The following is a 72,089-nucleotide window of genomic DNA, read 5'->3' as shown; positions in this document are numbered from 1 at the left end:
TCTGCCTTTGCCTGCTCCTTATCTGATTAAAACCTGTTAAACCTGGTACCTGCATCTGTCCTGCTTTTGGGTCCTATCTTGTTTGGTGCCTGACAGATCTGCAGGCCAGACATGGACTCAGCAGGCAGTCCCGACTCTAACCCGTCCGCCCTGGACTTACAAGGCCAACTGCTGGGTAAACACGACCACGACCTCAAGGAAATGCAAGCTGCCATCTGTAATCTAAATGCTGCTGTAAATCAGTTACTTGCTGCTCACCAAGCCCAGCCTGCCCAGCCACCAGCCTCAGCAAACCCACCTGCCTTGGCAACGCCGCTCGTGCCTTCTAACTCCGAGCCGCGGCCCAGCAGTGAACCAAATATTCCCACTCCTGCTAAGTACTCCGGTGATCCTTGTGGTTTTCGTCAGTTCATGGTCCAGTGTGAGTTCACTTTTGCTGCTCAGCCCGTTACTCCTCTGATCAAAACAAATTGGCGTTCATTATGAACCTCCTTGTTGACAGCCCACTGAACTGGGCTGTCGCGCACCTGAGTCTTCTTCCTTTGTCCGAACGGACCTATGATGGGTTTATGGCAGAGTTCAAGCGTGTATTTGACCATCCAGGTTCTGGTCAGACGGCTGCTCGGAGGCTTTATGCTGTTCGTCAAGGAAGACGGGATGTGACAGCTTACAATATTGAGTTCCTCACCTTGGCAGCCGGCACGAAATGGAATGGAGATGCTCTGCTCACCGCTTACCACCATGGTCTCTCGCCCGAATTGCGGGACGAACTCGCCACTCGGGATGACGTCGACGACCTACATTCTCTCATGAAGCTGGCGGTGAAGATTGACGAGCGCCTTCGTGAACGTCGCAGAGAGCGCTCCTTCCGTGTTCCCAGCAACATCGCAGGGGCGGGTCCGTCATTCGCCGGTGCCGTCCGCATCACCGCCACGCCCCCACCCCCAGGCCTGTTTCTATTTTGGCCGTCCTGGCCACATTGTGTCATCCTGTCCGGCAAAAGACAACGCTCACCAGTAGCCAGGGAATTATTGGTGAGCAATTTTCATTTCCCTAACTCCCCTACAAAGTTCCAGCCTGTTATTATTTGTTGCAGTGACTCTCAATTGGAAACCCAGGCTTTAATTGATTCTGGTGCAGATGCTAATTTGATTGATGCCACTTTAGCTCAACAGTTAAACATTCCTGTCACTTCTGTTGATAAACCCTGTCAAGCCAGAGCCCTAGATGGCAAGTCTATTGGTTTGGTTACTCAGTCAACAGTTCCTATTAAGCTCCGTGTATCAGGCAACCACTGTGAGACTATTTCACTGCACCTTATTAATTCGCCTCATGTCCCAGTCATTCTAGGACGTCCCTGGTTAGCTTTGCATAACCCCTCCATAGACTGGTCATGTGGCAAGATTACCTCCTGGGGGCAGTATTGTCTCGCTAACTGCCTGAGGTCAGCTCAACCCCCACTCCCCCCTGATTCTGCTCTGTCTAATTACTCCCCAGATCTGTCAGGGGTTCCGCCTGATTATTGGGACATAAAGGAGGTTTTCAACAAGACTCGGGCCATGTCTTTACCCCCACATCGCCCTTATGACTGTCCCATCAACCTGATGCCTGATACTTCTCCCCCTCGTGGTCGCCTGTACTCGCTTTCTGCCCCTGAGACCGATGCCATGGAGAAGTACATATCAGAGTCACTAGCCTCGGGAATCATCCGCCCCTCTTCCTCACCCGCTGGAGCGGGGTTCTTCTTTGTGGAGAAGAAGGACGGAGGTTTACGGCCCTGTATTGATTATCGGGGCTTGAATGACATCACCGTCAAGAACCGCTACCCACTGCCTCTCATCTCTTCTGCTTTTGAGCGTGTCCAGAAAGCCTCTATCTTCACCAAGCTTGACCTTCGCAATGCTTACCACTTGGTCAGGATCCGAGAAGGTGACGAGTGGAAGACAGCTTTCAACACCCCTAGTGGCCACTATGAGTACCTCGTCATGCCTTTTGGCCTTACTAATGCTCCGGCTGTCTTTCAAGCTCTTGTCAACGATGTTCTCCGTGACATGTTAAATCGGTTTGTCTTTGTTTATTTGGACGACATCTTGATCTTCTCCTGTACCCAGCAAGACCACAATCGTCATGTGAGACAGGTGCTCCAGCGCCTTCTTGAGAATCGCCTCTATGTGAAAGCAGAGAAGTGTGCTTTCCACCAGACTACTGTCCCTTTCCTGGGCTACATTCTGTCTGCTGACAGCATCCGTATGGACCCAGAGAAGATTAGAGCGGTGGTCGAGTGGCCACAGCCCACAACCCGAAAGGCTCTTCAGGGGTTCCTTGGTTTCGCTAACTTCTATAGGGGTTTTGTGCGGAACTACAGCACCTTGGCGGCCCCCCTCACCACCCTCACCTCCTCCAAAGTGCCATTTGTCTGGTCACTGGACGCAGAGAAAGCGTTCCAGTACCTCAAGACCCGGTTCACGTCAGCCCCTGTCCTGATCCACCCTGAGCCGAACCGCCAATTCATTGTTGAAGTGGACGCTTCTGATGTGGGAGTAGGAGCTGTGCTATCTCAGCGCTCCTCTGAAGACCACAGAATCCATCCCTGTGCCTTTTTCTCTTGTAAACTTGACCCTGCGGAGAGGAACTATGACATTGGAAATAGGGAACTGTTGGCCGTGAAGTTGGCCCTTGAAGAGTGGCGACATTGGCTGGAGGGTGCCGAACAACCGTTCATTGTCTGGACGGATCACAAGAACCTGGAGTATATTAAAACAGCTAAACGGCTCAACTCCCGCCAGGCCCGGTGGGCTTTGTTCTTCTCCAGGTTCAACTTCACTCTGTCTTATCGTCCTGGATCCAAGAACACAAAACCTGATGCTTTGTCTCGCATTTTCAGCCCCAGTCCGGGGAACCCTTCATTTTCTGAAACAACGTTTCTGGTGGCCCACCATGAGGAAAGACGTTGAGTCATTCGTTGCAGCCTGCCCGGTATGTGCCCAGAATAAGACTTCTCGCCAGCCCCCGTCTGGCCTTCTGCTACCACTTCCTGTCCCACACCGGCCTTGGTCCCACATCTCATTGGACTTTGTCACTGGTCTTCCACCGTCAGACGGCAACACTGCCGTTCTCACTATAGTGGACCGGTTCTCTAAGTCTGCCCACTTTGTTGCCCTTCCCAAACTCCCCACCGCCAAGGAAACTGCTGAGCTTTTGGTTCAGCATGTGGTTCGTCCTCATGGGTTTCCACTCGACGTGGTTTCGGACCGGGGACCCCAGTTCACCTCCGGGTTCTGGAGAGCCTTCTGCTCCTTGGTTGGTGCCTCGGTCAGCCTCTCTTCTGGTTTCCACTCAGAGTCTAATGGTCAAACGGAAAGGATGAACCAAGAGATGGAAACCACTCTGCGCTGTCTGACCTCTGACAACCCGTCCACCTGGAGCCGAAAATTGTTATGGGTGGAATATGCCCATAACTCGTTGCCCACATCTGCTACTGGCCTGTCACCTTTCCAATGTGCTCTGGGGTATCAGCCACCTTTGTTCCCTGACCAAGAGAAGGAGGTCTCAGTTCCCTCTGCCCAAGAGTTTGTGCGTCGCTGTAGGCGGACTTGGAAGAGAGCCCGTTCCCAGCTGCTCCGCACTGTCTCCCGATACCAGCATCACGCTGACCGTCACCGTGTGCCGGCGCCTGACTACCGTCCTGGGCAGAAAGTGTGGTTGTCTGCAAAGGACCTTCCTCTTCGAGTTGAGTCCCGTAAATTGGCACCCCGTTTCATTGGGCCTTTCCCCATTGGGAAGGTTATTAATCGCTCTGCTCTTCGTCTCAAGCTGCCCCGGACCATGCGCATCCACCCTACCTTCCACGTTTCCCGTGTCAAGCCAGTGGTCACGAGCCCCCTGTCCCCCCCCACCCCGCTGCCTCCTCCGCCCCGCTCTATTGACGGCTCAGTACCTGGTGGATTGGGAGGGCTATGGTCCGGAAGAGCGGTGCTGGGTTCCTACCCGTGACATCTTGGATGCCTCCCTCATCCGTGATTTCCATCAGCAGCATCCAGACCAACCTCGGAGGACGCCAGGAGGCGTCCGTGGGAGGGGGGGCTCCTGTCACGCCCACACCCGTCAGAGCTCAAGCACACCTGTGTCCACACCTGCACCTGGTTCCACTGAGGAGGAGCAACAGTATTTAATGGCTCACTCGTGCCATTGTTCCCTGCCTGCAGATCAGACCAGTTTAGCTCTCGACCGCCTGTGTTTTGGACCTGGATCGAACCCACGGATAACGCCTAAGCCTAACCCCTCTGAACCTGACGCCACGCTGACTGACCCCCCCGGAACTCTGACCCCTGCTTCCCCTTTAACTCTGCCTTTGCCTGCTCCTTATCTGATTAAAACCTGTTAAACCTGGTACCTGCATCTGTCCTGCTTTTGGGTCCTATCTTGTTTGGTGCCTGACAGTTTTAGGAGTTATAGGAAGATATAAGGCAGATAAACATGACTTAAGAAAAAAAAAAGTTTTTGAATTTTTGCCAACGTGTGAGCAGAGTGTTTTTCAGTGTTTGAGAATGTCTCTTACTTCACCCAGCCTTCAATATTAAACTCACTGACACGCTATTTAATGGGCACATTTCCTAATAATGGCATCTCAGGCCACACTTCCCCATCTTGAGATTCCAATTCCCTTTTCTGTGGAAGTTCCAGTAACTGTTGTTGTCAACTACACTGACCTGTCATCTTAGGTCACCAGGGCATTGAGTGAAGTGTTTCTCAACAGACATGATCACGGGGGGGATTATTATGTACACATAACATAATAATCATGAAAATAAATAAATAAAACACACATGCGCACGCGCGCGCGCACACACACACATGCACGCACACACGCACACACGCACACACACACACACACACACACACACACACACACACACACACACACACACACACACACACACACACACACACACACACACACACACACACACACTCGTCTCGGGTGCCTCCTCTTTCACATCATGTTAGTATTATGTGAGGTTTCAGAGGAACAGATCAGAGGAACTTCCATGTCAAGTCAACTCTCAAAAGCTCCCTTCAATCATTCCCCTCTGAGTGACAACGCTGGAAGGATGACTGTCACTGAGTTGTAGTTGTTCAGGTAGGATTCAATGACTTTGTTTGGTATACTATGCACGCATTTATGCACACTTATACTACGGGTATCAACAAATCAGCTGTGCCGGGTCCTGTCCCAGCACTATGCTAAGGCAGTGGTTCTCAACCTGTGGGTCAGGACCCCCAGAGATGTCCCTAAATTATTTTGGGGGGGTCCCCAGATGATTAACTTAATGTGCAACATTGTTTTCTCACTCAAACAGTAAACAAACCAACATAAAGTTTAAGTGTATTAACTGTGTATGGGGTATATGCACATTCCTAAAGTGACAATTTAAGGACTTTTTAATACCTCTAAAATGACAAAATAAACATTGGGCAAATTGTCAAATAAGGCAGAAATTGTTAAAATAGCCGATCTACACGTTTTCAACGCCTCGTGTTGTGAGCATGTAGATCTGCTGTTTTCACAATAGAACCATGTTATACAAAATGTAATGCCTCAACTCTTAGTGCTCGTCAGGGATTATTTTGGGGGTCGCGGCCTGAAAAGGTTGAGAACCACTGTGCTAAGGGACTACACTAGCAGTTTTCATGGGAAGTTCAGGGACATAGTAGCTAATCCTAGAAATCGAGTTGACATGCTCTCTTTAAAGGTGACTCTTATCGCAATATCACACTCAGGGGTCGTGCTTGTTAAAGGCACTTCATTGCTGCTTACGGAACTTCAGCCACGTTGTCGTGCCATTAACCATGCACGATGAAGCAAACTCTCGTGTTTAATATTGCTTAAATAACACCGATGGATACTGCTCTCAAGGTGGAGTAGACAGGGTGCCACACACACACACACACACACACACACACACACATTTGAAATGTTTATTTATGTCCACATAAGCAGAAGTACAAGAATTCCTCGTACAAAGGACATAAACAATATCAGTGCAGTCAGATAATCAAGGAAAACTGCCAGTTACAAAGTGCAGGTAGGGCAGAACATTGTTACACACAATACTGTTGGCATAGATGTCAAGCACAGCAGACAACAATCATGGGTAAAGATAACAACGCCTCCTCCAAATGGAGCGACTTCCTATAATAGCTGATACAGAGCAGTACCTTGCTAATTGTTTGGCTCTCCTTTTGGGGAGGCCGGCCATTTGAAGGCCCCTTACAACCAGCTTGTGCACATGCCCTAGGCTCCCAAAGATAAAAACCAAGAGTTTACATCTGTAGCCTAGCTGAGCGATGGTACACACACACACACACACACACACACACACACACACAAACACACACACACACACACACACACACACACACACACACACACACACACACACACACACACACATACTAACTCTGCTATCAGGTATGATTATACTAGGAGGAAGAGTTAGGGGCCACAAACAAAGCATAGCCCCTATTAAGATTAGCTTTATTCTTAGGGTTGTTTCATACTGTAATAAAGAGCCTAACTAATTTCGGTTCGGGAGGGTTCCCCGACCCGAAATTATTTAGGTTCGGGGGGGGGTTCATCCATACTTTCTTAACGGCTAGTGCCGAAGTCGCATGTAAATATTGGAGGTCTGTGGCATGAAAACGTTTGTGGCCGAGAAATGAGCGTCGCAGGGCGGATACATATCTGACTGGCCCTCGCGGCTGCACGCTGGAGGTCCAGTGAGCAGCAGCGCTGCGTCGGTGTCTCTCTGTCTCTCTCCTCACTCACACGCGCGACTCGGCTGTGTGTGTGTGTGTGTGTGTGTCGCGCCACGCCGAGTCGCGCGCACCTCCACTCTCCAGCCATATGAGAACCAGCTGAATGTATCTGCTATGCGACGCCCAGATCACGGCTACACAAGCATTTGGAAGTCGGCGTGTCTCCCTCCCAAATTACCGCTATTTCCTTGGCTTCATAGCCGAGAAAATGAACTTGAAGCCGGGCTGAATGAATGAGAAGACACCGCTGAGTACCTAAATTAAGTCGGGAGGTCACAACATATGTGACTGGACACGGCTGACAGCTAGTCATTGTTTTTTTGTTTTTTTTTCATTTTCATTTTTTAATTTCATTTGAAAGCTGGGGATCATAGCTACTAAATGTTATATTGGTTGTGGAGATTGACCCAACAGTTTTGAAGACATGGCTTATAGAATGATGCCATGCTGAAATAGTACTTTTGAGATATTCAAGTTTTAAATACATTTCTAACCTGCAATGACCTGACTACGCCCCATGGGGAGCAATCTTCAATTCAATCTTCAATTCAAAGAAGCTTTATTGGCATGAGAACAAAACGTTTACACAGTGGTGGAAAAGTACCTACATTTTATAATTAAGTATCAATAAGTATCAATAAGTAAGTATCAATATACTGCAATGTAGAATCACTCTGTTACAAGTAAAAGTCCAGCATTTAAAATGTACTTGAGTAAAAGTACAAAAGTATTGGTAACCAAATGTACTTAAAGTACCAAAAGTAAAAGTACGAAATGTTTGAAAATAGCAGATCTACAAGCTCACAACGCGTCGCACCTCAATGCGTTGTGAGCTTGTAGATCGGCTATTTTCAAATAGCTTTGGTATAACATAGGGCTAAAGTGGTTTATGTATGTTTTATAAGATTATAATGTATATCTGCAAAGTAACTAGTAACTGAAGTTTTCAAATAAATGTAGTGGAGTAAAAGTACAATATTTGGTTCCGAGATGTAGTGGAGTAGAAGAAAAAGTATTGGAAATTGGAAATACTCAAGTAAAGTACAAATAACTCAAAAGTGTACTTAACTACAGTATTTAAGTAAATGTACTTAGTTACTTTATAACCCTGCGTTTACATACATTCTAATTTGGAGAACTTGGCTATTTGTACTTTACTTTAGTAAATCCAATTTCCAATATTTTAACTTCTACTCCACTAGGCCAACATTTATTTCAAAACTTATTTACAAATTATAATATAAAATAGGCCTATACATAAACCACTTTAATTCACACAGTAACTGTGTGAATTGTTTCGAAACTAACAAATTGGCCTATTTCAAAACAATACTTGAGTTCTATTGTTTTATCTCCGTCACAATAACTGTGAATTGCCTCGAAACTAACACATTAATTGGCTATTCAAATTACACAGCTATGCTTTAAATAATAATTATGTGCCACTGTGGTGTGGATGCTTATAGATATACAGCTATGATACCGAGTTAGCATGTATTTTGTTGTGAATGTATTATTTATTTATTTATTGGGGGAAAGCTTCCGTTACATGTACTGTACTGTAGCCTACTGTACCTGTTTCCTATTTCCAATACTTTTACTTCTACTCCACAATACATCTCGGATCCAAATATTGTACATTTACACCACTACATTTATTTGAAAACTTTAGTTAGTGCTGATACTTTTACTTGAGTATAGTATGTGAGTACTTTTTCCACCACTGGTATATCAATAAACGAGAACTACTATTCTATCTCTTTCTCATAATGCCCAAATGAAATCCTTTGTTCTGCTGTCATAAGCCCACATTTGCCGATAGTCTTCAGGCGTTAATGGTCAGTTTCGAAATGATTCACACAGTAACTGTGTGAATTACTGCTCGAAACTGGACATTAACACCTAAAATAGCTAACTGTAGCTATGCTAAGTGCTTTGTGTAACTTGGGTCTCAGTGTTTGTGTAACTTTGTGAAGGATCATATGACTCTGATAATAAACCACAATCTACAGGTTTAACCGCCTCGCATTGTGAGTGTGTAGATTTTCATAGATTGGCAAAAATAGAGTTGGATCACGTTTTATTCCAGTAACCCAGTTGTTTATATGATGGCTACATTAGCCTGCAGCTAGCGCTAGCTAGCGTTAGCCGTTAGCCAATAAACAGTCATCCAGAATAGTCTAATAAGTCAACTTTCCGACGGCAAGGGAACGATTACATTCCATGTGTCCTTCTGATAGATCTTTCCACCTGGCTGTCATTCCTGTCAATGTTTTATTGTCCAAAAAAACGCTCTGAACGTTAAAACTAGATATTTTACGAGTACACTACTCTATTCAATGCTAAGCTAACTCAACGACAAAGGAAAGGACCGCAGCATTGCGGAAGTCACAGACGCCTCCAGGCAGGAAGCGGATCATTTTTTCCTCCAAAGCCAGAGAAGAAGAAAACGGGATAATAAATAAATAATAGATTAAATCATTATAACAACATTACGTGGTTAATAATTGTTCATTTGGAACATACGTGGCATTACATTAACGGAATAAATACCGGAATAAATATCGCTAAGTAATGGAGTCTCGATATTACCGCATTTGTCTACAAAGGGCTAACAAATGTCCCGATCTCTCACATTAATTAAAAAAAGTCTTATTTACATGCAGAGTTAAGCTCTGACGTTTAAGTGAAATGTAGCCTGATATTTATGAAATGCTTTAGTGGCTTTATCACATTTTAGTGAAAAAAAAAGGTATTTTCAGCCCCTGTCTAAAGCTGTACTTTCCGAGATGACTGCCCCTCAGTGAGACTGGGACACATATAGTCAGCACAGTGGAGCCGAATTTCGTTGGTTGACCCCCCCCCCTCCTGCCAAACCGAATAGGCTCCTTATTACAGTGTGAATTGACCCTTATTCTTCCACCGTTTTACGAATAAAGTGTTTTTTTTTTTACGAAACTAGCCAATATGGTAGAGGGCTAGGTCAAGGGTCAGTGACACAAAGCCCATGACCATTGGCCAAAGGGTGGCACTCTAGCGATCAATTAATCAATTGAATGCACATGCCCGGTTTGACCTACAGCCATGAAACCGACAAAATGTACTTTCGGTCAGACCACAATAAAGTCACATACATAAGTATCGCAATTACAATATTTTATTTAATTACCATCATCAATATTTAATATTAATTAAATACTTACTTTTGTAAGTTGTGTGCTCTGAACAAAACACAAATTACTCGCATTACCAAAAGTAACCAGACATGCAAGGTAAAGAAATTAAGAATACAACAAAATAGATTTTCCTTGACCCCAGCATGAGACAACAGGGAATAATGAATTCTGATTAATAGACGGGTTTCTGGTCCACATTACACTGATAAGAATTAGATGCGCACGCAGCGTCCGTACCAAAATTAGCCAATGAAATGTTTGGGGATTGGTGGGAATTGATTACATGATACATTCAGCTGTGCATTTAGTCTCAATGTTTGTAAACAAGAAACCGGTCTATAAACACAAACAAAACAGAAAAAGTACCAAAGTATTACACAAACTATGAACTATGACTCTTTCCCTCGTAGGACGTAGCGCGTGGAAGGGACATGTTATTCCAACCAGATCCTTTCCCCATCATCAAGCACCCTGGATGACCAGGGGGAGGCAGTATAGAGTCCAGGATTGGTGCATGTTTTTTTTGTGAGGGTACCTACCCCAGGGGACACAGGGAGAACATGGCATGGCATGCCCCCCCCCCCCCCCATGCATGGGGGGGCAGACAGGCAGGCAGGGTAATACTGTAGGTACACAGGAAGGTAGATATACAGTATGATGGACTGATACTGTCATCCATGGTTCATAAAGTAAGGACATTTTATTATTGCCAGGAGCATTTTCATGTTGACTGGCACAGTTAATATCTGTGTAAATTAACTAAGCTATCTTCTTTAACCTGTTCGAACACACTGCCAGACTTTTTGAGACGATCATAGTGCTGTCGCCGACCATTTTTTGGTGCTTGCCGACAAAAACGGTGATCTGCCGCAAGATCGGGCTTTGCTCCCCGAGGTTTTGCTCGTTGTGGGTGAAAAGCACTGCGAACAGATCTGGCCGCGACTATAGTGCTTGGCGATTTCTTCTAACATTTGATATTTGGCTCTGTCGCAAACTGGAAATAATACAGTATGAAAGAGGTTGCTCACCCTGAGAAGATCCATGTTAAATGAGAGCACAAGTGTTTCGAACGAAACACCAGTTAATTTAGGTCTTGAAGGAGGTACTCCATCCTATGGGTGACCGCCAGTTCACACCAAATACAGAAACCCATCTCGTCAGCTCCCGGAGGTCAATCTCCTATTGGTCAAAGGGGATGTCAATCAAGCTCGGGGTGTTAGGCCCACCCCCTATAAGACCCGCGACCTCCGTTCAGTCTCTTGAAAGCTTCTGCTCCGACATTCGAACAGAGGACAGCGACTCGGATGGAGTACCTCCTTCCAGACCTAAATAAACAGGTGTTTCATTCGAAATTGTTTATTTATGGTCTTCCAATCGGTACTCCATCCTATGGGTACGTCAACTCTCGTGGGACGTAGGCCAACGTCTAATCACCATATATACATGTATCCAGGACCACGCCCACTCAAACATGGCCCTGCCTATACAAACCCCCGAATCCAAGGGACGCACGGGTTGGGGGTGAATAGGAACACCAGTAGAGAAGATGAAGGTCCCTCCTCCACGAAGACCACAACAAGCTGGTCAGGGAGGTGAGAGGTAAAGATAGGAGACCCCCCAGAAAGCACAAGGGCTTATTGAAGGCCTCCCATGAAGAGAACAACAAGGGTTCTCTTCACACAGAAGAAGAAGAGGTAGCAGCTGCTTGGAGGACTGAATGCGCCAACGAGCGCGGGGCCACATCCAACTGATAATGAGCTTGTCTGTCTTCGAACCAAAGGGAGGAGGATGAAAGGCCAGAAGTTCCACCAGAACATGCTGCACCACCTTATTCTTCAGAATGAAGCGAAGGTGAGGTTTAAGCAGCACCCTCCGTCCGTCCGGAGAAAACCTCAAGCAATCCTCTGACACAGAGAGAGCATGGAGGTCAACTCTCTTGGCTGTGGCCAAGGCCAACAGGAGAGCGTTCTTTAAGCTGAGAAGCTTCAAGGACACACTCTCTAAAGGCTCAAAAGGTGCTTGACTCAAGCCCCGTAAAACCACTTCTAAGTCCCAGGGTGGGACAAGAGGCCTCGCCGACAGGCTGTCCCTCCTAGTCCCTGCCATATACTGCACCACCCAAGGGTGTTTAGACAGTTTATCGCCATCCAGACCCTGGTGACAGGCCCTAAGGGCTGCGATGCAACCTCTAATCGTCGCAACATTCCTACTCACATGATCCTGCAGGAATTCCAGGACTATGTGAATGGGAGAGTAGAGTAGGTCCACCAAGGGATGTTTAGTCCGACACCACTCCACATAGGCTTCCATCTTGTCCTCATACACCTTGTAAGGGGCCATGGCCTTCTGCATCGTATTGACGACTGCAGAAGACAACCTGGCTGCCATCAGCCTGTCCCTTTCACGGGCCAGAACCACAGGTCCAGCCTCTGAGGGTCGGGATGGAAGATCTCTCGGTTTCGCTTGGCTCAGCAGATCTCGTATCTGCGGTAACTGCCAAGGAGCCTTGTACAGTAGTGGAGCTACCAGTAAGACTCCCTAATCGGGAGATAAGCGACCGTCAGGTCGCAGCGTGATTTTAGGCCAAAATGTGTAGGAAAAGTGTCCAAAAATGTGTTTGAAAAAATCGGCCTGATGGTGGCGCTATATGGGACTGATCCATGTTGATGACATGAGTGTAGAGCAAGTGTGTACCGATTTGCGTGATTTTAGGGCAAAATCTGTAGGAGCAGTGTCCAAAAATGTGTTGTAAAAATCGGCCAGAAGGTGGCGCTAAATGGGACAGATCCATGTTGATGAGATGAGTGTAGACATACTGTGTACCGATTTGTGTGATTTTAGGGCAAAAATTGTAGGAGCAGTGTCCAAAAATGTGTTCTGCAAGAATCAGCCTCATGGTGGCTCTAGAAGAGGGCCATGTGAGAATTGGGTGGAGGTTGTGGTTTGGCAGGCAAGGAGTGTGTGTGGAGGAATTTTGTCATGGATCAGGGCAACGGTTGCGGAGATATGAGCAGGGCAAAAGTGTGACGTGTGACGTGTGACAGATTGACAGACTGACAGACAGACAGCTGGTCGAGGTTTTGACAGTAACTGCGACTTGACGGTCGCAATCAGGGAGCTCCAGACTCCTGACTTCGGTGCCCTGAAGCCACCTTGTGTGCTAGCGCGTCTATTGCCAGGGGCGAATGTAGCAAGTTGCACAATGGATAACGCTATTACACTGTTATAAATGAGATATGACTGCATAAAACCAGAAGTAACCAGGTTCGGCTGCTGAGAGCTCAGTTTGTAGAGTGAATACCAAAGAAATTGGAGACGGAGTCAAGAGTTGCAAGTTAAACTGAAATATATATTGAAAACATTTCAGTCAGACAGAATCAACAGTTGCAACAACATGAAAAATAATAAATGGGGGCCCTTTAAAGAGTTCAAGTTCAGTTCAGTTCATTGGGGTTGGGCTCAGTGTCTCAGTGTGAGAGAACACAAGGGGAACACAAGTTCCTACCAAACACCATGGGAGGAGGGTTCAAGGTCCAGCAGGTTCAATGGGAGGCTCGCCAGAGCTCAGCTCGTCACTCAAAAAAACCTGACCTGAAAAGGCCAGGTGAAATAAAGCAATCAGTCTATTGTACAATATAATTCAATTAATTCAACATGAATATTCACTTTTCAGTTCATGATTCTCATTCAATATATCAAGCTCATAATAGCATGCATGCAGAAATAAAATAATATTTTTCTTTCTCAAATAAATCATTACTTTATAAAGAAATCAAAAGTCATTACTTCAAAACTCAAAATATTTCAAACTCAAAATCAGATACTTCAAAACTCATTATCTCAAATCAAAATACATTCACTTTAGTGGTTTAACAAAACCAATCGACCAACCAAGCCATTGACAATAAACCAGTTCATATTAACTCACCGCTGAGTAGGTATGGGAAAGCACAGAAGGTACACAGCATGAGGGCAGCTGCAGCAGCATAGCATGTCCATGTTGATGACATGAGTGTAGAGCAAGTGTGTACCGATTTGCGTGATTTTAGGGCAAAATCTGTAGGAGCAGTGTCCAAAAATGTGTTGTAAAAATCGGCCTGAAGGTGGCGCTAAATGGGACAGATCCATGTTGATGAGATGAGTGTAGACATACTGTGTACCGATTTGTGTGATTTTAGGGCAAAAATTGTAGGAGCAGTGTCCAAAAATGTGTTCTGCAAGAATCGGCCTCATGGTGGCTCTAGAAGAGGGCCATGTGAGAATTGGGTGGAGGTTGTGGTTTGGCAGGCAAGGAGTGTGTGTGGAGGAATTTTGTCATGGATCAGGGCAACGGTTGCGGAGATATGAGCAGGGCAAAAGTGTGACGTGTGACGTGTGACAGATTGACAGACTGACAGACAGACAGCTGGTCGAGGTTTTGACAGTAACTGCGACCTGACGGTCGCAATCAGGGAGCTCCAGACTCCTGACTTCGGTGCCCTGAAGCCACCTTGTGTGCTAGCGCGTCTATTGCCAGGGGCGAATGTAGCAAGTTGCACAATGGATAACGCTATTACACTGTTATAAATGAGATATGACTGCATAAAACCAGAAGTAACCAGGTTCGGCTGCTGATAGCTCAGTTTGTAGAGTGAATACCAAAGAAATTGGAGACGGAGTCAAGAGTTGCAAGTTAAACTGAAATATATATTGAAAACTTTTCAGTCAGACAGAATCAACAGTTGCAACAACATGAAAAATAATAAATGGGGGCCCTTTAAAGAGTTCAAGTTCAGTTCAGTTCATTGGGGTTGGGCTCAGTGTCTCAGTGTGAGAGAACACAAGGGGAACACAAGTTCCTACCAAACACCATGGGAGGAGGGTTCAAGGTCCAGCAGGTTCAATGGGAGGCTCGCCAGAGCTCAGCTCGTCACTCAAAAAAACCTGACCTGAAAAGGCCAGGTGAAATAAAGCAATCAGTCTATTGTACAATATAATTCAATTAATTCAACATGAATATTCACTTTTCAGTTCATGATTCCCATTCAATATATCAAGCTCATAATAGCATGCATGCAGAAATAAAATAATATTTTTCTTTCTCAAATAAATCATTACTTTATAAAGAAATCAAAAGTCATTACTTCAAAACTCAAAATATTTCAAACTCAAAATCAGATACTTCAAAACTCATTATCTCAAATCAAAATACATTCACTTTAGTGAAATCAAAATTCAAGCAGTTTGAGCTTGTGCATTTGTTTGGTCTGCTATCAGTTTAGCACAGTCAATGTTAACCCCATGTTACAATTAGCATTGTGCCAAACCACCAGCAACCATTTAAACACTTTAACAAAACCAATCGACCAACCAAGCCATTGACAATAAACCAGTTCATATTAACTCACCGCTGAGTAGGTATGGGAAAGCACAGAAGGTACACAGCATGAGGGCAGCTGCAGCAGCATAGCATGGACCATGCTGCTTCCAAACACTCTGGGTTGAGAGGAAGTGGCAATCTAGGAAGTGACATCACCTCAACCTTTATTTACATACGCGTGATTCCTAAACCCACCAGGATTGAGTTAAGACCCGCCTCCTCTCGACAATCTTATTATGAAAGTGCCCATGAACGTTAGTGCTGCTCGCTCAAGTGCAAAGTACCTACTACCTACTGATCCATTACAATAATACACGCAGCATAATAGGCCCAAAGCCACATCCAAACCATAATAACAATTTAATTGAGAATCAGTAAGAGTTTTTATTTTGAGCACAGTAGTGACAAATTAATAGCTTTCTCAGTACGTTTTTCTCTTTAGCAAGTTACAAAGTTTTCCCTTTATTAAGCACAGTCAGTTTTTTTTAGCAGTGTTTATTTTGAGCACTGTAGTGAGAAATTAATAGTTGTGCATTGTGCAAATGCAGGCTTTTCTCAAGTACAAGTCTTCATGCCTCTGGCTCTGACTTTATCCACCCTCCATGTGTCAGGCAGGGATTTCAGCCACTCCTGGAAGTCCTCGCGTTTCCGCGAGGCGGGTCTTAACTCAATCCTGGTGGGTTTAGGAATCACGCTATTTATACTCTTGCTTGACAAGGTTGCCATGTCTGGTTGGGTTGCCACGTTTGGTTGCAATAAGTAACCAGGGTTACACTTTCCCCCCCTATTCTCATGTACGTCTCGTGACATGTACATGGTTTGGTGTCAATTGGCTTTGATCGATTGGTTGTTACACAGAGTACACTGCGGAACACCTGGGTCTACCAGGGCATACATACGATAATGCAGTAGTTAAACCATGAAATAATGATTGCGCTGCATCTGATTGCCCCGGTTTTGAATAATTTAATCTGTCAGGTGGTTTCCTTGTTCTAGTTGGATACCTTGGTGTAGGAGGGTCGTCACTAGTTGCAGAGTCCGAGGAATCCGAGGTAGGTGGTACATTGGGGGATGTCCTCCAAGTCCTCCAGGTTATGTCCTCGGGGTCAGTGTCAGAACTTGGTTCTGCGTTTCCAGGTGAGTTTCCGTTTAAAGGTGAGTTTCTAGGTAGGTTTCCAGGTAAGTTTCCAGGTAAGTTTCCATGTAAGTTTCCAGGGCTATCGGGGTTATCAGGTAAGTATGAACTTTCAGGTGTGTCAACAGTATCAGGTGAGTATGAACTTTCAGGTGTGTCAACAGTATCAGGTGAGTATGAATCAGGTAAGTTGGGTAGGTTCAGAGACGTCTCTCTGGTTGGTTGTTGGATCCATGAGGGATGGTTTTGGAATGTCGATTACTGTTGTGAATCTAGAAAGTTCAGGGTTATCGTACCAGGGAGATGGAATTATACTAGAAAAATATTGTTCCTTCGAAACAATTGTGGGCTCGCTTCTAGCCAGAAAACAATGGCTATAAAAGTACAAAATGTCAAGATCGCAGGCAGTGCTCTCTTTGACGTTACTGACGTCAAAGATTGGTCCATTTTTTCCAAAAATGTTATGCAAAAGTTGACCCGCTGGTGGCGCTATAACAGGCCAATGATAGAAGGGTGGTATCTGTTCCTTGACCTATTGGGAATGTGCTTGCAAGATTTCACGCACATCCCAGGCTGTGTTCATGATTTGAGGTGTTTTTGGCTTTGGCCACTTTATCGCTGCTTGCAGCTATATTTATTATTATTATTTTATTATTTTATTGTATGCACTTCATAGGCATGTTAGATAAAGGTCCTTAGATTGCGTGTAGAATGTTTCATGCAAATTGCTAAAAAGAAATCCTAGAATAAAAACGGTTTTAAGCGTTTCACAAACTGCTCAAAATGATATAGCGCCCCCCTTTGGCCAATTGGGGTATGATTGGTTTTAGTGATATTTGAAATAACACTCTACATCTTTGCCAAATGCCATGAACATGCTACGTTGTATGTATGATTTAGAGGCAGAAGAATAATTTGCATAAAAATGCAATATTCATTTAATTATTTAAAAAAGCATGTTTCAATTTTAAAGAAATCCGATCTGACAGATCTTTAGATATCGGTCCAAAGTTCACGTAAAAAAAGTTTTGTGCACGTGACGCAAAGATTTCAGAATAAAAGCGGGTTTACGCGTTTTACAAACTGCTCAAATTGGCGGAAAATCTAAGGGCGGAGCTTACTTAACAACGACACAGATGTCTTCCGCTTGAGTCAAAGCACGCGTGTAACAAGTTGCATGTCTTCAAACGAAACGAGTCAAGACTTATGCCCGTTTGAAGTTTGAATTTTCAAACGCTTCGTATAGCGCCCCCCTTTGGCCAATTGGAATAAGATTGGTTTCAGTGATATTTGGACTAACCCTCTACATGTTTGCCAAATGCCATGAAAGTAACACTTTGCATGTTTGATTTAGAGGCAGAATAATAATTTGCATAAAACCGCAATATGAATTGAATTATTAAAAATTAATGGTTTAACGTACAAACTTCTCACCACATAGACTGTATAGGTATAGGTTCAAAGTTCATGTGAAAAAAGTTTTGTGCACTTGACGCGAAAATCCCAGGAGGAGATAGATTTTTACTGTTTTTCATATAATTCCGAATTGTGGGAGACCTAAAGGTCAGAGGTCAAAAGTTAGAGGGTAAAAGTTGTTCGGCATGAGGAGACGCATACGTGTATACAGGTTTCATGGCTGTAACTAAAACACAGCATGAGCTATACCTGTTCAAAGTTCGCACTTTCGAAGGCTTCCTACAGCGCCACCATTTGGCTGATTGCTATAAAAAATAATAGCACACTTCGCCACTGTAAACTGAACACATTGATGTTTTTATTTTCATTTTCTCACTAAGTATGTAGGAGTAGAAAGGAACCGAAGTTTTGAGGAGAAGTTGATATAGTATAGTATAGTATAGAAATAATGACAATATCTAAAGTGTGCTCGCCTTATAGGCGAGCCCACAATTATCTTCACCTGAGAGGTCATTTGTATCATCCATATCGATATGATCGTTTGATTTGGGGAGTGGTTTTGGTCTGAGAGGCTGTTTCTTAGATGGAGATTCTACAGGTGCAGGTAAGTAACCGCAAGGAAGTAGAAGATCTCTGTGTAGTGTTCGAGAAGGCTTGTCCTTGTTCTCAGGTCTGACTGTGTAAACAGGAAGAGTGCCAGCTCTTTTAACGACAATGTACACATCAGATTCCCATTTGTCTGCCAATTTGTGTTTGCCTCTCAAGCGTACATTTCTTACCAAAACACGATCTCCCACAGATAAATCAGAAGCAGTGACATGTTTGTCAAATCTGGTTTTGTTCCTTCGCATGACTTTCTCTGCATTTCCTGTTGCTATTTTATAGCTTTCCTCCAGGTGAGATTTGAGGTCCTGAACATATTGGGAATGAGAGGTATTTTGGTTATCTGTGACAGGTAGTCCAAAGGCTAAATCAATGGGTAGCCTTGGTTAGTGAATGAATCCAGTGACATCATTCTTAGTGCAGTTGTATGCATGTACTAGTGGTTTGACAAAATCCTTCCAATGAGTTTTGTCCTGTTCCTTTAGAGTTCCGAGCATGTTCAAGAGAGTACGATTGAATCGTTCCACTGGGTTTCCTCTGGGGTGATATGGTGTTGTCCGGATTTTGTGAATTCCTGCTACTTTGCAAAGTTCCTTTATTGTCCTGGATTCAAAATCTGGTCCTTGATCACTGTGGAGTTTTTCAGGAATTCCATAGTGGATTAGGAAGTTGTCCCATAGACATTTGGCAACAGTTGTGGCTTTTTGATTGGTTGTGGGAATGGCAACGGCATATTTTGTGAAATGGTCTGTCATTACAAGAATGTCCTTGATCCTTCCATCTGGTTCCAATGATAAGAAGTCCATGCACACAAGTTCCAACGGTCTTGTTGTTTTGATATTTACAAGAGGTGCTGCTTTCTCAGGTAAGGATTTCCTTTTTACACACCTTTCACAGGTTTTGATCTTTGTGTATATGTCGGCTGACATTCTTGGCCAATAAAATCTGGATCTAACCAGATCAAGTGTCCTTTCTGTTCCCATGTGGCCCATATGATTATGCAGACTGGTGAGAACTTGGTTTCGCAGTTCTTGAGGTAAGACAAGCTGAAAAGAACATAGAGAACCAATTTGCCTCTTTCTTACAAGAACGTTGTTCCGGAGCTCCAAACGATTTAGTTCTCTAAGAAGAAGTGGCAGATCTGGGAGTTCGTCCCTCAAGGTAGGTGGGGATGTGACACCACTTTCCAGTTGAGTTATGACATGCTGAATGACTGGGTCTGTTCTTTGTTTTGCAGCGATCTCAGCTTCTTTAAGATGAGGAATGACTGAAGATCCAAACTGCTGGTCATTTACAAAACTGTCTGGCAGGGCTTTAGTGGACATGGAAAGTGATTGGACAAGGGTCAAGTTATGAGTATGGGGATTGGAACTGTAGACAAGCTGTCTGTCACAAATGGCTTGAATGGTAGGTTGATCAAGAGGAATGTAATCAGAATCAGGTAAGTGGTATTCCCAGAATTTCAATATTCTCTCCCTTTCCTTTTGAGACTTGAAGTCGTCCAACAGATCACCATGTGGTCTGCGAGAAAGTCCATCTGCATCAGCAGCTTGCTTGCCTGCTCGATACAGGATCTTAAAGGAAAAGGTGGAAAGTGAGGCAAGCCACCTGTAGCTGGCTGCATCCAGTTTGGCTGTTGTTAAGAGGTAAGTAAGAGGATTACTGTCAGTTACAACTGTGAAGTCATTTCCATATAGATAGTCACTGAACTTTTCCGTTACTGCCCATTTGAGAGCAAGGAATTCCAGTTTGTGTGCTGGATAACGGGATTAACTGCGAGAGAGTCCTCTGCTGGCATAAGCAATGACTCTGTTCTGTCCTTCTTGTTCCTGATATAGCACGGCTCCCAGACCAATGGAGCTGGCATCAGTATGCAGGAGATATGGTTTCTGGGGGTCAGCAAAAGCTAGAACTGGAGCAGTGGTGAGTTTTTGAATGACAGTATCATAAGCTTCTTGAAAAGCAGATGTCCAACGGGCACCAAAGGGCTCTTTGGGATTCAAGTATTGTTCAGGTTTTATTGTTGATTTCAACTTTTTCTGGGATGGAGGATAACCAGATGTGAGGTCATGGAGAGGTTTAACAATAGCAGAATAGCCTTTTATGTACCTCCTGTAGTACCCAACAAAACCAAGATAGGCTCTGAGTTCTTTCAGGGTTTTGGGTACTGGCCAGGTAGTGAGTGCTTTGATCTTGTCTGGATCAGTCTCAACGCCATTGCGTGACACCACATGTCCCAAGTATTTCACAGATGTTTGAAAGAACATGCATTTTTCAACAGATAGTTTCTATCCAAATTCTTTCAGCCGGTTGAGCACTTTCATAAGCCTTGCTTCATGTTCCTCCAAGGTAGGTGCAAAGATAATCAAGTCATCAATGAAAACAAGGACTTCCTTCAAGTTCATTTCTCCCATGCATTTCTCCATTAGTCTTTGAAAAGTGCTTGGAGCATTTGTCACTCCTTGGGGCATGCGATTCCATTCCCAGAATCCTAGGGGACATACAAAAGCTGTTTTGGCTTTATCCGCTTCCTCCATTTCAATTTGGTAATAACCTGATTTCAGGTCGAGCACTGAGAACCACTCAGATCCAGAGAGAGAGCTGTGAAAGCATCCTCAAGCTTTGGCAAGGCATAAGCATCCTTGATGGTCTGCAAGTTCAGTTTTTGGTAGCACTTTATAATGAAGTACCTCAATAAAGGCTAATTAACAGCTAATAAGGCACTTATTGACAATTAATTAACAGCTAATAAGGCACATTAACAATTAATTAACTCGTATTCAAACTCGTATGTCTCCTTTCCGACATGTCAGAGTGGCGGGTGTACCCGATGTGTTCCCACTTTAGAATAGGTGGCTTTAAATTGCCTAATAAAGTGTTAATAAAGGCTTAATTAATTGTTTATACTGTTATAATAAAGATTTTATTAAGGATTTGTTAGTGTTAATTGATCTCATAATAAGTGCATAGTAAAGGGTTTATAAATGCACTATTAGGACTTAATGTGCCTTATTAGCTTCATTGTTAATAAGTGCCTTATTAGCTGTTAATTAGCCTTTATTGAGGTACTTCATTATAAAGTGCTACCCAGTTTTCTATAATCGATACAGAGTCGTACACTGCCATTCTTTTTCCTTACCACCACGATGGGTGATGCAAAGGGAGATTCAGATTCACGGATGACTCCGCTTTCAAAGAGTTCCTGCAAGTGTGTATGGACAGCATCAACATCTTGAGGATGGATGGGTCTTGGTCTCTGTTTGAATGGAGTTTCATCTGAAAGTTTGATCCGGTGAGTAACTTTATCAGTTCTGCCAATGTCAAGATCATGTTTTGCAAAAACTTCTGGCATGCTGTTAAGCTTGGCTGTAATGTGATCTTTCCACTCAGGTGAGAGAGGTGAGTCACCAAAGTTGAAGTTCAATGGCTGTACTGAAGAATGAACTGAATCAGATGCGCTTTGTTCTTTTGAAATTATGGTGTTGATTGTACTCATTTGTGCAATAGCAGATCTGGCTGGGATGACGACATCATGATCAGATTCATTGCTGACAATGACAGGCAACCGACAAGGTTGAAGTTTGGAACAGTCAACCAGACATGATTGAATAATAAAGTTGCCAGGCAAAGAGAATGAAGATGGATATTCAACAATTACAGCATTTTGCAAAAAGCAGTTGGTAGATGTTCCTTCCAGAACTACCGTTTTTCCTGGTGGAATGGTTTGTGGATCCTTTCCATGCATTCTGATTACACCATGATTGGATTGGTTGTATCTCAGTTCGAGAATCTTCAGCACTGCTCTGTACCCATATGGAGGTAAGTTATTCATTGGCAGACTGTCTTCCAGACATCTCTCATAGAGAACGTCAAGTGCATTTGTGCCAATGAGAACAAGCGAGTGCATTGATTTAACATCAGGCACAACCAAAGCAAGAGTATGAATGTCTATGGATGTGTCAAGGAATTCAGCTGGAAAGGTAACATCAAGTTCGATGTAGCCCATGTAAGGCACACTCTGACCATTAGCCCCCTCAACTTCCAGTATATCAATCAGTGGTTTGATTTCTTGGCCAGATAGAAAGCGAGAATAAAAGGAATGGGGGATTGTTGTCACCTGAGAGCCTGTATCCAATAGACAGTTGAATTGTGTTCCTTTGATGAACACTTGTGCTGTACTTTTGGTTCCAATGAGTCCTTTTGGCATCTTGCAGGTATGGGAAGTGGGTTGTGATTGTTTGCAATTGATGGGACATTGGTTCACTGCAGCCTCTGGATGTCCCTCCACAGAGACTGCTTTCAGTTTGACTTCATGTTGTTCTTCAAATCCCAAGTCTGTTGTTTATGTTGTAGTTGCTTCTTCTTTGCCATCACCAGAGTAGGATTGGCTGCATTACTGCAAGAGGAAGAGATGTGTCCGTCCTCACCACACTTGAAACAGTACCAAGGCTTTGGTCTGGTGGAGGACTGTGGCACAGCAGTAGCAGCTGGTTTACCCTTTGATGGTGAGGGGCTTGACTTCTGCGAAAGCAATGTTGTTAATTGATTCTGCAGTTTGTTCATTTGTTTCTGGAGATCCTGAAGTACACTGTTGTCATGTTCTGATGTCACTCCACAGGCACAAGTACTGTGTGAACTCAACACGCTGCTTGGATGTACTTTTCATGCGAGCTTCTTTTGCTAGCTGTCTGTCTTCCTCTGTGCGCAGCAAGAGCAATAGCTCTGAAAAGGAGGGAGGATTTCTTCTGGTCAAGCAGATTTGTGATAACTGGGTTCTCCAGGCATCCACGACTGAATTGTCGGATGAGATGTTTCTCTGCTTCACCGGATTGAACACCGCCCCTTTTCACAACTGAATTCAAGGTGAGTTGTAGTCGCTGCAGATAAGCTGAGAATTTTTCATCACGATCTTGGTAAGTTGTTAAGAATTGAGCAAAAAGCTCTTCTCCATCTTGAACAGTGGCAAAGGCTGCATCAAGGACTTGTAAGTAAGTTGTCGGTCGAGCATCAGGCCCAAGCCCTTTAACCACTTCTGCTGCAGGAGACCTGTAACATGTAAAGCAGACAGGCTAGGATCAGCAAGCAACAGATCAATGTGAGAGCACCATGTTTCATAGTCTGCTTCAGTACTGGGTTTGGGACATTTCCCAGAGAAAGCACAGAGTCTTAGTGGGGACATAGAATGAGAACTGAAGTCATCTTTTTTCAATATGTGTTCCACCACAACTTTTTGTATTTCAGGGGGGTTTAAAACATGTCCTTTAACAAGCTCTCAAAGCTTTTGCCACTAGAGGTGGCTACTTCAGAGATTTGTTTGAGATATGTTTCAGTGTGTGTGCCACAAACAGTAGCTGCATACTCATTTGCAAGTGATTTGATGTTATAGACAACCCCTTCGTCATCCATGGTGTGCACCATTGGCAACAGTGGCTCTAAAGTTGCTAGAGCAGAGTCATCTTTAAACTCAACAATCAGGTTTTTGTGAACTTTAATAGGATCATCAACTGGAATTGTTCTCTCAATAGGCCCAAAACTTCTTGTTAAACTGTCAAAGAGTTTGCGGTCTGTCTCTGACGTATTTGTGTCACTTTTGACAATCACCGCTCTTGATAACTTAACGCCTAAGGTAAGCAGATACTCCATATTGTCAAGAAAAGTATGCAAAACAAAAAATTCAATGGTATTCACACTTTGAGCTCCTGGCTGGCTCGCCAAGCTGTAGCAAGTTGCACAATGGATAACGCTATTACACTGTTATAAATGAGATATGACTGCATAAAACCAGAAGTAACCAGGTTCGGCTGCTGAGAGCTCAGTTTGTAGTGTGAATACCAAAGAAAGAGTCAAGAGTTGCAAGTTAAACTGAAATATATATTGAAAACTTTTCAGTCAGACAGAATCAACAGTTGCAACAACATGAAAAATAATAAAGAGTTTAAGTTCAGTTCAGTTCATTGGGGTTGGGCTCAGTGTCTCAGTGTGAGAGAACACAAGGGGAACACAAGTTCCTACCAAACACCATGGGAGGAGGGTTCAAGGTCCAGCAGGTTCAATGGGAGGCTCGCCAGAGCTCAGCTCGTCACTCAAAAAAAACCTGACCTGAAAAGGCCAGGTGAAATAAAGCAATCAGTCTATTGTACAATATAATTCAATTAATTCAACATGAATATTCACTTTTCAGTTCATGATTCTCATTCAATATATCAAGCTCATAATAGCATGCATGCAGAAATAAAATAATATTTTTCTTTCTCAAATAAATCATTACTTTATAAAGAAATCAAAAGTCATTACTTCAAAACTCAAAATATTTCAAACTCAAAATCAGATACTTCAAAACTCATTAACTCAAATCAAAATACATTCACTTTAGTGAAATCAAAATTCAAGCAGTTTGAGCTTGTGCATTTGTTTGGTCTGCTATCAGTTTAGCACAGTCAATGTTAACCCCATGTTACAATTAGCATTGTGCCAAACCACCAGCAACCATTTAAACACTTTAACAAAACCAATCGACCAACCAAGCCATTGACAATAAACCAGTTCATATTAACTCACCGCTGAGTAGGTATGGGAAAGCACAGAAGGTACACAGCATGAGGGCAGCTGCAGCAGCATAGCATGGACCATGCTGCTTCCAAACACTCTGGGTTGAGAGGAAGTGGCAATCTAGGAAGTGACATCACCTCAACCTTTATTTATACTCCTTGCTTGACAAGGTTGCCATGCCTGGTTGGGTTGCCACGTTTGGTTGCAATAAGTAACCAGGGTTACACAAAGGCCCCCTTAGGGCAAAGAACAGTGAACACTTTGTGTCCTTTTGAGACGCAAACAAGTTACCACTGGCCAGATCTGGATTGGTTCAAGGACCAGTCCTCGTCGCGAACTCCCCTCCTGGACAGTAGGTAGTAGGTAGTAGTAGACGGGAGGCCCTGATTGACTGCAGGTGTTCCGAGCACCAGACAGAGAGTTACCTTGCAAGCTAGGCTGTCCAGCACTCGCCCCCCTTTGTTGACATAACACATCGTCATGATGTTGTCCGTCCTGATGAGGACGTGACCACCCCGGATGAGAGGTTCAAACTCTTGGAGTGCCAAGAACACCGCCATCAATTCCAGGTAATTGATGTGCTTGTTGCTCAGGTGGGGGTCCCTCTAGGGTTGCTCCCCAACCCGAGAGACTGGCGTCTGTGGTGACCACTTTTCTGTGGATCACAGCCCCTATTCTGCAACCGCTTCGAAGGAAGCCCGGTACCAGCCAGGGGCCCTGGGTTGCTCGGGCTCCTTCGGACACCCGGATTAAAGTGCTGCCCTGAGTGGAGGCGATGCCCAGGGAGAGCATCCACCTCTGGAAAGGTCTCATGTGAAACTGTCCAAGTCTCAACAGGTCTAAGGCCGAAGCCATTAGTCCTGTGAGGCGTTGCGTCAGCTTGAATGGGACCTCCTCTACGGAGAGGAAGGTGCTGGCGTGAGACAGGAACTTGTCCGCCCTCTCCTGGGAGAGGCGCGCGATCATGTTTTCCGGGAATCCAACTCGGTTCCCAGGAAGGTGATCTGTTGAGACGGGGTCAGCACACACTTTTCAGCGTTGATGCTGAATCCCAGGGAAGAGAGGTGCGCTATCACTAAATGAATGTGGCACTCCACTTCCTGCCTGGAGGATGTGCATGTGAGCCAATCATCCAGGTAGTGGCGAAGGGTCTCGAAGCAGCCATCGTCAGCGTCAGTCTTAGCCAAGAGGCACAGGGGCTCTGAGGCGAGAGGCAAGCAAGCAACGTAGCGGTTGGTACACACGAGCACACACGAGCAAGCTAGCTAGCAGCGAACACAGTGGAAGCGAAGCTAGTAGCAGGTTAGCAAAACAAAGGCTGCAGACGCTAGCAGGGCTAGTGGTCTACGGCTAGAGCTAGGCTAGGCTAGAGCAGGCTAGGCTAGCACAATAACAAAGCACCAAACAGTGAAAATAATTCGCTGGAAAAAGAAGACTAGAGAAGTAAAGTCCTGAAGCCGTTGGACTGGTCTTAGGCTGTCGCTTTCGGCTGTCTTCGGAATGATTATAAGCAGAAGAGAATAAAATACTTACGTTGGAGAGGAGCTGTGAGAATCGCATCTGCGTTGGAGGAGCAGAAAGGCACAGTGCGCTGTGTGTGTGTGTGTGTGTGTGTGTGTGTGTGTGTGTGTGTGTGTGTGTGTGTGTGTGTGTGTGTGTGTGTGTGTGTGTGTGTGTTTGAAGTCTGGAGCATGTCCACAGACTTGTGCTCCGTGGACTGCAACTCGGAGGACTGCAGAAGATTGCTGCAAAAAGACTGGCCAAGTACTGAAGTGCTCCGTCTCTGCAACGATCGGCAGTCTCTCTATCTGGAAGAGGCAATGCTTTGTCTATCCTTGAGTGGACATTTTCTTAGATGGAGTATAATCATTGCATTCCATATTATTCTGTATGTTAAACATACAGCATACTGTGTCTGGTTTTGCCATCATTTGAAACCCTCTTCTAAAATGTTTGGATCTGGCATGTTAATTGTTGTTGTAGATCCAAATAAAAGTATTCATGTGTGTGTGTGTGTGTGTGTGTGTGTGTGTGTGTGTGTGTGTGTGTGTGTGTGTGTGTGTGTGTGTGTGTGTGTGTGTGCGCGCGCGTGCGCGCGCGCGCGTGTGTGTGTGTGTGTGTGTGTGTGTGTGTGTGTGTGTGTGTGTGTGTGTGTTTGTGTGAGAGAGAGATGGAAAATCATTAGCGCCCACTCTCGTGCACAATCAGAATAAAAACGAATGTAATATTGGCTATGTATCAGGGATGCATCCTGGTGAAATAATTTCAAGAAAGTCACTCATGTAGTGTGAAATACTCTAATGATCTGATGAGTGTGTTTGAGCCCTTAGTGAAGTGAAACAGGAAGTTAATATAGTTCTATTTTCTAAATGTGTGTTCTATTATCTGTTATTTGATATTTCAGTCAGTTAAATATAAAATAAAAGGTTACATAAGCACTGTAACTATTTTAATTATTTTCTATTCTCTTTAGGTCACCAGTGCTGAACAGTGTTGTCACCATTCAGTGTCCTCAACAGAATTACTGCACAAAAAGTACCTGACAGTTGACCCTGAAGACTGCCATGATGCCACAGACAGGACGTTGGCTTTGTTTTCTCTTTTTATTTATTTCTTTCATGCTTCATCTTAGTCCCACACTGGCTTACACCCTGAGTGACTGCACTATTGTTCACTCTGAGAATGTCACTGCTGGTGTTTCAGTAGATTGTTCGTTTCGTGGACTTGTTAGCGTACCAGAGGACATTCCCAGAGAGGTTATATCATTAACACTCCAACGTAATCAAATTCAAAAGATAAACAGGACCGATTTTTACCATCTGTCAAATCTCAGAGAATTGTACCTGAGTTGGAATGTAATAAACCATGTAGATGACGGTGCTTTTCTCCATTTGTTGGAACTTGAATGTCTCTATATTGACAGAAACCAACTAACAACACTGCCAGACAATATCTTTCAGGGACTGACTAAACTCTTAGTACTGAGATTTAAATTTAACCCTATCACTTCCATCAACCCTGCTGCCTTCCAGTTTGTCCCCAGATTACAGGAACTAAGTCTGATAACCGATCAAATTGCAGATATCATCTTCATCTTAAAACTACCACACTTACAGGTTCTGCACATCCTTAGCTCGTTAGAGTCTTTTCAGTCGAAGGATCTGCCGTTAAACATGTCCTCTGAGCTCAGGGAGTTGAGAGTTGATTTACCGTTTATGAAAAAGTTTAGCATCACAACAGCTGTATTTCCACATCTTGAAATGATCGGCCTGTACGAGTGTGATGGAGGATGGGAGTGGGATATACCAGACAAGTATTTTCTCAGGAATATAACTAAGGTGCATTTTGGTGATTCTAAGATGTCAGATAACAATACCAGAAAGGTTCTACAGAGCCTTGATTCACTAGAGCACCTACAGTTTACTTACATATCGATAAACAGAGATCTCTTGAGTATTGCCTGCAATATATCCACCCTGAGGACACTCAACCTAAACGATAACCAAATTAACAACCTAAGTGGAATACTGACACATTGTACTCAGCTAACTGACCTGGATCTATCACATAATTACCTGACTGAACTGTCTGAGAATTCAATAAAACAAATTAAGCAGCTGAGTCATCTGAACCTTGAACAAAACCAACTTTCCAAAGTGCCAGAGGATATTAAGCATCTCTCCTGGCTTCAAATCCTGAACCTGCATCAAAATAATATTGATGATTTAAACTGCCAAGACTTCTTAAATTTAACCAGGCTCACACACCTTCATCTAGATCGCAACCACATCTCTAAACTTAAACATTGTGTTTTTCAACATCTGTCTGGGTTAAAGGTTTTGACTATGAATGACAATCCCATTTGGACGTTTGGCGAATCTTTCAAGACTGGTCTACAGAAACTAGAATTATTGGAGTTAAATAACATAGACATCACAGAGGACGACGACAACAATTGTATAAATCTGAAATCGCTCAAGCACTTAGAGTTGGATAGGGAGGGTTATTTTGAAGGACTAGATGAACTTGAAACACTTAGATTGATTACCTATAGTTTACCCGACGAAATGACCTCTTCACCTCCCCTTGATTCATCACTAATGAAAAGCATGAGGAAATTTACAATACAATTCAATCCGAAAAAAATTGAGAGTGAGTTTTATAAATCTAATGAATTTATAAAAAATATGCTCAAACAAATGAAAAATTTGGAACACTTTACAATTGACTGCACTGTCTATCATAACTATAGTTCACTAACAAGCAAATACACGTTTAACAATGTAACACAGCTGAAGACTCTTGCCATAAGGAGCACTTATCTACAATACCTGTATCCAGAGATGTTTTACCCGATCCCCAAACTAGAGGTTCTTGATCTCTCCAACAATAATCTGAAGTCTCTGGACTTCCTGGCACAAGCTAACCTGACTCGACTCTTTTGGCTCGACCTGAGACAGAACCAGTTGGCGGTGATCAATGTCTCTGTGTTCAGTTTTCTACCTGCTCTCAGGTATGTTCACATGGCTGACAACCCTTTCACTTGTGATTGCTCTAATTCTGACTTCCTGCAGTGGAGGTTGACAAACAAACAAACACAGGTCGTTTTTGCTCACAGCTACACTTGTAGCTATCCTCTGGCTAAAGAAGGAACCAGGCTTCTGGACTTTGACTATCATTCCTGTGAGCAGATGGACCCTAGCTTCATCTGCTACATTTACTCCACTTGTGTGATTGTGCTGACTCTGCTCACATCCTTCACCTACCACTTCCTGAAGTTGCATCTTCTCTATGCCTACTACCTCTTCCTGGCCTTCCTTTATGATGCCAAGGAAAGAAAGAGAGGGTCTCCTCAGCGCTACGATGCCTTCATCTCCTACAACGTTCACGATGAGCTCTGGGTTGTCAGAGAAATGCTTCCAGTGCTGGAGGGAGAGCAGGGCTGGAGACTCTGTCTGCACCACCGAGACTTTCTACCAGGTACAAACCTCTGTCTGTAACTCACTTACACACTATTGAATGTCTGTTTATTTCTGTAAAGACAACTTGTATTTAGAATTATTGTCTGTCTGTCTGTCTGTCTGTCCGTCCGTCCGTCCGTCCGTCCGTCCGTCCGTCCGCCCGCCCGTCCGTCCGTCCGTCCGTCCGTCCGTCCGTCCGTCTGTCTGTCTGTCTATCTATCTATCGATCTGAATACGATATGCAATCTGTTTGATATGTTGCCAGGTAAAGCCATCATAGAGAACATCACAGATGCCATCTATGGCAGCAGAAAGACCATCTGTGTGATCAGCCGTCATTACCTGGAGAGTGAATGGTGCTCTAGAGAGTTCCAGATGGCCAGGTGGGGGCGCCATTTATCTGACATTTTACAGTAAACTCCTGAAATTTCAATGAAAGCAAAAAAGTTTGTGAAGGAAACACATAATTTACCCTGAACTGCATCCTCTCCTCTCCTCTCCTCTCCTCTCCTCTCCTCTCCTGTGTGCAGCTACCGTCTGTTTGATGAACAGAAGGACGTGTTGATCCTGGTGTTTCTGGAGGACATTCCAGCCCAGCAGTTGTCTCCCCACTATCAGATGAGGAGGCTGATGAAGAGTCACACCTACCTGAGCTGGACCCAGGCTGGACAGCACCCTGGACTGTTCTGGCAGAACCTACGCAGAGCTCTGGACGCGCCTGACACTCATCCGGACTTGAACCAATAACTCTGGTTCCAGACATTTGTATTTTCTCTGTATTTGCTTTTCTGCCTTTATTCATCGTAGTAGGCCTACAGTAGGTAGATAGGAAACAGGGAGAGAGAGAGATAGGGAGAGATGCAGCAAAGGTCGTCAGGATCGGGATTCGAACCCTCGAAACGCTGTCAGGCATCAGAGTATACATGGTATGCGGCTGGACCCGCTAGGCCAGCAGGCACCCTGTTTATTTTCAAGGAGTTATGTTATTTACTGTCCTTATTTACAGTCTGTGATCAGGCTGTGATTGTTGATCATTATGATTAATATGTACGTTAATCTGTTTTCATTTCTATTTAGATTTAGTTATAATGTTATTCATTGAAATCGTATTTCCATATTCTTTATTTACTTTGCTCATTTCTTATTGTGTGTCCCTTATTTCTTTTACTAAATATATTTTTTTCATAATTGTATAATTGTCTTTCATAGACGAATGGACACATTGTGAGCCTGTAGATCTGTGATTTTCAAATACCCTATGTATTTAGGGTTAAAGTGGTAAAACTGATTTTGATACAGTACTTACTTACTTAGTAATTTGGTTAAAGTGTAGGTCGAGTGCGCTCAGTGTGGATATGTTGCAGGCAATATTGAAGAAATCTCTGTTTATCCACTGTGAAACAGTACTTTAACCAATTTACTGTGGACCCCCTGGAACCCCCTCAAGGACCCCAGGGGGTCCACCGACCCCACTTTGAGAACATCTGATATAGAACTTTTAAACAATCATCATCATCATCATCATCATCATCATCATCATCATCACTCATTAATCCTGCATTTGCTATTTTCAATTTTCAATTGATCAATGAAAAAAAATAAGCTCAAGTTGTGGAGTGTTTATTACTGATTATACCGACATGAACAAGAAATCTTACATCTTGACGTGAACTATAATTTTCAACATGAGGGCGCCATCATAACATGAAACTAGACAATACATTGACTCATCTAACTGCTCCTCATTCTGATGTTCCAGGTTCAATGTTGGTAGGTTGCCATGGAGATAGAAGACTCACTATGAGTCTTCACTGTGGGGTTTCTTTTTCTTCATTAATGTTTCTCCACGTCATTGATGTGATTGGCTCATGGAGTTTTACCTCGTTTACCCTATTGGCCAGATTGACCTGTTTCCACCTCTCACCACGGGGACGTTATAGGATTGGATTTTTTAGTGACTTGTGACATACTGCCCTCTAATACTTGAGGGGGCTGTATATTTTAACCATGACACATTCAATGAAAACACCCGTCCATTTTTCTGTTGACTCCTGACACCCTCTGAATACTGGAGCAGCTCTGAATGCGGGAGCAGGCTGTGTTTTTCCGAAAACTTTTTATCGATTTTCCTTCATTTTAAATAATTATGTTTTTGAGAAAATGAAAAATAAAATAAATTAGAAGAGTGTTAAGATGCTCAGCCAATCTATTCAGGATTTGGTGTGTATCCTTGTAGAGGGTGACTCCGTCAGCCAATCTGGTTATATCTTTCCCCTGTGGGCCCCATATGGACTTGATGGCATCACAGAATGTATTGGAGTTGTTGGTGTCATTAAGTTGGATCTCGCTGGCTTTCTTGATCCACCAGTCATTTCCCATGGTTCTGAGTGTACGCTGGGCTTGATGGAGGAGAGTCCAATCTATAAAGTGATGGAATGTGGATAGGCCAGGTAGTAGCCTATGGGTGTAACGATATAGTAACTGAATCGAAAAAAAATTGCAATGATCTACTATATTGTTTGCAAAAGCAAAATATTGTTAATTTTTGGCTTTTTATTGTCTCGTATTGTTTTAAAATGTGGTAATCGGTATCGAATAATTTTGCAATGCACATGATTGTATAGAAACTTACAGTATTTGTGCCTTGTATTTGGCAATTTTAAGAGGGAAAATGAAAAAAGAGGGGTCTAATTACCTTTCCATTACATGTATCTGCTCTTGGTCAGTGTGTAATCAGTGTTCATGTCAAGTTGGGTTTGTCCATATGAATTGAAATATAATGTCCATGTATTTGCTAGATAATCACAGTGTTTACTTCCATAATAATATGTTTTACACAGATTTCATTTCTTTGCTAAATAATAAATCGATTTTAAATCATTGAATCGAATTGTATCGTATAGCCTTGAATGAAGCAATATCGTCCATGTATCGTATCGTCAACCATGTATCGTGGTGCGTATGATATCGTATTGCTGTTAAAATCGTTACTAGGGTTGGGTATCATTTGGATTTTTACGATTCCGGTTCCGGTTTCGGTTCTGCTTATCGGTTCCGGTTCCAAACGGTTCCTATTTCGGTTCCAAAATGGTTTGGTTTTTACACAAAAACATTTTTTTTTTAATTTAATTGTAATGTTTAATTTACAGTTTTAATGAATCATTTAAAACACATTTTTTTTAATTGAATTTGAATGTTTAATTACAGTTTTAATGAATTATGACAAATGAAATCATATTTCAATGTCTTCAGCGATACTCTTATTCTGAAGAGATTAAGAAGTCGACCACCGTCTGGAAGGATTATTGCATTACGAAAATGACCACCACCTGGAAGTCTTATTGCGGCTAGCGCAACATATCTTATTCTGAAAAGATCGGCTACCGGAAGTGTTAGATTTGCCAGCTTAGATTTGACAAAATAACACAGCTCAGCGAGCGAGCGATAGAGAGGGGCAGTGAGAGGAGATGGCGTCGGAAGGAGGAAGTGAGATGGCAGCAGCAAGCGCTGGCGAGAGCGAAATTCAAATGGATGAAGATGCGAGGGGATTAGAAAATAAAAGGAAAAGGATTAGGCAAGGAGACAGTGTGGCAAGTGAAGAAAGTCAGGAAAGAAAGTTTGTGGTTGGAATGCGAGCAGTGTCAAAAGTCGATGGGATATTCAAAGATCGTCACAGCGTGGCAAAGGCTGTTGGAGGAAAAGCAGGAGAGGTAAAAGCCATCAGGATAACAAGAAGTAGTATCGTAGTCGTTGAATGTTTGTCAGAGAAGCAGATGTATCGTGTGTTAAGCATCAAGAAATTTGATGGCCACAAGGTGGTCTGTTTTGAATTGGATTCTAAGTTCAACAATGTCGGAGTGATTAGTGGGGTGCCACTTGAAATAGGATCAGATACATTTGAGGAGATTGACGGCGTCAAGAAGGCCAGAAGGTTAAAGCGATTTAACGAAGGAAAAATGGAGTCCAGCCTTTCGATGTGTTTAACGTTCTATGGAGAACTGCCGGAAAGAATATAAGCAGAATACGTCACATACAGGGTTAGGCCATACGAGAGAGGTCCTTTACGGTGTTTTTGTTGCCAGGAATACGGGCATGCGGCTGCGGTCTGTAGAGGAACAAGGAAATGTGGGAGATGTGGGGAGAATAACTGTGATGAAGAGTCTTGTAGTGCACTAGAGAAAGAGCTAGAGTGCATTCACTGTAAAGGAAACCACTATGCAGGGGCTTCAAAGTGTCCTAGAAGGATAAAAGAACAAAATGTGAAGAGGATCAGAGAAACAAATGGGTTGACATATGCAGAGGCGGTAAAGAGAGTTGAAGGACATGACAGACAAAAAGTGGAGGAAAGGAGAAATGAAGATGGTAAAAATATCAGTGTGGACAAAAGAAAGTTCCTGGCGTTTATCGCCATGGTGCTTAACTGTGCAGCAGAGATGGAAGGAAAGTCTGAAAGAATTAAGGAGGTTTTTGGACATTGGGGATATAAGTGGAGAGGACATTGACAACACTTTGAGGGAAGGGTTTGCACTAGGCCAGGCCACTGGGTCTGGTAGAATGGTGCTTTATTATATGAAGGGGATCACACTGGGTGTTTAATGTAAATAGTATTGATAGTAGAGTCACAGACTCCAGAACAGTAGGTGGCGGTATACACCTAGATACGCTGGTGTCACCCGCCATTCAAACTAACGAAGAAGAAGAAGAAGAAGAAGCGAGCGATAGAGAGCTGAGCCCGCAGTCGCATCAAAACCCAGAGAGACACGCGGGGGTCCGCAAGCACTGTTGCTGTTGCCGTACAGTCTTTCAGAGGAATGCCACGCTGTTATAAATGTTTCGACTCCATCTCACGTCTCTCTGTGGCTGTGCAGGGCTCAGCTGTACTGGTGGATGGGCTGCTAATTTTGCTAGCATCGCTGTTGTTGTTGACTGATTAGACTGAGTGGCAAAGCAGTTGTCCCCCGATTGTGTGTGCGCTTGTGTGTATGTGTGTTGGAGGAATACAAGAGCCGCTTCCCAGTTCAGAGTGTGCGCCCTTCGTAGTGTAGCCTGTGTAGGGCTTGTCCTGTGAAGTGCACGTAATGTAATGTAGCCGGATGAACGGATAGCACGTCTTTTTTTTTTACTGGTGCGTCTAGGAACCGATAAGCGGTACCGAATGTAAATATTATTTTTGGGTACCCAGGAACCGTCATGTCCTTATCGGTTCTGTCCCGGTACCGAATTTCGGTACCCAACCCTAATCGTTACACCCCTACCAGGTAGGCATGCATGGGCTTTGTTTTTTGCCTGGAGTAGTTTATGGTTATCCGGTGCACTGTTGTCAAACCAGTCTTGATGTTGGTGTATCCCATATAGATTCCTCACACACACACACACACACACACACACACACACACACACACACACACATATCATTGTTTCGAGTGCTTCCTCTTTCACACCGTGTGAGTTACAGTATATGTGAGGTATCAGCTGGTCTGCGATCAGAGAAACTTCCATGTCAAGTCAGCTCTCTCAAACGTTCCCTTCATTCATTCCCCTCTGAGTGACAACGCTGGAAGGATGACTGTCACTGAGTTGTAGGAGTTCAGGTAGGATTCAATATTTGACTTCCTTTGCTATGCATGCATTTATGCTCAAATAAAACTGATGGATATTGTTCTCAAGGTGGATTAATGTGTGGCTGACACATTATGTGTGGCTGTATGTAGCTGTGATTGTGGAGAAAACATTTCATTATTAGACACTGTGAGAAACTCTCTGTTTGCATGTAAAACGTGGACAGACCGGCAAAGTGGCTTTAAGGCCAGATTCCACAGCAGCCGTCACTGGAGGAGTGACAAGATATATATATATATATATATATATATATATATATATATATATATATATATATATATATATATATATTAGTCTGGGATCAGTTCACTTTTCGGGGTTTGATCCGGTCGGGAGCGGAAACCACTTTTCGTCATGTTGCAATCCTAGACGGACAATACTTTGGCCGGAACTATCATCCGGATTCAGTTTTAACCCCAAATATTCCCCTGCACCCAAGGACATACTTTTAGGGCCTACCTAATAAACACCTTGATGTGGCGTAGTTTTGCTTTCGAAAAATGTGTTTGGTAGATGCATATTTTAATCCAACTCGTAGCGACTGGCAAGACTCAAGCATGTTAATGTTAATGCTACTCAAGCATGTTAATGTTAATGCTACTCGAGCATGTTAATAGTGATTGGGGAAACAAACGGAGGGAACCAAATCAAAGTGACGCCGCTTCTTCTAGTGGTTTCCGCGCTTTAGGCGGAAACCAAACGGCCTGTTGTGAACGAACACCAGGCGAGGTTAATATATATATATATATATATATATATATATATATATATATATATATATATACTGTATATATTATGTGTAATAAAAGTTTGTACGAGTCATACAGCACATACCTTGTTTTATTCTGTAGTGGAGAAGAACTTGTGCCTGCCTGCCTGCCTGCCTGCCTGCCTGCCTGCCTGCGTGCACGATATATGGTTAGGTAGACATTGGGTAGGTATACATTGTCTATCTTATTGCCAGGTGCATTTTCATGTTGTTCATATCCGTGAAAATGTACTAAACTACACTGCCCTACAAAGGCAGAACGCAGTAACTACATTTTTGGAAAAAATTGAGTTAGAATAAAAAATGAACTCCTTGATGTCTGTTTTATCTTGTGATAAAGTTTCAGAGTGAAATTTTGTTTAGTTTTAGAGAAAAAACGTTATAAAAATTGCAGTAACTACAAAACATGCACCAAAACCAAGGCAGAACGCAGTAAGTGTAGTTACTGCGTTCTGCCTTGGGAATGGGAACCCTTTTTTTTCTCCCCCATTTCGCGCCGTAGCCTATATCCCCGCGAAACTCTCCTTGAGCATAAATAACCTACTACACATCCATCAAGAAAGATGTCACTATCCAGGGGACAGGTAATGGTGGAACTGGCATTAAAGAGAAAATATCCAGGTAGGTTTAACATGACATTACTTCATTTAGTTATATTTTAGAACCAATCATTCACATCACATGCTCGAATGGTGTTTTACAAATGTTAGTGATGAAATGAAATGAAAGCTACAATAGAACCAAATAGAACCAAATGGACCCTGACGGGTCCATTTGGTTCTATTTGTACACACTCTGAGTTACAGACCCAGGGTCCATTTGTTCCTATCTATCATTTAGCTCGGGACCCCCTGGAACTCCCTTAAGGACCCTGGGGGTCCCCCGACCCCACTTTGAGAAACAATGCTTTAACGTGATCATTGATCGGCCGATGCCGTCATCTTTGTTGTTTGTCCACTTGTTAATTAAGTTAATCCAACCGGTCTCGAAGGGTTTCATGTAATGATCACACAAAAAAGCAAGCAGCAAGAATGATCTCTGTTGGTCTGTTGATTTGTCTGCTGCTGTACAGAATGTCACTCTCCCCAGCTAGCAATAAGGCAGCGTTGCTACTGACGTGACGCTGGTGTTTAAAGACGTGAAGTGACATTCAAATGCCATTACAGAATGTTGGCAGGCCAACGATCTATTCTGTGAAAAATCCATTCGTTTAAATCCTTTCGGTTTCACCATACTTTGTTCGTCAGCTTTCTGAAGTTAGTCTTGAGGTATATTTTTCCCTTGAATTACTAGTTAGGCATAATGCATTTTCCTCATGGTAGCCTACACCACGGGAAACACAGCACATGCCTAACAGTTTTACTGTAGGTAAAAATGTACCTTTGTCAAGACAACGAATGCAGTGTAGCTTTTCAAAATGTTAACCCTTCACTGACACATTCAGAAAACATAATGTTTCAGGCACAGTGGTGTAAAGTAACCAAGTAGATTTACTCAAAACATGTAATTGAGTAATTTTGAGGTTAATGGTACTTGAAATTTCCAATACTTTTACCTCTACTCCACTGCATCTAGGTTACAAATATTTTACTTTTACTCCTGTTTGAAAACCTTAGTTACTAGTTACTTTGCAGGTATAAATTGTATCATAAAAGATACATTAACCACTTTAGCCCTAGTTTATACCTTGGCTATTTGAAAATAGCTGATCTACCAGCTCACAACACGAGCTTGTAGCTCGTGTTGTACAACATGTCAGTACTTTTTTTTATATATTTTTATATATATATATATATATATATATATATATATATATATATATATATATATATATTATCTAGAAGTAACAATGTCTCACTATGTCATCCTTGGATGAGTCATACAGCAACTTGAGAAAAAGGTTCAATTCAATTATATTAAGACTGAAATATGGCATCACTATTAAAATATAAATTTGTCTAGACTTAAACAAATATGCACAATTCATAAGTATAGTTGATACATACTATTAAATATGATCAGAACAACACCAAAAACAACAATATTGTAGTTACTGCACTTTGCCTTTGCATTGGTATCAGAGCCATGTAGGCAATGCAAAGGCAGAGTGCAGTAACTACGTTTGGTCAAAGGTCAAATCAGCCATTTTGATTTTTGGCCATGAGAATTACCTCATGAATACATGCATAATTAAAGTAATATCACTTGTATACCTATAACCCATTTTGCTGGCCAGTTGAAAAACTTTGAAGTCAATTATCTCAGTTTCACCTTGAGCGTAGTTACTGCGTTCTGCCTTTGTAGGGCAGTACAGTAGGCCTATCTTCTTTAAGTTGATGATAGTGAAGTGAAACAGGAAGTTAATATAGTTCTCTTTTCTATGTATGTGGATGTACTGTATGTAAGCATGATAACTGTTTTACGTGGTATTCTCTTCAGATCATCAATGCTGAACAGTGTTGTCAACAACCATTGTCCATAGCAGAGTTATTGCACCAAAAGTACCTGACAATTGACCCTGAAGACAGCCATGATGCCACAGACAGGAAGTTGGCTTTGTTTCCTCTTCTTAATTCTTTCTTTCATGCTTCATCTTAGTCCCACACTGGCTTACACCCTGAATGACTGCACTATTGTTCACTCTGAAAATGTCACTGCTGGTGTTTCAGTAGATTGTTCATTTCGTAAACTTGTTAGCGTACCAGAGGACATTCCCAGAGATGTTATATTGTTAACACTCCAATATAATCACATTCCAAAGATAAACATAACAGATTTTTACCATCTGTTAAATCTCAGAGAATTGGACCTGAGTAGAAATGTAATAACTCATGTAGATGACGGTGCTTTTGTACATTTGTTGGAACTTAAAGTTCTCTATATGGGCCGTAACGAATTAACAACACTGCCAGACAATATGTTTCAGGGACTGTTTAACCTCTTGGTACTGAGATTGGAATTTAACAATATGCAATCCATGAACCCTGCTGTCTTCCAGTTCGTCCCCAGATTACAGGAGCTAAGTCTGACATCCAATCAAATTACAGATATCATCGCCATCTTACAACTACCACGATTACAGGTGTTGGACATCTCAACTGACCTAGTGTCTTTTCAGTCAAAAGATCTGCCGTTGAACATGTCCTCTGAGCTCAGGGAGTTGAGAATGTATTCAATGTTGTTGAAAACGTTTAGCATCACAACAGCTGTATTTCCACATCTTGAGACAAACAACCTTAGGGTCAATTCTGGCTGCGAATGGGACCAGACAAGTATTTTCTAAGGAATATAACTAAGGGTTCATTTTGGTTTTCATGATGTGTCTTTTAACAACATCAGAAAGTCTCTACAGAGCCTTGATTCACTAGAGCACCTACAATTGACTGACATGAATGAATTGATGAACAGAAATCTCTTGAGTATTGCCTGCAATATATCCACACTGAGGACACTCGACCTTAACTCTAACCACATTAACAACCTTAGTGAAATACTGACACATTGTATTCAAGTAACTAACCTGGATTTATCATATAATAACCTGACTATGTTGGATAATTCAATCAAACAAATGAAACAACAAAGTCACCTGAACCTCAAACAAAACAAACTATCCAAATAAGTGTCTGATGATATTAAGCATCTCTCTAGGCTTAAAATCCTAAACTTGCGTCACAATAATATTCATGATTTAAACTGCCTGGACTTTTTAAATTTAACTAGACTCACACACCTTCATCTAGATAACAATCACATCTCTGAACTCAGACCGTGTGTTTTTCAACATCTCAATGAGTTAAAGGTTTGGAGACACGTTTAAGACCACTCTACGAAAACTAGAATGCTTAGATTTAAATAAAAATGTCATTCCAATGATCAACAACAGAGATTTTATAAATCTGAAATCACTCAAGCACTTAGATGTGCGATTTGGTGAGAATGAATATTATAGTTTTGAAGGACTAGAATAGATAAACTTGAAACACTTAGTTTAATTAAAGAAGTCTATAATATCAACCCCAACAAAATAACCTCTTCACCTCCCCTTGAGTTACCATTACTAAACAGCCTGAGGAACTTTACACTACAATTCATTCAGCAAACCTTGACTATGTTGGAATTCCAATTCATAAAAGAGATGCTCACACATATGACATTTTTGGAACACTTTACAGCTGTCAATGTACATAGTTTCTATAGTCCACTATGAGACAATGATACATTTAACCCTGTACCACAGCTGAAGACTCTTGCCTTATGGAGCAGTAATCTAGAATACCTGTACCCAGAGATGTTTTACCCAATCCCCAAACTAGAGGTTCTTGATCTCTCCAACAATAAACTGACGTCTCTGGACTTCCTGGCACAAGCTAACCTGACTCGACTTGTTTGGCTGGACCTGAGCCAGAACCAGTTGATGGTGATCAATGTTTCTGTGTTCAGTTTTCTACCTGCTCTCAGGTATGTTAACATGGCTGACAACCCTTTCACTTGTGATTGCTCTAATCATGACTTCCTGCAGTGGATCCTGTACACCAAACAAACACAGATAGTTTTTGCACACAGCTATACGTGTGCCTATCCTGTGGCTAGAAAGGGAACCAAGCTTCTTCACTTTGACTATCATTCCTGTGAGCAGATGGACGCTAGCTTCATCTGCTACATTTCCAACACTTGTGTGATTGTGCTAACTCTGCTCACATCCTTCACCTACCACTTCCTGAGGTTGCATCTTCCTTTATGATGCCAAGGAAAGAAAGAGAGGGTCTCCTCAGCGCTACGATGCCTTCATCTCCTACAATGTTCACAATGAGCTCTGGGTTTGCAATGAAATGCTTCCAGTGCTGGAGGGAGAGCAGGGCTGGAGACTCTGTCTGCACCACCGAGACTTTCTACCAGGTACAAACCTCTCTCTGTACCTCACTTACACTGTATTTATTAAAATGTCTGCTTCTTCTTGTCAACAACACTTTTCTTTAGAATCATTATTATAGCTGATTTACAGTAGATCTATATATCTATATTTAGCGTAGGAATATAATGACGTAGCCAGTTCGGGGGAGTGGTCTGGAGGTTGCGCGCGCTCACGTGGTCGGGACCTGCGTGTCCCGCCCCCTATCCACAATACTTAGGTATACCTGCCCACAGGTAGTTATTCTTACTGCAAGCTGCTGCCCCGCCACCACCCCAGCTCCACCGTAGGTTCTGTGTCAGACCCCGCGGGGGGTCTCGGGTCATTGCCTGCAAAGATATGTTAAGCCCACGATGTACAGATCTATCTATCTATCTCTTAAAAAAACATTTTATTATGGCTTAAATTATGTTTGATATGTTTCCAGGTAAAGCCATCATAGAGAACATCACAGATGCCATCTATGGCAGCAGAAGGACCATCTGTGTGATCAGCCGTCATTACCTGGAGAGTGAATGGTGCTCTAGAGAGTTCCAGATGGCCAGGTGGGCGCCTTTTCTCTGACATTTCACAGCAAGATCTTGAATTGTCAATGAAAGATGAAGGCCAGATTTACATACACTACATGAAGGGAAATGTGTGCTTTCACACTGTGTGAAATTAATGTGTGATTTATTAAGACAGCAGCTAACTGCATCCACACATTTGATGTTCATGACATTTTGAATTTTGGTCTAAATTAACATTTAACTTTCAACAGGAAGTTTGTAGTGCAGGCCCATTTCTTGATATTATAAGAGATTGTTTAATTTGACTTTGGTGAAAGATTTGGTTTAGTGAAATGTATGTGGGTATGTGGAAAACAGCTGCTTATGAATAATGTAGGAGTAGGATCAAATACGTTTTATACTTCATCCTACTCCTTTTTGAACATGTATTTGCGGTTGCCTGGAAGGCTTATTTTTATTTAAATTTATAATATCATTTTACCACAGTGTGATTTATCTTAATGATTTTTAAGCAATTTTTTGGAATCCCCTTTAGAAAGCATTTGAACAATATTATTAAGTCATGTTCCTAGTGGCATAGGATTGATTGATTGATTGATTGATTGATTGATTGATTGATTACTCAAAAAAGTCTAGGGGAAATTGTTTCCATTGAGGTCCTGTATTTAATTAATCAAGACCCTCTCCTCTCCTCTCCTCTCCTCTCCTCTCCTCTCCTCTCCTGTGTGCAGCTACCGTCTGTTTGATGAACAGAAGGACGTGTTGATCCTGGTGTTTCTGGAGGACATTCCAGCCCAGCAGTTGTCTCCCCACTATCAGATGAGGAGGCTGGTGAAGAGACACACCTACCTGAGCTGGACCCAGGCTGGACAGCACCCTGGACTGTTCTGGCAGAACCTACGCAGAGCTCTGGACGCGCCTGACACGGATCCGGACTTGAACCAATAACTCGGGTTCCAGACATTTGTATCTTCTCTGTTTTCGGAGGGGGGCGGGGGGGCTTTTCTGTAGTAGGTAGACAGGAAACAGGGAGAGAGAGATATGCAGCAAATGTCGTCGGGATCGGGATTCGAACCCAAGACACGCTGTCATGCATCAGAGCCTACACTACGTGGTATACGCCTGGACCACTAGGTCAGAGGGCTCCTCGTTCTCAGTCTTTTTATAATTTCAAGGACTTTTCGAGTCCCAGCTATATTATTTACTGTCCTTATTTACAGTCATTGTTTTAAAGGCTGTGCTTGCTGATTAATATAATTGTAATATTTATATTAATCTGTTGGTATTCATTAGTGGCCAAGGCCACAAAGTGGCAAATGGCCACTCATTGATATTGGACTTCATCATTATTATTCTTCCGCCACTTTTTCTCTAGCGGCTAGACCGTGCAGTCGCTTTTTACGAAACTCGGCAGTATGGCAGAGGACTATGCCAAACGGCTAAAACGCGAAGCTCGCAACAATCGGCCAAAGGGTGGCGCTGTAGGAAGCCTTTGAAAATGCCAACTTTGAACAGGTGTAGCTCATGCCCTGTTTCAGGTACAGCAATGAAACCTGTATACACTTATGCGTCTCCTCATGCCGAACAACTTTTACGCTCTGACTTTTGACCTCTGACCTTTACTTCTCCCACAATTTTGAATTATATGAAAAACAGTCAAAATCTATCTCCTCCTGGGATTTTCGCGTAACGTGCGCAAAACCTTTTTTTACATGAACTTTGGACCAATACGGTCAGATCTGTCTCGGCGAAACATTATTTTTTAATAATTCACTCAATGTTGCAGTTTTATGCAAATTATTCTTCTGCCTCTAAATCATACATGCAAAGTGACACGTTCATGGCATTTGGCAAATATGTAGAGGGTTAGTCCAAATATCACTGAAAGCAATCTTACTCCAATTGGCCAAAGGGGGGCGCTATACGAAGCGTTTGAAAACTCAAACTTTAAAGGGGCATAAGTCATGCCTCGTTTCGTTTAAAGACATGCAACTTGGTTACACGCGTGCCTTGACTCAAGCGGAAGCCATCCGTGTCTTTGTTAAGTAAGCTTCGTCCTTAGATTTTCCGCAATTTTGAGCAGTTTGTAAAACACTTAAACCCGCTTTTATTTCTGGAACTTTCGCGTGACGTGCACGGAACTTTTTTTACATGAACTTTGGACCAATATCTAAAGATCTGTCAGATCGGATTTTTAAAAAATTGAAACATGCATTTTTAATAATTCAATAAATATTGCAAGTTGTATGCAAATTATTCTTCTGCCTCTAAAACATACATGCAAAGTAAAATTTTCATGATGAACTACTGTAGAGGGTTAGTCCAAACATCGCTGAAACCAATCTTACCCCAATTGGCCAAAGGGGGGCACTATATCATTTTGAAAGAAGGCGTCAAGTACATTACATGAAACTTTTTCTTTTTTCTTTTCTTTTTAAAAAAAATGACAAGTCCATCATGTGTGGCTGCTGTAGTGTAGTGGTCAGTGCCTGTGCCTGGTATACGGATGGTTGTCAGTTCAAACCCCACATCGGGTTGAGTTGATGTTAATATCCTGGATGCCATGGTATGTGCATATGTCAAACTCTTTAATGTTGACACGTCTAATCTAACTCCAGATCACGTTCATGTTTAAAATGAGCCCCACAACTACTGTAGATTCACATGAAACTTTTTCTTTTTTCTTTTCTTTAAAAAAAAATGACAGGTTCATTACGTGTGACTTTGGTAGTGTAGTGGTCAGTGCCTGTGCCTGGTATACGGATGGTTGTCAGTTCAAATCCCACCTCTGGTTGAGTTGATGTTAACATCCTGGATGCCCATGGCATGTGCATATGTCAAACTCTTTAATGTTGACACGTCTGATCTAACTCCAGATCACGTTCATGTTTAAAATGAGCCCCACAACTACTGTAGATTTACATGAAACTTTTTCTTTTTTCTTTTCTTTTTTTTTTAAATGACAGGTCCATAATGTCTGACTGCCGTAGTGTAGTGGTCAGTGCCTGTGCCAGGTATACGGATGGTTGGCAGTTCAAACCCCACGTCGGGTTGAGTTGATGTTAACTCATTGACTGCCAAGGCACGAGTTTCACGAGTTATTACAGTAGTCCCAGGCTGCCACAGCCCGAGTTTCCCGAGTTGGAAGCCATTTTGAAAAAAAAAAAAAAAAAAAAAAAAAAAATTCAAAAAATGTTTTATAAAAAAATTTCTAAAAATGCCTCAAATGTATTAGGCATGATCGCAATTGCAAAATTGCATGTTTAGCCCCATAACAAACACATCTTTCAAAATGTCAAAAATGGCTGTTTTGTCTGACTTTGAAGGCTTGTATCTCATGGATGCCTGAACGGATTTCCAAGCGGATTTTTTTGTTTGAAAGCTGTTAAAAAGTACTACACATATGGTGCATGATCTAGGCATGGGCGTGCACGATCCGTGCACTAAAAATTGATCCGTGCACTCGAAATTTAGGAAGGTGGCAGTGTTTGTTTTGTCTGACTTTGAAGGCTTCTATCTCATGAATGCCTGAACGGATTTCCAAGCGGATTTTTTTGTTTGAAAGCTGTTAAAAAGTACTACACATATGGTGCATATATGGTGCATGGGCGTGCACGATCCGTGCACTAAAAATTGATCCGTGCACTAAAAATTGATCCGTGCACTAGAAATTTAAGAACGTGGCATCCTGGTACTTGGCGGCCATCTTGAAAAGGGCATTCAATGAGTTAACATCCTGGATGCCCATGGCATGTGCATATGTCAAACTCTTTAACTCATTAACTGCCAAAAACGTGAATCCCTTAAAAATCCCGTTGTCCCACCCTGCCACGCCCGTGAATCCCGTGAATAAAAAAAAAAAAAAAAAAAAAAAGTTTTTTTTTTTTTTTTTTTTTTTTCAAAAAATATTTTTTTGGACCCCAAAAACGTTAGTAGGCATGATAGCGATCGCGAAATTGCTTGTTTAACCCCCATACAACCCCCATACAACTCAGGTAGCAGACCTCCAAGCTCACAACAGTGTAAAACATAATGGCTGCTATCTCATGAATGCCTGAACGGATTTCCATTCGGATTTTTTTGTTTGAAAGCTGTGAGCAATGTGGACACACGTGGTGCATTATCTAGGCATGGGTGTGCATGATCCGTGCACTATGAATTACATGGAAGTCTATGGAGACGAATGGCAGTTAAAGAGTACGAAGGTATTGTTAAATGGCAGCATATGAGTTAATGTTGACACGTCTGATCTAGCTCCAGATCACGTTCATGTTTAAAATGAGCCCTTCTCTACCGGCTGTTTTTTTCTGTTTTGAGTAAAATGAGCCCTTCTCTACCGGCTGTTTTTTTCTGTTTTGAGTAAAAGAAAATATGATCACTCGAAAATGTCAGAAATACTCAGATTACATTTACTCAGATTGATTTCACCCCAAGCCTCCAAAATATAAAAAATAAATCAATAAAATCAAGGCACTCAGCCTACATAGAACTTTCTTTTTTTAAACAAACATGGTTAACAGATCCTGTGGCTGCCTAGTGTAGTGGTCAGGGCATATGCCTTTCATGCAGAAGGTCGTTGGATCGAATCCCGCTTGGGGTTTATATAAGCATAATACCATGACATCTAGTAGACTTTACAGTTTGGTTCCTTGAACAATGTCTGATATGGAGCCTTCCTAAAAATCTCCCCCAACCCCCCTTGATGCGTGTTTTAATATCCGCCATTACTAAATAATGTATTTTGCATCATAAATCCTGAAACAAGCATTATAATACAAACTGTCATGTCTACACCTATGTTGTGATTTTCAAGGATTGCAATGATATCATGTACCAGCTCCAGTGGCCTAGTGGTTTGAGTGTCTGCCCTGAGACTAGGAGATCCAGGTTCAAACCCGGGTCGCGACATACCAAAGATTCTAAAAAATGGGACCCCGTGCCTCCCTGCTTGAAACTCAGCATCAAGGGTTGGATTGGGGTAACTCCCTGCGACATACTAGCGTCATGATGTACTTGTACATCAAGCTGCCTTACGCTACAGAAACAGGAGATAGGCTCCCGCCCTATGAGATTCATAGCCTGGCTGATTCATATGGTCTTCATAGCTCAGCAAGGCTTACTATGTACATCATCAAACTGTGCATAGTATCACAGTTTTTTTTATGTCTGTTGCATATAGGCCTACAGTCTTTTGCATACATGTTGTGTAGAGGCCAATTTGTGCTTTTACCTATAACCACCGATTAGTGTAAAACTTTGTATGCACACTTCCCAGAGGCCAAGGAAAAACCCGTGCCCTGCATTTTTCACATCTGCCATTTATAGCACCACCAGAAGGCCGACTTACAGTATGTAAAACACATTCTTCGATATTACTCCTTCAGATTTTATCCGAAAATCACACAAATCAGTACACAGTAGTCTCTACAGTGATGTAATCATGACAGATTTGTCAGATATCATATTTTATCTAATTGGCTAACATTGAATTCCAAGGTTTGCAGGATTGCTCCTTTTTGAACAAAATGTCTCAAATCATGAACGTAGCCTGCTATGTGTGTGAAATTTTGCACACACATTCCCACTAGGCCAAGGAACAGATGCCACCCTTCTCACATTGGCCTGTTATAGCGCCACCAGCGGGTCAATTTTTGCAAAACACATTTTTGGAACAAAATGCTTCAAATCCCGCATGCAGCGTACGATTGCCGTGAAAGGCCCAAGAACACGTGGCACCCTTTTCACTTTGGCCTATTATAGAGTCACCACTAGGCCAAAAAAAACCTACCTGACCTGCCGGAGTCCTGTTCGGAAGAACACTGCTTCTAGTTTTTCTTTGATGTCTTCTTTGCTTTCCCTTGATGCCTTTTTGCTTTCCTGCTTTTTATGCCTTGGCCACTTTATCGCTGCTTGCAGCTATATTTTCTCTTTAGATTAGTGATTTACATTTGAAATAGTTTTTCCATATTCTGCTCATTTATTTCCTTATTTACTTACTAAATATATTATCTCCCTTTGAGAAGAGTGAGAAAACGCTACTTTGACGTGAGAGAAAAGTGAGAAAGCCTTTGTTGATGTTCTAACCGCAATTCATGACCAATTTGCATTCTTAAATGATGGAGGATTCCCCTCGTTCCCATGGTAACGCTGTGAACTGTGGGTAATTCCCTTTGCCAAAGTGTGCATGGATGCTGACTTAGGGAAAGGGTGCATAAAGGGGCGGGGCCTGAACCCTCACTGACTTCTAGCCATTTCAAATGGAACAGCCCTCAAGCCCTCACTGACTTCACGTGAACGCACGCCCATAGACATAGAAAGGTAGACGCCTCCTTCCACTCTGGTTCATATTCATCGAGGGAATCTGTGTGCATCGCTTCCACGTGCGTCACATATACGGAAGTTGCTAGGCCAATCAGAGGCAGGTGGGGGTGGGTCTTTACGTACGCAGCTGGCAGCTAGTTAACACATTTTCAGCTCAGACCTACTTAGACCAACTTACCGTTTTTGTCAGGACCCCAGATGTGTTAGGACCCATATGCAGAAAACAGGGTTTGGACCCATACACAGAACTCGACTTCAAAGTAAAGTAGAAGCCACGGAGGACAGTTTAAGAAGGTAGGTGTGTCCAGAGATGGACAGAGCACTCCACCGAAGGACCTTGAAAATCTTGTTTCAGAGAAGTAACTCTGAAACCACATGCACTGCATGCATTGATGTGCTCGCTTTTAGAAACTCTACTTTATACAAAGCTTTAGAAACACCTCTTGTCATGGTCCGCTCTTCAAGAACGTGGACTTGTGTGACATTGTTATTTAGTTTGGACTTTTACCTGCTATTCCTGTTCTGTCTTGTATTCTTGTTCTGTATGATGTATTTCTGTACTGCTGTGCCTTGGTGCATGCTCTGTATGTTGTTTTGTAGTGTTGTGTTCCTGTCCTAGTTGCAGTTTGAGTTTTACTTTACACCATGCGTACCTTTATTTTGTAGTATTGCTCCCAGTGTTCCTGTCTGCCTCGTTTGCCGTTTCCTGCCTTGTCTCACCTGCCTGTGGGGCTGTTAAGTATGACATCATTTTGTAGGCAGAGGAGAATTTCTGCCCCCAGTTTCCGTGAATCTTTTTACTATTTTTACTATTTACACATTTTTCTTCTCTTTGATGTTGAAAGGAAAGTGTTAGAATTATACCTTAGTCGTTATTTTTTCTCGGATCTGTTGAAATGGCGAGGGACAGAAAATGCTCTGGGGGCAGAGTTCTCCTCTGCCTACAAAATGATGTCACGGCTTAAAAGCCCCTAGTCTCACCTGTGTTCTGTTTGCCTATCATAGTGTTGATTGTAAGTTTGAGTCCACCTGTGTCTAGTTAGTCCTTGTCTATATATACAGTATGTAGTGTGGTGAGTTAAGGGGAGCAAATGCTAATTTCGTGCAAATTTGTCTTAAAGCGCAAAATTTTGCACAGATGTAGCCCAGGGCTTGCTCTAATGTTTTAGCTAGGGCGCCCGAGCCGACGACCTTCGGGGTCGCCACAGCGGCCAAATCAAGTTGGGCTCCCATTGAGTTTCTATACAGGAGGAAAATACCCAGAAAAACATTTTGTTTCTGGGTATTTAAGTAGGATCTGAGGGGTCTAACAGATGTAGCTCAGGGCATGCTCTAATGATTTAGCTAGGGCGCCCGAGTCGGCGACCTTCGGAGTCATCACAGCTCCAGAAAACACCCACAAAACTCTGAAAAGTGATGACTCATCACTTTTCATCACTAAAGTCGATGGGAGCCCAACTTGATTTGGCCGCTGTGGCGACCCCGAAGGTCGCAGACTCGGGCGCCCTAGCTAAATCATTAGAGCATGCCCTGAGCTACATCTGTGCAAAACTTTGCACTTTTAGACTGATTAGCACGAGAGAAAAAAACCCTAAGGCCTCCGACTAACATGAATGCTCACCCATACATGCATCGTTTTCTGAGGCCATCATTTCTAGCCCAAGGAATGTTTTTTGTGCAAAACAAATGCCTGCAATGGATTCAACATCATGACAAATTGATTGATTGATATTATTGTCAGCTTGCAGTGGTTACAAGCCATCTCGTAAAATACGGAGTAATATCGTCCAGTTAGCCTACTAAAGAGTATAGACGCATTCCGTAATGAACGGATACGGGAGGTCAGGGAATCATTACAGGGCGATTTATTTGAGAAATGACTGTAAAATGGGTGAATCTACAGTAGTGCTCCTAATTTTCTAGTCTTGGGTTGCATGAGAAGAAAATGCAGAAGTTCAGCGATCTCAACAGCGGTCTCAACCACCAGCTCTTAATTACCTTGTATTTATTTCTATGATAGAAAAATATTAATATCCAGTCAGGGTGAAGTCAACCATTTATTGAAGAAGATTCAGCATCAGAGAAACAGCATTATCAGCATCAGAGAGCTCTGGCCTGCTGGCCAGAGCTTTGCCCTGTCGGGCAGAAGACTCCCCTAGTACCATTACCATACAGCTCTTATAGTCCAAGATGCTATTCTAACATGTTAACATGGTCTTATAAGGATATGTTCTAAACATAAAGACAACATACAAATAGGTACACACGGCACAGATTTGCTGACAGAGTGAGAGAGCAAGCATAGGTGGGGGGGAGAGAACTCAGCTGTTAGATTGACAGTTGAGTTGAATTAGCATGTGCACTTTGAAGGCTGGTTGACCGTTCATTCAATGAGATTGAATGGAAGGAAAAACAAGTATATACACACATTTGTTACTCTATAAATATTTTCTACTACATTCCACACTTTTTGTTTTTGTGAATGAATGATCTATTCATTTACATATGACAGGAGATTTATAGAGTGCCAAATCAATAGACATTTCAGACAATTACATGTTGAGCTATACCTTATAGAATAGTAGATCTGCTTGTTTGGGTTTGAGAGGTTTCTCTCGTTCAAACACCTTCTATTATGCAAGGTATTTCTAGTCCTACATTCAGTCAAACTTGACTTGTTCTTGGTATCTTATGTTATGTTTTATAACATTACCAACTGGCTTGCTTGTTTACACTGAAATATAAGAAAATTTGAATTTAGTAAATGTGAATCTATATTTGTTTGTACTTTGAAACTCTGTTTTACAAAATCAAGAGCCCGCATGCACTCCCGTCCTAGAGAATATCTTTCGTCTGGTTACGGTAATATTCTATATTTATCCTAGTCCGGAGCTGCCCGACAACTCTGCAATTGTTGGAATACCAGAGTTTAGACCATAAAACCAAATATTCTCACATTAGTGGCAAATGCCTTGTTGACTCATATTTTAGATATCAACTTTTAGCTAATTACATTACTCAGCTTAATATCAAACACATAGTTGTTGTAGTCTTCATGGCTTCTCTCCGTTCCTCACATCTTCATCGGGCTTATGGCATGTGGCGGTTAGTGTCTCTGCTTCAGTGATCTCCACTGGGCTGGTGGGGCCCAGTTCAGTGGCTCTCTGATGTGCCACACCGCATGTGTCTCCTTGGCTTGGTCTCCTCCTACTGTGGCAAAAGTCTGTTGGTGTTCGACGTGGTGTCGATTTCGTCACCTCCGCTGTCAATCTGTGTGATTTGGTGGTAGGCTTGCTTTCCTTGTTAGCAAGCTTTCCTCTGTCCATGATGTTGAAGCTGTCTTCACAGGAAAAATCGATCCGCGAGGTTCCATCCTTGTAGATCTGCTGAAAGTCAGTTCTTGTTGATTTTGCATAGTTTGCAAGTTGCTTCAGTAGTGGTCTCCTCTTTGTTCTCCATGGTGGTGGACCTGCTTTAGGTCTGCTTTCAAAAATCTCCTTTCCAAAAAATACCTTCACCCCAGAGTTCTTTTGACCAAGTATCCATCTATGGTAAAGATGAAATATTGATCCACCCAGGGACGCCAATTATGATAGAAAAATATTAATATCCAGTCAGGGTGAAGTCAACCATTTATTGAAGAAGATTCAGCATCAGAGAAACAGCATTATCAGCATCAGAGAGCTCTGGCCTGCTGGCCAGAGCTTTGCCCTGTCGGGCAGAAGACTCCCCTAGTACCATTACCATACAGCTCTTATAGTCCAAGATGCTATTCTAACATGTTAACATGGTCTTATAAGGATATGTTCTAAACATAAAGACAACATACAAATAGGTACACACGGCACAGATTTGCTGACAGAGTGAGAGAGCAAGCATAGGTGGGGGGGAGAGAACTCAGCTGTTAGATTGACAGTTGAGTTGAATTAGCATGTGCACTTTGAAGGCTGGTTGACCGTTCATTCAATGAGATTGAATGGAAGGAAAAACAAGTATATACACACATTTGTTACTCTATAAATATTTTCTACTACATTTCCCAATGTATTTTAATGGTTGAAGTGATATGCATTGTGGTGGTGGTAATCATTGGTGGTTGATTATGATTGGGTGGCACCTGTCTCTCCTGCAGTGCTCTGGTGATCCCCTTGACTGAGTGGAGGAAGGTACCAAGTGCTAGAGCAGGAGGGGTGTCTTTATGTTCAAGAGCTCTTTGTTATGTTGCATGTTTGCTTATCTTTATGTGGCGCCTGAAATGTATTTCTGTTGGGTTTAGTAAAACCGTATGTAATTGTGTAGTGAACTCATGGGTCTTAGTTTACCTTGTTTGAGTTAGGTCTACCAATTTGTTCTGTGTTCTTGGTATGATCTTGCCTAAGTATAAAAGGGAGGCTGGAGAATGCAGTGTTCAGTTTGGGTTTGGGAAGCAAGATGGTCACACCCAAGGAGAGCTGCCAGGGAGCCCGTGTGATAGGGTTTTTAGCCTGTTAACAGTGTCTCAAGTTTTGGGTTGTTTCTAGTTTTCGTCTCATCTTTTTGTTAGTTCGTCTTCAGTGTTTATTGTTCAAGGCCTTGCCACTGTACATAATCCTTCATCTGGGGAAAATAAAAACCCTAAAAGGTATTTTTGGACTTGGAGCCTTTGATTTTTACTTGGCCGCTCAGGCAACCTTTACAAGGGTAATAATAATAATAATAATAATAATCAATTTCGGCTAATAGGCTATGTCTGTTTTGTGGTGAGAACACTCCCCAAAATAATACATTTAATGAATGTATTTATGGGAAAGTCCTGTTCTGGCGAAGCCCGAACTGGCGAAGTGGGGATTTGTCTCCTACCGTAGCGATCTGGCGAATCGATTGTCCACGACACTGCAAGCGGCCGGCGGAGCGCCGCGCGAGTTACGAAGCCGTGGTTAATGCAATCGTTATACGGCCTGGGCAAGCGCACGATAAACGCCCTGTCCAGAAGACGTTCGCCAGATCGCTACGGTATCGGACATTTCCCCACTTCGCCAGTTCGGGCTTCGCCTAAAAGGTACGTGCCCGTATTTATCACCAAGATCCTCTTCTCTACTGCATTTGGCTATACCGCTGTTGTTGTCAACAACAAGAAACAGTCTTCTTAAGGCTCTTCAAGTGATAGATGCCAAAAAGAGGGTTTTTGTTATTTTCTTTTTATTATTATTATTTTTATTATTATATTTGTTTAGGGGCATGTCATGTGGTCTACCTGCACAGCCTTTGTGATCTAATCTACCTTTTGGGCACCCCTCGTCTAGACCAGTGGTTCTCAACCTGTGGGTCGGGACCCCCAGGGGGGTCGCCAAATTATTTTGGGGGGTCCCCAGATGATTAACTTAATGTGCAACATTGTTTTCTCACTCAACAGTAAACAAACCAACATACAGTATAAGAGTATAGAGGCTATCTGCACATTTCTAAAGTGACAATTTATGGACTTTTTAATACCTCTTAAATGACAAATTAATCATTGGACAAATTGTCAAATACTACAGACAGAAATTCTGAAAATAGCCGATCTACATGCTCACAACGCCTCGCAACGCGAGGCGTTGTGAGCATGTAGATCTGCTATTTTCACAACAGAACCGTGTTATACAAAATGTAATTCCTCAACTCTTACTGCCCTTCAGGGTGGGGGGTCCCCAGTTATAATATGATTATTTTGGGGGTCCCGGCCTGAAAAGGTTGAGAACCACTGGTCTAGACAGTCAGAACAGCCTCTCTGTTATTTTACGGCACCCTCCCAACCCAGCTCTAGCCTGTATTAAAAGGGCAATAAAACCCGGTTCTCAGGTTAAAACGTAATCATGGTTTCCCCCTTTTTATTTGCTAAATCAGTGAATCAGCTGTGAGGGACCGCAAATGCTACAATACTCTCGTCATGCCTATACTCTTGCCAGGCGGAGACAATAACATGAAATACTTTTTTGAGAGTAGCTGTTTTCAATGTATGACATACTTTGTTGCGAAAATAGCTGGTCTACAATCTGACAACTAGTTTGGGTCCCTCGGAGACATCACATTTCTATTTTATGTCTCAGGCTAAAAAGGTTTGGGAACCAGTGATCTAAAGTAGTGTTGCTTGATTCATATTTGTTATAGTCATAGCCAGACACTGAGCAGGAACCTATTCAATGGGAATTGTGGCAGTCTGAGGATACTAAGGTCATGAGTTCAATCCTCATCCCGACAATAATATGTTGAGTTGTTCATGTATGGCTTTTCCTTTTCCTTCTCTTAAGCCCAATTCGCCCTGGATTAGTTTAACCTGAGGACCCCAGGTAAAGTGTAAAGATCACTGAGGTCCTCTGTTTTTTTAATCCCGTGCGAATCGTCCATGTCTGTAATAATCACGGATGACAGGGGGTAAAGATTACAGGCCGTTTTACCTACCATAATAATCACTTTACAGACATCCGATAAAACTAATCCAGCGCGAATCGACATCTCCGTAATCGCGGTAAAATCACCTTGTTTGCATAATTTTTTTAAAGCGTCATGTCATGGAATACAGCTGTGGACAGACGGACGAAGGAGCGCCACACACACACACACACACACACACACACACACACACACACACACACACACACACACACACACACACACACACACACACACAACCAAACTCTGAAAGTAGCCTATATAATCAAAGCGAAATTGGGAATTCTTTTGTAAAAAGGCTATGGACATACTAGGCAGGGGGGATGCGCTCGCGAGTGATCGCCGATTAATAACCTCTTTAATATGTCCGTCCCATCTTCTGTCTGTCTCTCTGTCTCTCCCCTCAATCAATCAATCAAAACTCGATCGCTTTCTCTCTCCCCTCTCTCTCTGTGTGTGTGTGTGTGTGTGTGTGTGTGTGCGCGCGCGGTGGCACATGCTTAAAAGAACAGATCTGCAATCTAACATCCTGTACTATCCGACAGTGTTGATAGCTTGTAAATCTGTTCTTTTTGCGCATGTAACAACCGTGTAGGCCTACTTTAAAAATCCATGCTCTTCAGCTTTCTATTGGACACAGACAGGTTCATATGTGCATACAGCTAGGGAGGAGAGTAGACTATATTTTACGTTTATGTGGGGCACCCATATTACTGTCATGTCTTAATAATATGTTGCTTTTAACAAGTAAACTAAGTATTACCATGCTGATTGGCGGAGCCTGTTGCGCACTGACTGTGGTCACAGGGTGACCCAGGCTGTCTGCCTCTACGCAGCGGCAGCAATCATTATACTTAAAAGCTGCAAAAGTTTGCATGAGTACTTTGATGGCAAAGTGTTGTGATAGAGAAATAGCATGCAATAAAGACTTGTGAATGTGACAGATTGACTCCTTACCTCCGAGTAGGCTATACTACTGCCCCTGCCTCTGTCATTTAAATAACTAGAAGCTGGGCCGCCCTTCGGGCGGCCCAGCGTCTAGTCGGCGACCTGGCCAACTCGGGAACAATGTAAATAGAGAATGAATGCCCCGCCCTTTAATGCAAACCCCATTATACCTGTTGTCATAGGACCTGTTTTGACCATCTGTTTGCCTGTGTCCATTTATGCCCATATATGGAGATATCTGTATCTGTCTGTCTGTCGGCGTCCATTTTATGTCCATATATGGAGATCACTGCAGATATAGTTCTGGGTCCATTTTATGCCCATATGCCCATATATGGAGATATCTGTTTATTTGCGTCCATTTTATGCCTGCCCCACCCTTTAATGCAAACCCCAATATACCTGTTGTCATAGGACCCGTTTTGACCATCTGTTAGCCTTTGTCCCCACCCTTTAATGCAAACCCCAATATACCTGTTGTCATAGGACCCGTTTTGACCATCTGTTTGCCTTCTGTTAGCCTTTGTCCCCACCCTTTAATGCAAACCCCAATATACCTGTTGTCATGTTGTCATAGGACCCGTTTTGACCATCTGTTTGCCTTCTGTTAGCCTTTGTCCCCACCCTTTAATGCAAACCCCAATATATGGAGATCTCTGCACACACAGTACCGGTTGCGGAAAACTCTGATGTCAGACATCAGCTCCGCATTCGGGGATTCATTTTATGCCCATATCTGGAGAACGCGCGTGCCGGTGGGAAGAACGGTTCTCGAGATTCACATACATACATACACATTCACAGAGATTTTTTGTTGACTCCTGGCGTACGTGATGTCAGAGCCTTTTATGAAGTGATGTCACAATGAGTCAGCGATTGTGCCGATTTCCTCAGGAACAGCCTGATGTTAACAATCAGCTCCGCGTAAGGAGATTCCGAACGTTTCGCGCCGCTTCGGGAAAACCGCATGCCGAGTCGGGCCGAGGCCCGGCACTGCACTCCGCGCCGCAGCGGGGAACGCGCGTGCCGAATCTGAAGCCGGTGGGACGAACGGTTCTCGAGATACGCGGATTACAAACAAACAAACAAACAGACAGACAGAGATTTGTCGCATTTATAGATAGATTAATCCAGAGAATGCAATAATACCATAAATGATATGATGGTTTAATGTAAAAGGTGTCTCCACACCAAACAGCCGACAAGAAACTCTTTCCAACTCCTGGCAGACTGGCAGTCGGTGGCATTTAGTGGCAAACTTGGCATTTAAAAGTCGGGCGTTGGAAGATTGCATTCAGATGAGACGCACATAAACCTTCAGCGCTAAACTGGTGTTGCCAGGTTTGCTCATTATAAGTGACTTTGGTCTAATTTTCCTGTAAAGTCTCTAGTTGCGTGTTGCTTTTGTTTGGGCTTGTTTCTGAAGTGTAGTTGCTTATCTGGCCTTGCTTTCAACATTCTTTAAGAAAATAGCTAATGTAATAGAGCTCAAGTGGTGAAACTGTTGGGCTTGTTTTCATAGACCTGGTCGCTTGTTTCACTCACAGAGTTTGGCAGCTTTGCCACAGCCTCTCTTCGTCAAAACAGCACAGCAGCGCTATATAACTATTTTCCTTTGGACTCGAGAGTTGAGAATATGGTATTTACGGTAGTTAAAATGTGCCACGGGAAAATGTATCTATAATATAAATAGCCTATAACTCGGAGGAGAGCAGAGCCCATCAGCCCAGAGTCACACCAGCTGCTGCTGGAGTTGATTGGTTTGACGTCTTTTCACTGGCATGATTTAATTGATTGTTTGAGAAAGATTACAATAGTCTACACATTACAGCTTGTAGATCTGCTGTTATAAATAATATGCAACTCGTCTTCATCCTATGATCTGGGAGAAGGATGTGGTGCCTGTTGTTCTAGCTTCTATAGGAGTCTCCACCGCCTCATTGATCATCTATACTATAATTTTGCGAATGTCTGAGTGAGTGTCTGTCTGTCTGTCTGAGTGAGTGTCTGTCTGTCTGTCTGAAACAGCGTTTCTCCTCAGTGGCTGGAGCAATTGATCTGAAATCGCATCACCATTAGCATATGAACACACCTGACATAACTGTGAAGCCCGTTTGTCACTTTCACAAATCATATGCTGTATTTTCGCATTTTTATGGTGTATCTATATCTATTTAGCCTACAGTACCTTTTGTGACCACACATGTTAAGGGAGGGGCGCTGTTGTTCAGGCCATGCACAATCACACACAAACCCACACACACACACACACACACACACACACACGGGGGGGTGGGGTGGGGTGGGTGGGGGGTTCTGGCCCTGTTACAGATGTTGTCCAAAAATCATGCAGATCGGTACACAGTATCTCTGTAGCTGTTAAATGGAACGGGTATTTCTTACATTGATGCTCCTACATATTAGCATGCAAGCACCAGTTAAAGTTACTTTCCATCCCTCATATACTGTGTGCACAGTGCACATCCCATAACCCACACACTGCACATCATTTCGGAGCTCATATCTTTGAACGGGTAAGGGCTAGTTTGTTTAATTGGCTTGTTCACCGGCACATTGACTCTCGATCGGAATTCTGAAATATTTATTTCAATCAGACTGAATAAATACTGTAATATTAAAAAAATACTGTTGATGTAAATGCTAAAACTGAGTGTAGTCAGTGTACACATGAATGGTCATTTCTGTTTAGAGGACAAACAATGGATTAATGTCCGTGATTTCAAGTAAAACACAGACATGGCTTATCCCGTCCGAATCTGCCATAATAATCACAGGGGACGTGGGGTAAAGATTACTTTACCCCACGTCCCCAGGTAATGTTAATCCAGGGCGAATTGGGCTTTAGTCGCTATATCCTGCGTGCTTGATATAACCACCTCAGCTGTGTAAACCTGAAACTGTCACCGTTCAGTGTTGTGGTGGTGAGGTTCCAAATGCAGAACTCAACTCAAAAAGGCAGGAAAACACAGTGGACAGATTACAAGACTTTACTGAACTAAAATATACTGTTAACACAAGCACACACGTATCATACACAACAGGAACTAAACATACAGGAAAACTGAGGAACGGACAGCAAACAATGAACCAGCACAGAGAGCAGACACAAGCAGGGTTATATAGTATCTGACCAACTAGGCATTCTTTAGGCCAACAGCTCACAGCTGCGAAACCGGCGGAGCTCACATTGCCAAACAGGTACTCACAGGATGGGAGGGGGCGAGCAGAAAAAGGTGAAGTGGGGAAAGGCCGGGGTGAGACCCTGGAAGGGCCACCATGTGGCCCAGATAATGACAGAAACCTAGTTTCTGCTGCAGGAATTTTAAATGGACTTTATTATTTTAAAACGCTAATATTATGCTTTTCAGTTGGTTTAAACTCGGCTGTCGTAGCTAAATGCGTAGAGTGTATGCCTACTAAAGAGAAGGTCACGTTTGATTTCAGGGTGACTGAATCTTTTACTAGAGTTTGAAATGCCTTTTTAATATCGACAATCCCTCATAACTCTGCTCAGCTATTTAAAATGCCTATTTATTCATTGTGTTCTCTCAGGTTCAGTCTTCTGTTTCTACCGCTTATTGTGCACATTGCAAACATTTGTTTCTCATTTCTTTGTGCGGTTGACACACACACACTGACATATTGCACCTTACACCCATGTAGTTTTTTGTTTGTGTGTCATGCATAGTTAGGGTTGCCAACTCCCAGAGTTTCAAATACAGGACACCTCCTAATGAAACTTGCGGCGCCGAAGGCGGTTATAAAGTTGGCTAAAACGGGTATTTTCCTATATTAAATCATAGTTTTCCTTTCACAATACTAATTCGGGTGTCTTTGGGCCACCTAACCTATTACCTTAAAATCATGTAGTGTAGTCCTATATTGTATTTATCTCAATTTTCCAAAACATATAGCCTAGGTCTACCTGGTTCTTATGTGCCCACTCTCTGGTTATCCAACACTAGTTTAATCATATTGGCATACAGTAATAACCATTAGGTTTTAAAAACAAAATCAACGCATGCTTATGTTATTTCACATACCAGCCTGTCTGGGGTCGCTTTAGTTGGCAGACAAGACTACTGTAGGCTAGTGCTCCCAGGAGTACCATCCCATGGCTTATTTTCTGCTTGCTTGCCTGCTTTTTCACCTTGTTGTTTAGGCTATCACCTATCATGGATTCATGTCTAATCTGTTTGTACACAATCTTCTGTCACACGTTTTTTAAGACATTAAACAATGTTCTGAGCCGAGCACTGTCGTATGCTCGCTCGCACGCACTCGCATCGTCTCTCGCAGGCAACTTGTGGACTGAACCTACAGCCCATGGGAAGGGATTGTGTAGGGGGCGGAGACTGTGTCTTAGCAACACTGTGTTAATAAGCCAATCAGCTGCTTACAAACAGCGCAGCGCCTCTCACAGCAATGGGATGCAGCACTTGTCTCAGAGGAGAACAGAGTGGAAGCTCACTGACTGGCAGAATCGCTGTCATTTCTCAATTAAATCATCCCGTCATTCATATTTATCCCCCAACCTTCAAATACGGGACAAAGAGCGTCCCGTATCAGTTCAATACGGGACACGTCTTTTAGTTTCCAAAAAAGGGACGATCCCGTATTTTACGGGACGGTTGGTAACCCTATGCATAATTCACATAATGCTGCTATGCTCACTGATAGTACAATATGTTATTGTTGTTTAACATGGTATAGATATCATTCTCAGTGTTAAAAGTCAATGCCATGATGTTTTGATCTGATAACTAATGCACGAGACGAGAATCTGCCCCACTCCAGGGACAGAAAGATTGACCCGCGAAATGTCAAAGTGTCCAGGACACGGGATAATAAAAACGCCAAAACATTCTACATCCTTGGCTTCTGAGTCCATGAGACTCAGTCACAACAACATCCCATCCATGTTATGTTTAATTGTCCAATCAGAATGTGACTAATGTATTCTGTAAACTCCATATATCTGTGAATCATTATGCTTTGTACTCAGAGAGCTTACGATGGGTGATTTTGCTATACTGTACTTGTACAGTACTTTGAACTCTGACTAAACTTCAACACAAAAACGCATATTCTCCGGTGTGGTCTCATTCATTGTGTGGAGTATTTTATTATGATTGGGGAAAACTGTTTATCCATATGGAATATGATCTAAAATTCCATCAAATGGCCCATTCGATTGCCGGATTAGCTCCGAGGAGATATTGGGGACTCAACATTGTTGGACTCATTTTGTCTTCTCCGCTGCTAGAACCAGTTACGGATTTCTACTGATTTGACGTTTATGGATTCGATACAGCTGGACAGTTTGTTTTGGAATCCCACTTCGTTCATCTCTGCTAGTAACAACCAGCCGAGGATATTATCAGACGTTTCCCCTGACTCCCACGGAGTAACACTGAAAGGACTCCCTCCACGTTTTTTCCTCCTGAGCGCGGCACAGGAAGGCAGAAAACACCTGCCGAAATCTAAACAACCTTTTTACAAACGGAACAACACCTTTGAATTGAAGCGTCTCTTCAAAGCTTGGGGAATGAACTGATAACAGCTTTAATGGCTAAGATAGACAATGAGGAAATGAAACCGGTTGTTTCTAGGTGCCCCACAATTGCACCATTTTTGCCCATATGGAGAAAGGAATTCGGATATGATGACTCTCTCCCACATCAACATATCGATAAAATCTCACAACGGTCTGAAGAAAGCCGAAATGGAGGCAGCCAGGGTTGGCTCTGGCACAGCGTTCCACACCAGGGACCGGACACAGACAGTTTCTCTCACAGAGACTTGAGAGGCGGGCTTCATTCTCACACACTGTCCTAATTCAACAGAACCCAGGTCATACGTTTATACCTGCTGTCTTAAGAGTCTAGCTAGCTCTTAACACAGCTGCATTTTTATTGTTTAATGTTTTGTAGTCTATTGTTTTATCGCTTTTCGTTGCACGTTTGAGTAACAGAATAGGGACTGCGGTTTCCTGTTCTGAGGACATAGCAGACTGTTGGTCACAGATTCATGCTTGTCCATATTATTAGTTGGTGTTATTTAGCACGAGACTCCAGTTTAGTGTTGCCAGGACGAAAGTTATTTCTGTCCTGAAGGAAATCTTTACACGATTTTGTTTAGTGTACCCAGAACAAAAGCAATTGTTCTGAAGGGAGAATCTCTTGGCCAGTGCATAACCCAGCCACTTAACCACATAACAAATCGCGTGGTTATTTTATTAATAATAGCTGTTTCCAGCTACTTAATCACATAAGAAATAGCGTGGTTATTTTAATTGGTAGATTTCCTTTATGTTCCAGAACAGAACGTTCTGACGGAAATCTTCATGCTTTACGCTTACACGTCTTTGTTTTCGTCTCAGTCTTATCTTATTTTATTTTATTTTATTTCCGTCTCAGGCGACTCTGAGATGTTGAATACAGGAGCTTTTTATCTCAGCGCTCCTAAGAACATTTTTAAGAAACATGACCATTCAAGCTAAAAAAGCCCCCTGCTCCGAGAAGCAGTGTTTTTATCATGTAAAACCTGGACCCACACGGATGAAAGGTTACAATCTAAACCCAGAACCTCTTTTTAACCCGGACCTCAAGTCATTCTGGAAGATCATCGGGGACTCCCAGTTATCAACACTGCCTAAAACTTTTCCTGGAACATGTCAATGGATATGTGCGGAGCTCTTTTCCTGGAACATGTCAATGGATATGTGCGGAGCTGTGGAGAAATCGGACATTATTTGCCACTGGATGTTCGAACCTCATCAGGAAGGAACAGAGGACGCAAACCATGTTTTCAAGATGCTGAAGGGCTTGACAGAGCCCCCCCCCCCCCCCCAGCCGAACCTGGCTGGCATTGCCCTTTCACTCACAATGCGATGGGACGCGTTGTGAGCTTGTAGATCTGCTACGTGACTGTCATGGATTACAATGTCCCGAAAAGAACAAACGCTCTTTTGACCCTGGGGACGCCCGAGATAATGGTACTATATATTTTGTTTACTTTTGACTAAGTACGACTTCTGAGAGAAAAAAAAAAGAAAAAAAAATCAAGTTCTGACTGACAAACCCATCTGTTAAATGTTTTGGATATATTGTCTGTCTAATCATCTCTAATCCAATTTTCCTCCCCTGGTTACATTTCGGTTTGTCTATTATGAAAGCAGGAAAATCAAACCAAGTATAAAGTGAGCGGTGCGGCTTCTGTGTACAATATGGTACAATATGTGCTTGGCTTATGCTGCTTGCTTGCTCAATGCCTGCTGCTCGCGTGAGCTGCTTACGCTGCTTATAGGCTGGCACGGCCTATGTGTTATTATTGTTTTATTTTGGAAAAAAAACTATGAGGGGATTGCTGGAATTGTTTTTTATTTCATTTTTCTTATTTTTACCTTGAGAGGCCACGAGCCGATTCAGTTTCTGTGTGACCTTGCTCTCTCTTTCTCTCTCAAAAATGGGTTTCATTCGCTCTTGTTCTGTATAATCTACTGTTTACATTCTAATACAGGGCTTGATAACAATGTGCTGGGGTTATATTTGAATCTGTCTTGGGTTTTTCTCCCTCTGTATTGTGTTCTAACTCACTTGCCTGGTTTGCAAAACTAGGAATTATTTACACATATGACTGTCTCTCCCTCTCTCTCTCAAAGGGGATCTCATTTGCTCTTGTTATGACTACACTCGTACTGATAACAACCAACGCTTGGGTTTATTTGAATGTTTCTATGTCTTAATAATTTTTTTCTTCCCATCAATGACAGGTGGGCTTTATTTTATTTTAGGGGACAGGACGGACTAATGACATGGCAGAACAGGTATAGTGGAACTAACTCCACTAACTCGCTACCAACTTAACTGACTGATTATCAGTGACTGACTGACTGACTGTTTTATTTCAATTTTATTTTAACCTGTTTAATTTCATGACTGTTTATTTTATTTTAACCAGTTTTCTCCTGTCCTCCTGTTTTGTCGTGAAAAACACTATTTCCTGTGTAACAACTGAACGTTGTTCTTTCAAACCACATCTTATGGACATGAACCAAAAACATTTACTTTTACCATTCTTAACACATAAACTGCAGTATGGGTTAAGGATGGAAGAGGCCTAGCCCTGCTTTACTCAACCTTTAATTTCTCATGTTGGTTTATTTTTGGTAATACTTTATCCTCTTTACTTGAGTAAAAGCAGGCTGAGACGGTTCCAAAAACAATTTAGATGGCTGGGCTCCATTCAAACCCGTTCAGTCAAATTCCACAATTATTACAACCCTACTGGGCTTATACGGGATTACACATTATGGAGAAAAAAAAAAGAAAAAAAAAGACATTATGATTATGTTATGTGTTTCTATTTAATTTTTCTTATTTTTATTTCATTAAAGTTTCATTCATTTTCTGGTTAGAGAGGCTTTAAACAGGCCTCGCTAACTATTGTATGGTACACTTCCCCCCTCACAGGCCTGGAAGCTCACTCTAACTCTGACAGTGAGCAGAGTCATTGTCCTTTACTGTACCTCGGTACCCTACTGTACCTCGGTACCATCTGTTTCTCATTTAACCATATTTTAACAAATTATCCTCCAAACAAAACAATTTTTGTCACACCCAATATTTTTGGCTGTGGCAAACGGGAGGGAATGTGTTTGGAGAATTAATATTTAGAATTAATATTTTTTCATTTAATTTTATTTCTTTCATATTTTCATTTTCTGAATTCATATTTCATTTTCTGATTTCATATTTTCATATTTCATTTTGTTTTCATTTCATCCCATTTAAATATATTTCATTTTGTGAAGTTGATTCCAATCCTCAACAGGGTTAATCTGTTTCCCCTAACAGAACAAACTGACACAACTTGTGTCCTCTTTTGGTGATGTATCTAAACATTTCAATTTAATTTCTATATATAAATACCTTATTGCCTTACATTATGGATTGATTTGTCCCTGTCTTTTCCCTTGTCTTACAGATAAAGATATTTTGAGATGATAATTGAGAATGAGTTGACAGACACATACTTCACTGCATGTCTGTCCAAAGTGGAAATGTCAAAAAGGATGATTGAAAAATCCATATGTATTTCGTGAGTATGAAACTGCATCACACACGTTTTCCCACTGTAAAGTTTTTTTTCAGACCTTGACTCGGACAAAAGCCAGTAAGGAGGAATAGACAGTTGGCTTTAAGGCGGCTCCGGTTTGACACCTCACTATAAATGACAATTAAGACCACTGATTACCTAAAGGTAACCTCGGAGGTGTACGAATTATGACCGCCAAACGGCTGATTTTCGGATGCTGTCTAAATACATTTTGAATGCTTTTGTCTTTAACCTAAATTATGGTAAAGAGTCAAGTTCGTCTTGTTTTGACTAAAATCGGCCCCAAATTGTAATAACCACCCGGGAGCGTGATGCTGATGTGTTTTTATCTTGCTTGACATGGATAATTTCCAATCAATCTTCGACACATTGAACCTTTGTAAAATACATATATATAATAATTAATAATTAAGACAATAAAAATCTTTTACCTCTACTTAAAAAACAAAAACAAAAACAAAGTTCAATTATGATATTCTGATTTAAATACCTTTGGAAATATACAGTTCTTTTGACTCTACTCTTCAAAAACTATCGAAATGTTTTTGACTTAAATTGTTCAATTATTATGTTCTGTTTCAAATACCTTAAAAAAAAGTTTAACCCATGTTTTCTTCCCTTGTTGTTTATGCTGCCTTGACATTTAACACTTCAAATGCTATCTCAGGAGGGAATTGATAGTACAATATGTTATTGTTGTTTAACATGGTATAGATATCATTCTCAGTGTTAAAAGTCAATGCCATGATGTTTTGATCTGATAACTAATGCACGAGACGAGAATCTGCCCCACTCCAGGGACAGAAAGATTGACCCGCGAAATGTCAAAGTGTCCAGGACACGGGATAATAAAAACGCCAAAACATTCTACATCCTTGGCTTCTGAGTCCATGAGACTCAGTCACAACAACATCCCATCCATGTTATGTTTAATTGTCCAATCAGAATGTGACTAATGTATTCTGTAAACTCCATATATCTGTGAATCATTATGCTTTGTACTCAGAGAGCTTACGATGGGTGATTTTGCTATACTGTACTTGTACAGTACTTTGAACTCTGACTAAACTTCAACACAAAAACGCATATTCTCCGGTGTGGTCTCATTCATTGTGTGGAGTATTTTATTATGATTGGGGAAAACTGTTTATCCATATGGAATATGATCTAAAATTCCATCACTCACACACCTTTGTTTTCTTGTTTCCCAATTGGCCCCCTTCTTGTTCCTTTTCTATGTTTTTTTCTTTTTTTTTTTTATTCCTGCTTGGCCACTTTATCGCTGTTTGCAGCTATATTTAGTATTTTTAGTTGTACATTTGTATTGCATTGCTTTGTTCATGAGCCCATGCAGGAAGACTCATTCATGTGTCTCTAATGGGGATTCTTTAATACATTTAGTTACTCACATTTCCTCACTGCTAATGTCTCCTGCTCACCTGACACAAAGATGATGTAAACAGAGGCTAAAATGGACAGGACACACTCTCTTCTATGGATACATGTAAGTAAAACACAAGATGTACTGACTTCATAAGGCAACGTTTATTTGAAAATAAACAATGCATTGATCTCACTGTTTAATGATGTGACTTAAAATGAATAAGTGCTTTAGATATCAATCAACATAATCTAAAGTATAAAGACATTTATTGCCATTTGAGACTCTGGCCTCCACACAGTGAGTGACATTGGGTTGTTTAGCACCGCTTGTCACCCGTGGTCCCTTTCTGGTCCTTCTCGTTCACCTGATCGATTATGACTAAAATGAGTGAGAGGAGGTGGTGGGTAAGGAGATGATAGTGGGGGAGAGATGAAGAAGATTGTGAAATAAAGTTTAGATGATAGAAGATAGATCTGCGAGTAAAAATAATTACAAGCATTTCAAAGGTGCATTAATTATCATTATTGTCATTTAGTTACATAGTAACACCCAGGCACACACACATACAATCGGCTGCATAATTACTTGCAGATACTGATGTCTTCCAAAAATAATGGCCAATATATCACTCAAACCGCTATTTGGCTTTAATGCAGTGATTTTATTGCAGCGATTGTCAAACCTTTTAATTTTAAGTTTGATGCCACAGACTGCTATTTTCAATATGATTTTCTTTTTGAAATCTCTGGGAACATAATCTACAAATCAGCAGTGTTGGACAAATAACACACTTAATACCTTAGGGTCCATTTGGTTCCATTTGTACACCCTCAGATTACAGGGTCCATTTGGATCCTTTTAATCCCAGGAGGGTTGGGCACTGTGTGCAAAGATAAACTATTCAATGTAAAAAAAAAAATCTATCAAACCTGGAGTGGACAATCTATTCTTCAAGCTGCAACAATTAAGAGTCTATCTTTTTCAGCCTGTCCAAAGAGTGACTCAAATGGAAAAAAAGTGTTTTTAACAAACTGATTTGTAGTCAGTAGTCATTGTTCAACTTACCTGTTTCGGTGGGTATGTTGCCACCAGCACCACCATCACCACCAGCACCACCAGCACCACCTACACCGAGAGGAACACCGGTACCTGTGCCTCCACATGTGCCTCCACTGCCGCCACCACCACCACTGGAAACTGTATGAAAATATGTATGGGATAATGAATGGCTCCGCGGTGAATGACGATATACTGTATAACAGACCGATAGTCTGATAACCCCCCCGAGGCGCAGCCGAGGGGTGTTATCAAGCCGAAGGGATGTTATATATCGTCATTCACCAAGGAGCCATTCATTATCCCGCTTAATACCCGGCTACTAAATTAAATTAATAATTTGACTCAAAACTAAAAACAAAACAAAGTATTTCCTTGTTTACAGACAGCTGGAAGTGTTCCACAAGTGTTGCGCTGGGCGTCCCCCTACCGCGACACGGTCGCCTTGGAAAATAAGGAAGCGCTGATTAGATAAGGTCCATTTTCTGATACTACGCTGTCTATTTCTCGCTTAAAATATTTTTAAAAACATTCTTGAGAGCAACGTTTAGTTGTAAATGTCACTGTGTGTTTGTTTAAATGGCTGACATGTTGGATACAGCACAAGATTCACGCAGTGCAGCTTGACTGCAGCAGGTGCTTTGAGCCTTTGATTAGGCAGCGATCTGTTATAGAGCGGAGCGGTCCGTTATCCAGAAATATCAGACCTCTGATTTCAGCGATTGACCAATCAGAATCAAGCATTCAAACAAGCCGGGTAATAAGTAGGCAACAGTGGTGGGTGCCATGTCATTGTTCCGACCTCCTATTGTGCTGACGATGCCTAACCCTAACCTTAACCCTAACCTCAGTAAAACCATGCCCAAGCCTAACCCCTAACATCAGTAAAACTATGCCTAAATCTAACCTTAACGCTTACCTCAGTAAAACTATGCCTAACCCTAAACCTAACCATGGTGTTGGTGTATTAGGGATAAAGAAGAGTGAGAAAGTAGGATGGTTGAATGAGGTTAATTGTGCATTATCAAGTAATGCACACGCTTCTCTTCATAATTGAAATACCTCCTCTTGAGGGTGAGTAGAACTTTACTTACCCTCAATGACATCGCAACTGACAGCAGAGATTTTTTCTTGCGAACACATTGTTTCTGCAAACATAGAGGAAATGTATTAGAAATTAAGGCTGGCCATGAGAGGCAGCATTTGTAGTTTTCAGGAAAGGGGGAGGAATTTGCAGAGGTAGAAACTGATCAAATAATCAAATATACATACACAAGAAATGTACCATTTAAAAGCACCAGCTAAAATAATGAGTATAATTTCAGCCATGCTGCCCTATGAGAAATTAAACCTGAGAGTGTTGAGCTTTGCCTTACCAGTGATGTCTGGTTGATGTTCTCTGTTCTGTGCTGTGAAGTGATCTGGTAGATCTTGTAGTGAACTGATCTGGTTGAGTTCAGCTGCTGATGAGAGAAGAACAGAATGCTCCCCTGGTTTTATAGCATCCTGCACGCTGTACAGGTTACGTATGTGGGAGGAGAAAACCACAGAGTAGCATTTGACTCCACCCACTTTTTTGTACATCCCTTTCACGTGTAACACTGTTGTGTAAGTAGATCTAGGGACAGTGTGTGTGTGTGTGTGTGTGTGTGTGTGTGTGTGTCTCTGTGTGTGTGTGTGTGTGTGTGTGTGTGTGTGTGTGTGTGTGTGTGTGTGTGTGTGTGTGTGTGTGTGTGTGTGTGTGTGTGTGTGTGTGTGTACACGCGTGTTGGGCCCAGAAGTTGGTGCAACACCCCACAGTGCACGTGTGTGTGTGTGAGAGAGATCGAGACACTGCACCCCCTCTGGCTTATTTTCAGACATTGATACTCAATAATTAATGTGTTGGCTCTGACCAACTTTACCTTCTACCCCGTTGAATGTAGAACCCTCATTATGGTATATAAAAACTTTAAAGGATCAATGCTTCAAATTATTTGAAAGGCTATTACCATCAGGGACTCTGGAATATAAGGACCAGTGTAGTTCATCTTAAACTCTACCTAGAACACAAAAGTTAAGGTTGGCAACATGACAGCATGTGATGTAAAACTTTCATCAATATTCAACTTATTTACCACATAGGCCTACATAGGCCTAAATTAATTCTAATGGACTCCCAAAATAAAATTGATAAGTGATCAATAATATTAACACAAAAACGTAATTGCAACCGTAGGTTGCATTTACTGTACTATAAAAACCTACAGATCCCGTGCATCAGTCAATCAGTCAGCCTCATGTCACGCTCCATATATGGCCAAGACAGAAAGTTGGTACAACACATGGATCTCCATATGTGGAGCTGACTATCATCACCTGGATCTCCATATGGAGATCACAACCCTGACCTCATCAAACCCTGCCATACATGGACACTGAATCTTCACCTAGATCTCCTATGGAGCTGGTCAATACCTATACCAGGGGTTTTCAAAGTGGGTGACGGGGCACCCTGGGGTGCCGCGACGGCAGTCCAGGGGTGCCGCGAGATAATTTGATAACATTTGGAATTTATTTGGACATTTGAAGAAATATTTAGTATCATTTTAAACTTGAAGTACAAAGTTATTTTCAGTCAGTTCTAACCAAAATGGCTATTATCTCAACGTTTTCCTCGCAACATAATCACTAAAATATCGTCACTGTCAGGCAGAAACCTCTGTCGCACAAAACTAGTGAAAACAGCCGATCTACTGACAAGCACACAACGCGGCGTTGTGTGCTTGTAGATCTGCTGTTTTCACTAGTTTAGTACATTTTATAGATGATAAATACAAAACGAACAGTTTTGGACCCAACAACGACGATATGCTATAAATATAAGGTGCTGGGAGTGAAAATGATAATGTAGGGGTGCCTCGGATTAAAAAAATATTTATGGGGTGCCCTGAGACAAAAAAGTTTGGGAACCCCTGACCTATACATCTGACCTCACGGACTGTGTGTGTGTCTCTGTGTGCATTAGTTTCCATATTAATAGTTCAACTCCTGCTTCTAACTGTGCCGTATTAAAGGAGTAATACAGACCAAAATAGGACCCCCCCCTGAATGAGAATGTTTCCACAGACGTTCTTACCTGGTTTGGTTGATATGTCTCATTTCTGCCCCTGTTCTGAGATCTGTAGAATAGTCCCCACTGCTAAAACGGGTGTATCGCCTCTATCCAAAAGCGCCCGTTTTTTTTTAAATTAATTGTCCAGACATGCTTCCTAGACATACTAGACACGCTGTTGTAGCCTGTGAAGGGTTAATAGCCTGTTTACAAGGAAAGCAATGCTGCCTCGAGCTCTCGCGAGATTCTCGCGAGACTTACGTTCTAGCTCTTTGAGCGAGGCATGAAGTGGCTCATTGCTTTGTTTACATCAATGCTCGCTAAAACACTGTGTGGTGACTGTAGGAAGCATGTCTGGACGATTCATAAAAGATTTGATTTTTTGGAAGCGGACAAAATGTGCGCTTTTGGATAGAGGCGATACGCCCGTTTTAGCAGTGGGGACTAATCTACAGATCTCAGAACAGGGGCAGAAATGAGACGTATCAACCTAACCAGGTAAGAACGTATGTGGAAACATTCTCATTCAGGGGGGGGTCCTATTTTGGTCTGTATTACTCCTTTAAGAAGCTCTGATGTTTTGTCGCTTCTCATCTTTAGGGAGTATTACTGGTTCTAACTAATTGATCCTAAGTGTCTATTCCATTATGCAATAGTTTTAAGACAGTATTTGTGCATTACTGAGCCACAGGAAAAATAACTTGGTTTATTAAAAAAAAATATATATATATATATATTGTGCTGTCGCCGACCATTGTTGGCGCTCGCCGACAAAAACGGTGATCTGACTCGAGATCGGGCTTTGCTCGCTGATCGTTTTGCTCGCTGTGTATGAAAGGCTCTGCGAGCAAATCCGTGCGCGATCCCAGCCCTCGCCGACAGCTTACCGAGCGTTTCTATATCTATAGCAGCTCTGTCACTCAATTATTAATTAATATTGGATAAGGGATGAAATGTGTAACCTAAACTTACAGCTGTGTCCACTTAAAGGCAAGCCATCAGCGCACTGATCAGCATGCCTTGCGCTGGTTGCCGTGCTAAAAAGTTAAACCTCTCATATAGCTCCATAGCGCATATTTTCACTGTAGGCTACAGTCTGTACGGTGGGGGTCCATTTCTCTCTCTCCTTTTCTCTCCTTGCGGTGCTGGCCCTATCTCTGTGTGTGTGTGTGTGTGTGTGTGTGTGTGTGTGTGTGTGTGTGTGTGTTTGTGTGTGCGCACGCGAGTGCACCTGAATTTGCGTGCATTCCGAATCCTGCCTTCCTCCTCCCGTCTGCCTGTCTGTTGTGTTGTGTGAGAAGTTGAACTCATTCATTCATATAATAGAAATGCTTACAGTAGCCTACAAGTTTGAAGTAGCATAGGCTTAGTTGACAACTGTGTTTACTGCTGCTATTGCATATTTAAGTTCATTTATTAGAGCGTCTTCCTCTCGTTCAGCGCAACGCGAATCACCGATTCATAAAAACAAGACGAACGGACATTCTGTAGGCTTGAATCCATTTCTGTGATCTAAGAAAACTGAGAATAGCCTACCAGGCAATATGAATAATTTGACATTATGGAAGATGCGGTTGGCTTTTGCGGTTGGTTCTGTAAATTGGATGATATCAGGGACGTGTTGGGCCCCTGATTCAGCATGGGAAAAGGAATTGGAGACGCCCTCATTGTGCGTGGCTTGGCAGTGCACCAGATTTTTGGGGGGGCCGGTATTCACATGATAGACAAGCCAGTGGGGCCAATGTGATTGCAAGACTTGTCTATGTCTGTGGCCCATTTTGTTTATTTCTTTTCAATGACAAATATAGTCTATATAAATATTTTCTTTGTTGAGTACCTAATTGTGTTCGGATGACTTGCTCATTAATATGTTGCAGGAGATTTGTGGTACTGTACATGATTGCATC

The sequence above is a fragment of the Nannobrachium achirus genome, assembly GCF_963921795.1.
Source record: "Nannobrachium achirus genome assembly, chromosome: 16".
NCBI lineage: Eukaryota > Metazoa > Chordata > Actinopteri > Myctophiformes > Myctophidae > Nannobrachium > Nannobrachium achirus.
This window is presented reverse-complemented; position numbering follows the sequence as displayed.